General features: G+C 42.5%; 1 protein-coding gene across 4 annotated transcripts; it reads right to left on the bottom strand.

Annotated features, from left to right (window-relative positions):
• Window positions 1-4,506: 4,506 nt before the first annotated feature.
• Window positions 4,507-29,912, bottom strand: LOC124153049. 4 transcript variants are annotated; one of them, XM_046526161.2, is made up of 4 exons: window positions 29,607-29,901; window positions 14,758-14,850; window positions 7,088-7,183; window positions 4,507-6,259 (listed from the first exon to the last, which is right to left on the bottom strand). In XM_046526161.2, the coding sequence occupies exons 1-4, from the start codon at window positions 29,709-29,711 to the stop codon at window positions 6,254-6,256; spliced, it is 300 nt and encodes a 99-aa protein (XP_046382117.1). In that variant the 5' UTR covers window positions 29,712-29,901; the 3' UTR covers window positions 4,507-6,253. The 4 variants fall into 4 exon arrangements, 3 of the variants coding, with proteins under 3 accessions (XP_046382117.1, XP_046382116.1, XP_046382118.1); XR_006863604.2 differs by lacking the exon at window positions 14,758-14,850 and having other exon boundaries at window positions 29,607-29,886; XM_046526160.2 differs by lacking the exon at window positions 4,507-6,259 and having other exon boundaries at window positions 7,087-7,183; window positions 29,607-29,912.
• Between the last annotated feature and the right edge of the window lie 42,177 nt (window positions 29,913-72,089).

Consider the following 72,089-nt stretch of genomic DNA (forward strand, 5'->3'; position numbering starts at 1 on the left):
TAAACGTCAGAGACCTGCATTACTTCGGGCTTTCTTCCCACAATAAGCTGACACGCCGTGATATAACCGGAATACTGTTAAAAGCGGCGTTAAACCCAACTCACTCACTCACTCTGTTTGGTACTATTATTGATTTGTAAACGACACAGGACGACTAAATAGTTCAGGTTCTAACTGAGTGAAGCGGCCGGTATATATCTTAGAGCCGTTGCAACTTAAACAACTAATCTAACCGCAAAATGCAAATACGCTCGTATACAAAATTACCTTTGTTTCACTGCTGTTGACATGTTTTAAGGATAGTCAGACTCATAGCGGTAAGACCCAGGTCACTGGGAGTAAGACAACATATACATTGTAGAGTATAGTACTGGGTCATAATGTCGGAAGAGGCGACTATGCTTGTCGTAAGAGGCGACTAACGTGATCGGGTGGTCAGGCTCGCTGACTTGGTTGATGCATATCATCGTATCCCAAATGCGTGGATCGATGTTCATCACGTCAATCACTGGATTGTCTGGTCCAGGCTCGACTATTTACAGACCGACGTCATATAGGTGGAATATTGCTGAGTGCGGCGTTAAACAACAAACTGGGTCATAAACGTTATGATTGATGTCTCCCATGCACTCAACCGACGCAAAAGTGTGCCCAGCCCAGGTCCGATGGGGTGTAGTCATGACAACCTGACAAGTTAGCGTTCCTGTAAGATCTGTCACTCGTTCACAAGAAAGAGAATGGAGCGGGGATCTCTGTTCCGCTTCAATAGAACGATGGATTATTTTATCCAGATTCCCATTGTGGTGTGTACAATACCAGTGTAGCTGCCAATGTAACTTGCTGCTGGAGGAAATAAAAATGTTTTTGATGAAAATACTTTTTTTTAATGTATGGGATATGTCTGTGTGTGTAGACCTCTATATCACGATGGATATTTAAGAAACGAGACATGGTGTCAGGAACGCTCTCTCTCTCTCTCTCTCTCTCTCTCTCTCTCTCTCTCTCTCTCTCTCTCTCTCTCTCTCTCTCTCTCGTGAGCCTAGTGACGCGGGTGCAAAGTAAGAAGCCGATTTCTGATGTCCCCGCCGTGATATTACTGGAATATTGCTAAAAGCGGCGTAAAACTATACTCACTCACTCTCTGTCTCTCTCTCTTTCTGTGTCTCTCCCTCTCTCTATTTCTCCCTCCCTCTTTCTCTCTCTCTCTCGCACACACACACACACATACACTCACACATCCACACAAACACACACATTCACACATATATATTCATGACACGTGTCAGGACGTGGGTAGTGTTCCGTGGAGGAAGATAGAGTGACGTCCATTGCCTGGTGATATAATCCTTTGTGTGGCCACTCTTTGATAACATGGTGAGTCCTGTGCCTGGTTGCCAAGAACGTCTGTTGATGTTGATGTCACGGAGTAATGACGCCACCTGGAGACCGTCCACTTCGATATGCATTTAGACGATGATATGTTAGAGTCCCGGGCAACAGTACACTCACACGCCCCACGCACTATTCTTATGTCATAAGTACTGGTTAGTCAACCTGGAGGTGAGCCGAAATGGGTATTAATTTAAAACATTGCACTTCTATAGCGACGTGCATCTGCGCGCATGGTAGTGTCTGCGCCTATGTGTTTGTATCTGTGTGTGACTGCTTGTACTAGTCTTCACTGATATCAGCCTGGTTCCCTGGGTATGCTGCGCTGGCGCTACACTGATCAGTGTATCGCCAGCGCAGCATACCCAGTAGGGAACCAGGCTGCACTGATATCGGTTTCATGGTGCCCACCGAGATACCACCATGGCTACCACACACCGAGCTGACCAGTCCTTGTTTTGTTCCCATCATGGCGAGCGCCAGTCAGGTTAATAACGAGTCCTACCTTTTAACATCTTTTGGTTGGTGAAACCACCGACCTTCCACTCCCCGGTAGACGCTCTATCAACTAGACGGGGGTGGTCTAGTCGATCTGAAAGTGATTCGGCTGCCTCTACTGATCGTAGACACATGGCATTTCGAATTCTGCTTTGTTCACGGTATTCACCATGTCTTAACACACGATTGTTCTGCCACGTCTGATGCACTCACAATCATAATCCTGCAACAATGCATTTTACCCATTTACCAGGGGCCACCTGCACAAAGCAATCTTAGCACTAAGATGACCGTAACTCCCATACTTTAACATAGGCTTACGATAGTCTTAGCGCTAAGATCGCTTTGTGCAAGTGGGAGCTGGTCGTCTGATTATATAGCTGGCGGTAAAGTGTAGACCGAGCATAGTGTCAGGTCCACCTGTTACTAGTAATACCAATAGGCCTGTTAACTCCGTGTATTGTACAGACAAAACAGAACACCCCGCTTCTGTAAATCAGTAGTTGCTGTGCTACTATGGGTCAGTCGATGCTTGTATACTCTCAAAACTAAACCCCCGTATGTCGTAGTAAAATTGTAAAAGTAAATTTCGTGGATGGGAGTATTCCATGTTGTTCTGCACCATGTTTTTTTTTGCTGAACACAAAACGGTTTTATTGTCTTTAATCAAGTGTATATCGATGACTTTAGATCGTTGCGTGATTCGTTCTTTTGTGAACCTGAAAACATGTTTTCTCATGTAATTTCTCAAGGAATTTGTGTCTTGGACAAGTTGTCGCAAATTATTTCAGATTAATTACGATCGTCAATCCAAGATAAGAAAATAATGCGAGAAATATTGGTGGACAAAAGTATCAGTGGCAAGGCATTTCAACGTGGCTCAGAGCACAATTTCACGACTTTGGGAACATGACACCATCAGAGATCATCCGAGATCAGGGAACTCATCATCATATCACAGAGGTCCAGGATCGCAACATTCAGGTCCTTCACTCACTGCAACTCAAATGTCGGGTTTACGTCCCATATCTGCACAGACTGTCTGTTACCATTCACCAGCTACTGGAATCCGAGTAAGAAGGTCCTGCGTCAGCGTTGTTATGCCTCAAGTAAACCATCTCATCAGTGGCCTCCCAAACGTTGGCTTTGCGGTTGGTATTGACATCATGTTTCCTTCTTGAAAGAAGAGATTTGCTGGCCAATCACATCGGATGTTGCGCACAAGAAGTCGACAGATTCGGTGGAGGAACTCCATAATGCGAGGAGACATCAACAAGTCATGTTCATATCCAGGGCAACTTTACAGGTGACTCAAATTGTCAGCTTGGCCCATCCTTCTGCTGCCATGTTCGCCCTGGTCGTCCCAGACTCCTAATATTATAATGTCTATTCTCTGAGAATCACACCCAGTCATCTTTGGTGCCCCAATTCGCTTGCAGAGATGTGTCTCTGACACGTATACGTACCAACCGATGTTGTGCTACCACACACCAGTCGATATTGTGCTTGTATACAACAGTCGATGTTCTGCTAGTATATACCAGTCGATGTTGTGCTAGTATACATCAGTCGATGGTGTGCTAGTATACACCAATCGATATTGTGCTAGTATACACCAGCCGATGTTGTGCTACTATACACAGTCGATGTTGTGCTAGCATACATCAGTCGATGTTGTGCTAGTATACACCAATCGATATTGTGCTCGTATACAACAGTCGATGTTGTGCTACCATACACCAGTCGATGTTCTGCTACCATACACCAGTCGATGTTGTGCTACCATACACCTTTCGACGCTGTGTTTTTATACAGCAGTCGATGCTTGCTACTCCATATCATTCGATGCTGATTAAAAGGGTCGTTGCTTTCTGTGTTCCAATACAGAACAAAACATGCACGATGATATAATCGGTACAATGCTTTCGGTGTCATACAACCTTCACAACGCTGCCCCCTCTCAGCAAAGGGCATCCTTCAAATTGTCAGCTTGGCCCATCCTTCCGCTGCCATGTTCGCCCTGGTCGTCCCAGACTCCTAATATTATAATGTCTGTTCTCTGAGAATCAAACACAGTCGCCTTTGGTCCCCCAATGCAGAGATGTGTCTCTGACACCTACCAGTCGATGTTGTGCTAGTATACACCAGCCGATGTTGTGCTACCATACACCAGTCGACATTGTGCTAGTATACAACAGTCGATGTTGTGCTACCATACACCAGTCGATATTGTGCTTGTATACAACAGTCGATGTTGTGCTAGTATATACCAGCCGAGTCCTGTTATCGCGGGTTCGCGTACCGCATTCGCACTGATTATTTTCCTCAGGGTTGACAGCACTCTCGTGGGTTTCACCAATATGCTGAGGATCCGCATCCTTCCATATCAAACTGACACGCCGTGATAGAACCGAGATCCTGTTCAAAGCGTCGTTAAAACAACTCACTCGGATTCACACCCGTACTTGTGGGTGTCACCAAGGTGGCTGAATACTCCATGGTACATCTGTAATACCTTTGACAGTAGCGTTAATCCGAACTCCTTGACGATGTTACCTTAAAGCCAAATGCGCTTATATGCCAGTTGTCCAATGGTAGCAAATAAATACAACTCATTTGTAGATCGCAATATTTTATTTTGGAGTTATAAAGATAATATACAAATAATACGCAAACGTCCTCGCCAGCATGTAGCTAGTATTAACATGTGTCACAAGTATATATATAGTCAAACAGTATACGAAAGATATATTTTTTCACAGCAGTCTTCAGTTAAGAGACGAAATACCTAAACCCTCACCTTGAGACTATGCATGCTGTTAGACGTTTGGACTCACAAATAATGCTGCTTGTAGGTTTAGTTATATTTCATTAAACAATTTTATCAACTTTCCTAGCAACACGAAGACATTGCGTTTATACATATACAAGGATTGGAAACAATCACGTGTAAATGTTGCACGTTGCCAAGGAAACAATACTGAAGCAATCTGGTGATGGAGTGTGGAGTGTGGTTTTATTCAAGCCATATCACTTCGGGGGAACCAGAAATGGGCTTCACACATTGTACCCATGTGGGGAATCGAACCCGGGTCTTCAGCGTGACCAAGGAACGCTTTAACCACTAGGCTACCCCATCGCCCCTGAAGCATCTAAAGACCTACAATATAATTGCAGCCATATAATGCGGATGTGCCGTACACAGTTAAATAACGAATAAAGTGTATATAGTAATACTGTTCTATTAATAATAAACGGCAACTGTCCGTAAAGTGGGGATTCCGCATTACGAGGGTTTTGACTAAAGGGATGTGACTGTATCAGTAATGACTTCAGTGGTTCACTGTACAACGAATATAATTTTCAAGTGAAATTTTGTCTAACTTAAAGCAACGTATTACTTGCATATGTAAATTTAAATGCTTCTTGGCTGAAATAAAATTCAACGCTGTCGTGAGAATCACATCTAAATGGACGGATTAGATATGTCATATTTCAGATTATGCGAGGAACAAACATCCAACAGTTGACTAACAATATTTATCTAACTACTTTATATTCCCTACAACCGAACAGCGTTGAGCCATTGGACAAAAACCAATAGAAAAACGTGTGTAGGTTAGAGAACTAACTGTCAACTCCAAATATATCGCATTCGGATTGATGGGACATCGCCGCGACATATGTTTTAATACCAGCAATGGCATCAACTGAAGCTATTGTTAGTTAGTACAGAATAAAAGTAAATAAGTAATTGAGAAATGTCGCCGAAACTTTGATATATTCCGAGTTGACTGTTTGTTGAACGTGCATCTGACTCCTTGATAATATTGTTTTCTATGAAACCCTCACATTTACACTATTAAAGATATTTACACTATATAAACAAAATTGAAATAAAAATTTATGATTTTTTTGATTTTGTAAATTTATTTTCACAAATTGGTCTTATAACAGTGAAAATATGAGTACGAAAATGAATACATGTATTATTATGGAGTCGGGTGCCTGTGATTCGTTATTGCAAGAACCAGCCTAGCTTGCCGCATTGCACTTATCTAGTAGACCAAGCCTTTGTGCTGGTCTCCGTGTATATATTGTTCTCATGCAAGGTAGCTGACCTTTGGAATCTAAAACAGTTTATTTACACGAGGCATATATGTTTTGAAATCAGGAAATGAAAGTGAAGAGAGTTATTGCCTGATCATGTTGAGGAACAGATAAATGGATGGAATGGTCTTGAGCGTGGCACGGGACTGATGACGTCATTTAGCAAGAGAGTCCTCTTTGATTCCAGTAATGCTGAGAAGTCCGTCATATATCACAGATAATTGATAACATACTGATGCCATTCCGGAGGCTGGGTTTATTCCTGGAATATAAAGACATTAATTCAGTTTATCAATCCATGAGTGAGTGAGTGAGTTGGGTTTAACGCCGCTTTTAACAGTATTACAGTTATATCACGGCGTGTCAGCTTAATGTGGGAGGAAAACCCGAAGTGTATCAGGTCTCAGACGTTTACCACTTCGGTGAAACCAACGAGCACGGATATGGTGCTGACAAACCCAGAAACATAATCGGGGCGAACCGGGATTCGAACCCACAATCATAGGTGTCTGGCGTGCCCAAGGGACGCAACTCTGCACAGCGAATCGCGACGCCTTAGACGACTGGGCCACCCGTGCCCCCTATCAGTCCATGATCCAAGAGTAGAGTTCCAAGTGCATGTATTCTACCTATCATTTCTAATGAAATCAGGCAGGTTGACAGTGATTGTAATTGAAATTGAATAGAGATATTTTAAACCAATACGCAGACAATAACAGATTGTTGATGTGGCATATGTCCACTAGAAGACTCGGGAAATAGTTTGTTATCGATCTGTCTTGCCTATCTGTCGTATACCTGGAAGAGACCCGTGAAGATCCGGGATGGAATGGGTTTTCAGCAACCCATGCTGGTCAAAAAAGGCGACTATGCTTGTCGTAAGAGGCGACTAACGGGATCGGGTGGTCAGGCTCGCTGACTTGGTTGATGCATGTCATCGTATCCCAATAGTGTGGATGGATGCTCATGATATCAATCACTGGGTTGTCTGGTCCAGACTTGATTATTTACCGACCGCCGTCATATTGCTGGGAAATTACTAAATGCGGCGTTAAACAACAAACAGGAAACCATACTTGGAAGAACGTACCTTCGTAATGGCATCAGCAGTTGGAAAAACTAATAGATATTGTTTATGCTTCTTGTTCGGCAGTCTCTTGATTGGCAGTTTGTTCTGATTTGCCACCTGCGAAATGAAAAAAATATTTTAAAATGGTGAGTGAGTTTGTTAGTTTGGCTGACATTATTTCAGTCATATTACGACGTGTCACTTGGATGGAGGATGAAAGCACAAAGTGATGCGTGTCTCAGACGTTCACTACTTTGGTGAAACTCACGGTCACAAGTGCTCACAAACCAAGAAACATAATAGGTACGAGTTAGGTATGACAACAGGTTCCGGCCATGCCTAAGGGACGCAACTCTGCACAGTAACCCCACAATATACAAGAAACAGACAATGATGCAATGATGAGTCTGAGTGAGTTGGGTTTATCGCCGCTTTTAACAGTATTACAGTTATATCACCGTGACGGCTTGTCAGCTTGATTTTGGAGGAAAGCCCGAAGTGATGCAGGTCTTAGACGTTTACCACTTTGGTGAAACCCACGGCCACGGGTATGGTGCTGACAAACCTAGAAACATAATCGGGGCGAACCGGGATTCGAACCCACAATCATAGGTTTCTGGCGTGTCCAAGGGACGCAACTCTGCACAGCAAATCGCGGCGCCTTAGACGACTGAGCCACCCATGCTCCTCGTTGTACAGTGAGTGGCCATGGTTTGCATTCGCTCCAGTATGGTTTTAGAATGAGCGAGTTTTTTTTATCTAAACTCATTTGTCGTGTTTGTAGGTATATATAAGTTCTCACTCTCAATGGTCATGTGTAAAAGTATTGACTCGTCAGGTTTATATATATTCCCTGTACCTTCTATAGATAATGCGTTGCAGGGAGTGAGTGAATATGGTTTTGCGCCGCTTTTAGCAATATTCAACCTCGCTGTCTTGGTTGATGCATGATATCGTATACCAACTGCGTGGATCCATGCTTATGAGGTCAATCACTGAACAATTGACTTGGCTTTGCATGTGTTTGTGACGGGTGGCACTGGTATGGCAGGATACGCTCACCTTTTCGCGAACACCTGGTTTCATCACTTTTTGATAGTGATTCATAAAAACATGCTTAAGATATAGTCGGAATCGTACAATCGATTCTGCTTTTGACAGAGATTTCGTATGAATATGGAAAGTTTTTTTCGCGTTTACTGACGCAACAAAACCTTGTTTCGTTTAGGTTTCAAAGAAATCCTGAACACGTTTAAGCTAAACATGTGTAGCATATGTTTAACGCATTGTTTAACATTTTCAGAGTCGCATGTTACGCAGGGTATTCACACATTCAGAAGATGAAAACTGGCAGAACGCCTGAATATGTCCGTTTGTTGTTTACGTCTTAACAAAAAAAGTTGAAAACGATGGAATTTTTTGGTATGTTTACTTTCTGTATGTTTTATCTATTAAGGAATGACTTGCGACCAACCAGCTCCCGGATGTTTTGTGTACCTTCCTATACCATCTTTTCTCTGATTACAACGGACCCGTGAAGAATCGGGATAGAAAAGCTCTTCAGCAACAAATGCTTGCCGTAAAAGCCGTCTATGATTGTCGTAAGAGGTGAATATAGGGATCGGGTGGTCAGGCTCGCTGACTTGGTTGATGCATGTCATCGTATCCCCATTGCATGGATCGATGCTCATAATGTCAATCACTGGATTGTCTGGTCCAGACTCGATTATTTACCGACCGCCGTCATATAGCGGGAATATTGCTGAGTGTGGCGTTACACAACAAACAAACAAACAAACTCTAATTAGAGTAAGTGAGAGAGTGAGTATGGTTTTACGCCGCTTTTAGCAATATTCCTGCAATATCACAGCAATGTCACAGAAATGGGCTTCACACAATCTACCCATGTCGGGAATCGAACCCGGGTCTTCGGCGTGACGAGCGAACGCTTTAACCAATAGGCTACCCGACCGCCCAACTCTACTTAGAACGTGTGGCACTAATAACACACATCTCGTCGCATTGTTCTTGTCCCAGCTATGTAGACTGTAGAAGTCTTAGTGGAGTATGAAACTCCGTGTCGTGCACAACCCAGAACATAAAACCTTGACAATCCCACAGCTCGCCATCTGCAGCCGCCATCCTCACAGTATCTGTATAAATCATTGAGTAGTATTCACACCGTTTGCTTGTTTGTGAGTTATACATGGGTTCCACGTTGCTATTGATTTTTGTAAACGATACATTCATTAATACTGTGTTGAAGTGTTGAGAATGTTTTGTTTATCCAAGAGCCCAAAGAGTCTGCTTACATAGCAACGGGTTCGTCCAAACCACACGCCAGGGAGACCGTTTGTAATGAATGTGAAAAAAACAACCTTTATCTCCAAGCAAACAAGTCTGAAGAAATTCACTGCAGGATTAAACAATATCGGCCAATAGTAACCACTGGGGTTGCGAGTGCTCGAGTTACCTGACGATAGTTATCCATGTTCGGGTTTTCTTAAAGAGGTTATATAATCCTGCTATGTATAATGGTCGTGTGACATCGGAAGACCATCTGGTCGCCATGTAACCATAGCACGAGATGTGTTTACACGTAACTAGGATGTCTCGGCCGCCCCACACGTGACTGTACCAGTGAAACAGGGCATGGTTTGTCTTCCATCACGAACTCTGTGAAATCTCTACCTTGAGTTTAACTGAACAACGGCTCATAAGACGCCACGTGGCAGACAATTTGTCATGGCTCGGTTGAACTACATTCTCTGTCAGGTTCAAACAAAAGCCAAGCAACACACAGAGATTTAACTTTTTAAGATAGCTACGGTATAAATCGCAAAGAACAATGAAGAACGAAGCGAGGTGTATTTCACGAGAAAACGTTGTTCTATCATGAAGTCATTTCTGGAAATTCAAACATGCGCTCGCAAAGTGATGACGTCGTACATTGGACGACGTTATTTTTGAGAGGGAAGCGTCTAGTGAGTTGTTCCCAATAGATGTAGCAATGGCTGAACGATCGCATACAACATTGGAGAGATATGGAAATCGGAATTGGGAGAAAAGGTCCAGATAAACGACGTGAAAAGTGTGAAAATATACTGGGAAAACCGAATCTAACCCCCTGTTCATAGAATGGACTTGTCCACATTGCCGTGATCGGATTCTATTCAGGGAGTCATCATTTTTTAAATACGGATAAATAGTTTTAAAGCGTGTACTTTCTTATAACATCATTCAAGAGGCTGTACGTAACGTTGATATCTCATATGAGAAATAAACGACGAGTGGGATTTGTTTACTTCTTAGTTAAATGCACTCCAGTAATCCGAAGCTCTGCGCAGGCATACATTTGTAAAAAATAGTTCCCTAACACGAACTCATTTAACTCGAATTATCGTCTATTACCGTTTAACTGTTTGAAACCTACAGACTGGCTATCAGCACAATGGTCTAGTATCAGCGCTCCTCTTGTCTCGAAATAAGGATACCTCGATACGTTTCCGATGATCCACTCACAATTTCATATTTTGTTAGAAACGAAAAATACTTTCCCAAAAGTAACGAACACCAAGGAACGTAATAGTCCGAGGACCAGTGTTCAGACCGAACGGTACGGCTGGCTGCTCCTCAGCTTAGGGTCAAAATTTGTGTGTAGGTTTTATGCTGGTGCTCATCTTTTTTGTGTACAGTACCATGCACTTAAATGACCCACTCATCCATTGAATGACCAGATGGTGGGCGTATGCGTAATGGTCTAGTTGCAGGTCACTGTTACACGATGGGATGAGGCTGATAGCTCCTCCTTGCAACACTTGTAGTAGGCGATAGCAACACTATCCCACGACTGATAAAGATGGTAGCACCTAGCACCATACATGTCACACAGTTGGTAGTGGCTTGTCGTAACTAGTTGGTGGTATAGCAACATTGTCGCACAATGTGTGGAGGCGGGTAGCACTTAGCTGCAGGTATAGCGATACTGTCAGACAATGGCATGGATAGAAGCTTGTAGCACCTAGCTGCAGGTATAGCAACCCAGTCAGACAATGGCATGGATAGAAGCATGTAGCACCTAGCTGCAGGTATAGCGACACTGTCAGACAATTGGCAGAATCTGGTAGCACCTAGCTGCAGCTATAGCGACACTGTCAGACAATGGGTAGAAGCTGTTAGAACCTAGCTGCAGGTATAACAACACTGTCGGACAATGGGTAGAAGCTGGTAGCACCTAGCTGCAGGTATAGCGACACTGTCAGACAATGGGTGGAAACTGGTAGCACCTAGCTGCAGGTATAGCGACACTGTCAGACAATGGGTAGAAGCTGTTAGAACCTAGCTGCAGGTATAACAACACTGTCGGACAATGGGTAGAAGCTGGTAGCACCTAGCTGCAGGTATAGCGACACTGTCAGAAAATGGGTGGAAACTGGTAGCACCTAGCTGCAGGTATAGCGACACTGTCAGACAATGGGTGGAAACTGGTAGCACCTAGCTGCAGGTATAGCGACACTGTCAGACAATGGGTGAAAACTGGTAGCACCTTGTTGAAGGTAAGGCGACACTGTCAGACAATGTGTAAAGCTGGTAGCACCTAGTTGAAGGTATAGCGACACTGGAAGACAATGGGTAGAAGCTGTTAGCACCTAGTTGAAGGTATGGCGACACTGTCAGACAATGGGTAGAAACTGGTAGTACCTAGTTGTTACACTAAATGCCAATGTAACTCCAGAGGATGTAAAAAGAAAACCGCATAATTTTCGACATCACGTCAGTGCATCAGATGTATCTGCATGTTTGCGCTGGATCCACATCAGATGTGTATATATCTGTAATACGTTCTTAACTCTATCGGGTTAGAATAAGCTGGCTACATCCGACAGTAGTTCGAGATAACGTGGTGCTTGCACGCCATTCTGTTTCACACCTACCCTGCTTCAATAGCGGAATAGCACACAACACTCAAACACGGAACATGTATAACACACTAATCTCAAGCTTAGCTTTGTCGAGCCAAGCTACCTATCTCAGGTTTAATGTCATCTAAGTCACGTACTGATACATGACACTTCAATTATACAATATGCGCAATATTAATGCGATATATAGTTCGAACATTCCTATTTCGGTATCTGTGTTATGCTTGTGGGTGACATCACACCAAATGAATTAATGGTTCCTACGATCTCAGTCCAATAGGCATTTCCTATTATTGAAATCAGTTGATAAGGTGTGGTACACTAATCAACGAAATCTGCCTTCGATAATGTCCCTCTGCTTACACAACAGGAGTGGTGGATAAGTTCTGAGCCTTGACCTAAAGGCTATAAAATGATTTATTTGTCAACATAATCCTCGGCCACATTGAAACACTATTGTCAAAGATGTTGAGGGATTTTATCCCAGGTCCTTTCCTTGGTTGTCCAAAAAGTCCCCCCTCCCAAACTGCTATAACGTCATCGTGCGACTCGAAATGGGTCCCTGCCTGATCTTTTGTCGAGTTTGGGAGCAAGACGGACGGAGCCAGATCAGGAGAATAAGGTGGTAGTAAACCCACAATCCTGGAGTGTAGCTATCGTAATGACTGTTTTGTGCACTGGCGCATTCTCCTTATGGAAGAGCACACATTTTCACAGCTTCCAACGTCTCACAGTCTTAATTTGATTCATCAATGACTCAAGAGGGCAGCATCATGATGGGGCATTCTTTGCCTTCTTTGGTGGTGGTGATGTCAGGCTGGAACTAGTCACAATACGTTACAACAACCTGTTTGGATCCTATGCAAACGGGGCTAGGTTATCACGAGGCATAGTGTGTTTGGTGCGTCTTTAACAGTTGCAAAATTCTGGTATCTGGCAACAATACGGACACTTCATTGCCAATGTTTCTGTGATAATGGAACGTACACTCTCCCGGGAAATTCCTACTGAACTAGCTCTATGAGCTCGGACATTCGCTGGTCGGTCATTGCCTCCTCGTGGATTCTCTGGATCCTATCTGGTGTTGCTGACGTCTCAGGCCTTTCAGGCTCTCTCTGCCACGCCTTAACTCTGCTGCCCACTTCTTTGGGGTGGCGTGGGAAGGGTAATCCTTCTCTAGTGTTGTACTCATATCTTCATGGATGGCTGTTGGTGTTTTCCCTTTGGAGTTTTCCCATTTTCTGCAAGTACTTGATCAATGCACGTTCCTTAAAGTTTGTCTGTTTTGCACTGGCCAACAGACCCCTGCTTATATTATTTTACTGACTGGTCACAGCGAAACAATTTGGTCAGTAGACCCTAGTGTCAATGGATGGCCCCATGTAATGTCAGCAATAAAAGATGTCACTGTTACGCAATTCCGTCCTAACTACCAGGCAAAAGAAAGTATATACACTTGAAAATTCACACTTCACTGTCATTACTGTGTACGGTGAGATTGGAAGCCTCACGTGCCTTGAGATGCAATTTGCATATCACCTGTTTGTGAGTAACTCATGGATGAAGCATGCATGAGGCTCAGAACATATCAATTAACCCTCCGAAAAAAAGACTAAAAATACAAACAATGAAGACCGGAAGCATCGTTCTTGTACCTGTCGCAATGTCATTCCGCCTTCACGCCATGTCGACTCATGATTGCATTTATTCACATACTACGCGCTAAAGACATCACGAAATAGCATATTAACCTCACAAACAACACAGAATAACACGGGCCTTATTTCAGCTTACTGACAAATGTAATTGGAGAGCATATCCTCGCGGGGAATAAAGCAGTGAAGCTGAATAGCCTCTGAGCTATATCACCATGCATGACAACACAGGACACACGCCATTCATTTACTCCAGTCATGGACTGATCATGTTTGCCTTGCCACCAGTACGAGTCCCGTAATACATAGCTAATATTGGAAACACGGGACCCGGAAGTACCGGTGGCTCTGTATTCTTCCACTATACACAAGAAATGGTAGTATTGTTGTGTGCTTAATTAGTATCTGTAACATGCCTGAAATAAAATAATACGCCCCATTTGAATTCTGGAAACCCATTTGTCCAGAAGGTATCCGTGCTTTGGCCAGTCTCATTGGCGAAATATTTTAATATCGCTATGAAATAGTGGAATTAAGTTAAAATGAGTAGAATTATGTGTCATGATACTTGCAGAAACACCTTTATGTATTTGCAAAACAAAACATGAGTTTTGAGCAAAGGAAAATATTCTCGCCCATGGGCATACTCATGGGCAACAAAGTTTAAATTTGTTTTTCATTTGTACTTTCTAAGAACATTCCCATGAAAACAGGACATTGAATTTTGTGAATACCTTTGACCGAGACTAGTCAAAGCACGGAGAGTTTCTGGATAAATGGGTTTCCAGAATTAAAATGGGACGTGTTCAATATATACCTAACTCAATGGCGTGGTGCTGATCACAAAGCAGAGAAGGCCACCCCTCTGAAGGCACCATACTAAATCAGACATGAACCGTACACGACAGTGAAATCCAGGTGGAACATTTTATGACCTTTTTCCTTTAATTTGATTGAAAACGACTATTCATGAGACACATTAAGATGTGGATCATTAGTTTGTTATCGAGGTTATAGTGTTACAAAAAGTGTTAAAAACATGACATGAATTACAGAGACAAGTGTAGTGCACACGTGACCACATCACATGACTGTTGACATCACGTGACCTCACCTGTGTTCTCCTGTGTTTGTTCTGTCGTTGTTTGTTCTGTGTTGGTATCTGTGTTATCTGTGTTATCTGTGTTGGTTTCTGTAGCAGGCTGATCTAGATGAGCAGAGGCAAAGGTTCAGATGAAGAGAAAGAGGAAGTAATGTAAAGCATTGTTACATGGGTAAGTCACACATCTAATACTACTGACGAATAACTACAAGATATTAACTACATAGTATTAAGCAGTAATATATATAACACTTTGTGGAACCATCTCATTGTTATCCATACCAACGCACCGCCTACAACCTACAACACAGGCGGATCTAGATGGGAGGTCAGGAGCCCCTCCCCCTTTAAACCAAATGTAGTATTTTGTGGACATTAAAATTGACTAAGAGAGGATTTTGATATTTTGGACCCCTCCCTTTTAAAAATGATGGATCCGCCCCTGCACAACACGAGTGATCAGGCTTGTGTGAAAATAAACTTGGCATTTCAAACTAGATGATTCCACAAAAAGGCAAAGTATTTTTAAGAGTATGCATTCCTTTGTCGGAATCAATTACATTTGAGAATAAAATTAATGAATTATTTCTTTATAAATCTAATCTTTTAGCCTCAATGACAATTATAACATTGGAATGCATATTTGGGAAATCGTGCATGAACGAAAGGAAAACTTCATTAAAAGGCACACTTCTCAACAGGGCTTCCATACTCTCGGTTCGCTGTTAATATACAGCAAGTTAAGAATATATAGCATTTTCCGTTCGTTCATATGACACACTAGAAACACTAGATTAATGTTTATTAGCATGTACACAACAGCATGGCTATAAAGCGGCGAACACAGGTCAATAATTGTAAATGCTTTGTTGCATTCGTAGCAGCTTGCTAGGATTAACTGTTTATTAAGCGAACTGTGCCCCCAGCAGAATATCAGAAGACAAAGTTTAGCACCCTCGAGTAATATGTTATCGGTTTCATGATTAGAGATAGACAATAAAAATCCTTTGGGACTTGCTACACCGTCGTTGGACCAATATTCGTGGTCTTGGTATAAACTAGATGGGACAATATACGTGGCCCTTAGAAACGTTAAGTGTGTACTTGCTCCTATAGTCAGTTATTCGTTCCTGCATTCGTGGTCATAGACCTTGCATAATTTCTTTATTTTTCATTAAGAAGAGAATCACGTTTAGTTCCCCACATGTCATCTTAAGAGAATCACGTTTAGTTCCCCACATGTCATATAAAGAGAATCATGTTTAGTTCCCACATGTCATATAAAGAGAATCACGTTTAGTTCCCCATATGTCATATAAAGAGAATCACGTTTAGTTCCTCACATGTCATATAAAGAGAATCACGTTTAGTTCCCCACATGTCATATAAAGAGAATCACGTTTAGTTCCCCATTATGTCATAGGAAGAGAATCATGTTTAGTTCCCGAATAATCGTTTAATTTCCAGTGGAGTAGAAAAGACGAAAGGTAGACCCGTGAACGTCGCCTTCCACTGCACAACACAACATGTTGTAACGCTGATTTAATTCTTATTTCTGGGAATAGTTGATATTAATACCACCTGCCTCGACAGCTGTTTATTCAATGATGATGTTATCAACCCACGCAGATTAACGCGAGCGAGTTTTTTTTATGACTGCACAAGATCAGCGGTAGATATACCCCCATGATTGCAAAGGAACACACCCATTGCCCTCCATGCTTTGACGACTTTATTGATTACACATTATACGTAAATGTGTTCATACTTCTCTTGAAGTTCGTATCAGGCATATTCGTCTCCATATTAGTGTTAGCTCACCTGGCCCGGGGCAACATATAGGCGTAATGGTTTTACAGATACGTGTTGTTGTGTTATCGTAGGGAGCTGGGATGGGCTTAGGTTCAGATGGACCGAATAAGTTGCTAGGCGAAACTAAGTACACCTAATGTATTATGTATTTAGTGATTCCGTTGACTGACATTGGCAAGTTCTTCGTGGTCAATTAGAGGACACACCAAGGAAATGAATGTATCCACAGAGAGAGGATACATCTGACCCAATTGAGGCATTGGAATCTAGTTTTGTTAGAGTTAGTGGGTTGCGTGTTAATAGTATTACAGTTATAAGATGGCGTGTTATGTGGGGAAAACCAACATGATGCACGCCAGACGTTTACTACTTTTGGGTAACCGCGTTCACGGGTATGGTGCTGACAAACAATGATCATAAGGGTTGATCTGAGATTCGAACCAATGATCATCGGATCGTGTGACACATAAGGGACATAACTCTACACAGTGACTTGTGGGCCTGATTTAGACACAACTGATTCACAGACACAGAATGACAAGCACGTTCGCTTATATAACTGTAATCACAGTCTGACCCAGAGAGGGAGGAGGTGGGGGGAGGGGGCAAGAGGGCCCAGGCCCCACCTTTTGGAAACCAAATGCATGAGCAAGTAAAGCTCAAGTCAATATTTGATCACCACCTCCTCTATAATCACGTCTGTAGCATCGATAGGCACACGTGACTGTCATGTACACCAGGAGTGACAGCTACTGGTGACGGCAACCACGGATACAGACAACATATGAATAAATCGCCTACGTGAAGTAAGCAATACTCTCAACATGAAGTAGATCTGCACTCTAGTTTACAACCGATGTTCGTGGGGTGTCTGTTATATATTTATCTCATAGCCTCGTCAACAGCCAATCTCAAGTGTCTCGTACCAAACCCTGGCTGGGGTGGTGCCTGCGTGGGCAAGGGCGGTGTCTCGTACCCCACCCTGGCTGAGGTGGTGCGTGCGTGGGCAAGGGCGGTGTCTCGTACCCCACCCTGGCTGAGGTGGTGGGTGGGTGGGCAAGGGCGGTGTCTCGTACCCCACCCTGGCTGGGATGGTGGTTGGTTGGGCAAGGGCGGTGTCTCGTACCCCACACCTGGCTGGGATGGTATGTGGTTGGTTGGGCAAGGGCGGTGTCTCGTACCCCACCCTGGCTGGGGTGGTATGTGGGTGGATGGGCAAGGGCGGTGTCTCGTACCCCACCCTGGCTGGGGTGGTGGGTGGGTGGTTGGGCAAGGGCGGTGTCTCGTACCCCACCCTGGCTGGGGTGGTGGGTGGGTGGTTGGGCAAGGGCGATGTCTTTTACTCCACCCTGGCTTGGGTGGTTGGTGGGTGGGCAAGGGCGGAGCCGGCATTTTAAAAAAGAGAGGGTCCAAAATATCAAAATATCCAGATAATTTTACTGACTACAACATACTGCATTTGGTTTTCAAAAGAGGGGCGGGTGCGTGAGGGGTCCCTCTGGATTTGCCTGTGGTGGGTAAGTAAGCCCACGAACGCAGTAGGGGCCACGTGTGATGCCTAGCTGCCTGTTTACTATGCTTCAAATGTTTATTTGTTTGCTCGTATTCGTTCAGGTTAAGCCTAAACAAATGTAATTTTTCGAAAACATGTATCAATAGACAATACCTTGATAGAAAGGAGTAATATTTGTCATATTTGGGGTAGCCTTTCTGAGTAAGTGTGGGTTCGAATCCTGGATAGACTATTCGCTAAGTAGTAAAATACGTACTTTACTTAGCGTAATCCCGAAATACAACATGTGAAATTGTGACATGAACATGTATCCTATTTATATCGTGCAGTACCTACTAAAATAACTAATGATCAATCTTTTCAATACAGTTGTCACCCGTGAAGATCCGAGTTAGAATAGGTCTTCAGCAACCCATGCTTGTTGTAAAAGTGAGTGTGGGTGAGTTGGGTTTAACGCCGCTTTTAACAGTATTTCAGTTACATTACGGCGTGTCAGCTTAATGTGGGAGGAAAGCCCGAAGTGATGCAGGTCTCAGGCGTTTACCACTTCGGTGAAACCAACGATCACGGGTATGGGGCTGACAAACCTAGAAACATAATCGGGGCGAACCGGGATTCGAACCCATAATCATAGATTTCTGGCGTGCCCAAGGGACGCAACTCTGCACAGCGAATCGCGGCGCCTTAGACGACTGGGCCACCCGTGCCCCCTGTTGTTAAAGGCGACCATACTTGTCGTAAGAGGCGACTCACGGGATCGGGTGGTCAGGTTCGCTGATTTGGTTGATGCATGTCATCGTATCCCAATTAGGTGGATCGATGCTCATGGTATCAATTATTGGATTGTCTGGTCCAGACTCGATTATTTACAGCCGTCGTCATATAGGTGGGATAGTGCTTAATGCGACCTTAAACAACAAACAAACAAACAAACATTACAGTTCTAGCGATGTCGCTGTGTAAATTATAACGTCCATTATAACACCGTTAACATGTAACAGGTTAGAGTGTTGCTTATGTTACCAGTTACGTATCCAAATTATACATGGCACTCACATATCTTGTAAACAATAAAATGGCCAAAACGAGTTTCTGTCTTCATACACTCCCAGGAAAATATAATAAAAAGCCTTAAGTATGAAATCAGCAGTAGCAGGGGACATGGAACATCCACTCACACTCAAGATTAAAAACCGGTATTATTTGGCATTAAATACTAGCAAATCCCCTTCACGTAAGTGTTGTTACAATGTTGTTGATGTTGTTGCTACGTGTAGGGATTATAGACATAATGCTGAATGTTTTACAGATCATTTCATCTATATGAACGAGTAAGTCTCACGGAGCGATAGTGATTAACGTTAATAATGTAGGAGTTGGTCGGCACTCCTGTCTGTAGCAACCCCACACCTCCGGACACTGAGACGCAGGGGGATGCATAATCACCAGCTCGTGACGGTACCCGAGCCCAGCAGCCCTTGTTACCGTACCCACACTCAGCAACCCTAGTTACCGTATCCACACCCAGCATGCCTAGTTTCCGTACCCACACCCAGCAGCCCTAGTTACCGTACCCTCACCCAGCAACCCTAGTTACCGTACCCACACTCAGCAGCCCTAGTTACCGTACCCACACTCAGCATATCTAGTTACCGTATCCACACCAAGCAGCCCTAGTTACCGTACCCACACTCAGCATATCTAGTTACCGTATCCACATCCAGCAGCCCTAGTTACCGTACCCTCACCCAGTAACCCTAGTTACCGTATCCACACCCAGCAACCCTAGTAACCGCAACCTCACCCAGCAACCTAGCACGTACTAACACCCAGAAACCCTAGTTACAGCAGCCACAACCAGTAACCGTAGTTACCGTACCAACACTCAGAAACCCTAGTTACCTAGTTACACTCAGCACCCCTAGTAACCTAGTTACCGTACTAACACTCAGCAGCCCTTATTACCGTACCCACACCCAGCAACCCTGACATATTTCAGTTGATACCCGTGTGTTTCCAAATTCGATTTAAATGTTTAACATGGAGATATGTATCGACAACCTGGCCAATCCTTATAATGTTTTAATGTGAACTTTACACGATATGCGGCTTTTCCATTGGACGACAGGTCGGTCACATGACCGCCAAACTGACACTCAGCATATCTAGTTACCGTATCCACACCCAGCAGCCCTAGTTACCGTACCCACACTCAGCATATCTAGTTACCGTATCCACATCCAGCAGCCCTAGTTACCGTACCCTCACTCAACAACCCTAGTTGCCGTATCCACACCCAGCATGCCTAGTTTCCGTACCCACACCCAGCAGCCCTAGTTACCGTACCCTCACCCAGTAACCCTAGTTACCGTATCCACACCCAGCACCCCTAGTTACCGCAACCTCACCCAGCAACCTAGCACGTACGAACACCCAGAAATCCTAGTTACAGCAGCCACAACCAGTAACCGTAGTTACCGTACCAACACTCAGAAACCCTAGTTACCTAGTTACACTCAGCACCCCTAGTAACCTAGTTACCGTACCAACACTCAGCAGCCCTTATTACCGTACCCACACCCAGCAACCCTGACATATTTCAGTTGATACCCGTGTGTTTCCAAATTCGATTTAAATGTTTAACATGGAGATATGTATCGACAACCTGGCCAATCCTTATAATGTTTTAATGTGAACTTTACACGATATGCGGCTTTTCCATTGGACGACAGGTCGGTCACATGACCGCCAAACTGACGTTCATGTTCGTATTTTCACGAGACTGTATTCTTGAAATGACGTAAACACTGACGGAATACTTCCGCATGCCCCTGAACCTATTTGACACCTGTTTTTAATAGTGATTCATTAAAACATGCTAATGATGCAGTCGGATTGGCACATTGGACCCTTTGAACAGAGAGTCCTTATGATTATAGAAAGTTTTTTTGTCTCCTTTATTTGACGATAGTGGTACACATCCGCATCCTGCATCACTTTGGCCTTTCCCAAACATTAAGCTGACACGCTCATATAACTGCACCACTGTTCAAAGCGGCGATCAACCCAACTTACTGACTTGTCACGTCATTCCTTTTCTCCAATAGTGATGTGGCAGCTATGGCACTTCCTGGCTTTGCACCGATTCCCGCCAAGTCATCCCACGCGGGGAATCAATGGTCATGTCGAGCATGTTTCCGACCACTTCGGTATTATGGACCACGCCATCGATGCCAATTTAGTAATATCCTCTTGGTGACAGCCGCAATCCCCAACAAACAAGGCAAGCTTACTGACCCCCAACACGCCTGTGTGAACCCTTTACTCAGAGCTCCACGGGCCGTGACGTCACCAATACCGGCACCAGTGGTGATGGCTGAATGTCTTTCATGCACACATATACAATGTGTGTCTTCAAGGACAGCGTGTTTTTAGACTGCTTTATAAGACGGAAACGAACTCTGTATATGTGTTTGAAAATAGACTGATGTATTGAAGTAACAGCAGGTGATAATGCGTGGGTTGTGATAGCGGCCTTTGTTTGTTTGTTTGTTTGTTGTTTAACGCCGCACTCCGCAGTATTCCAGCTATATGACGGCAGTTTGTAAATAATCGAGTCTGGAACAGGCAATTCGGTGATTGACATCATGAGCATCGATCTACGCAATTGGGATACGATAACAGGGTGATAGTGAACACATTGTTGAACGAACGTGTCGCAATCTGACATTGAGAAACGTTGTTCATAGGAATTCGAAGTCTGGAAGTGTACTTTGACACCAGCATCTCGAATATTACGTCCCAAATGTGAAAATTGTGTCATTTGGCAAGGTGAAATTAATTTTGCCACCATTATATATTTCGTTTGACTGATTTGCTCGCTGTATCTAAACATTCTACTAACACGGTTTAAATAGGTCTTCAGCAACCCATGCTTGTCGTAAAAGGCGACTATGCTTGTCGTAAGAGGAGACTAACGGGATCGGGTTATCAGGCTCGCTGACTTGGTTGATGCATGTCATCGTATCCCAATTGCATAGATCGATGGATTGTCTGGTCCAGACTCGATTATCTACATACCGCCGTCATATAGCTGGAATATTGATGAGTGTGGCGTTAAATAACAAGCAAACAAACTAACACGGCGGGTTCAGTTGTCATTGAAACATATGACGGCATCGGTTGTATAACGACGACATAGCGTGACGTTATTTATGTCTCACAACAGTACGACTACACCTTGGGAGCGTTGCAAGCCACGAATCGCTAAGAGAAAGCAAATTAATCGCTCATCGCGGGGTCTGCAACAGTTGGGAGCGCTTGCCCACTCTTCCAAAATGGCGGCGCAACTACCGCTTGGTTGCCTTGACGTAATGATGAACGTAGTAGAAGAGGCTCGATGACGAGCTGACTACTTTGAAGATGTGGAGCAGACTGAGGATGATGGGGTGTTAGCTGCCGTTGCTCATTTCCTCGTTGATCTGGTCGAGAATTTCTTGTTCCGCTGTCAAAGTCAGCCGCCATTTTCGTTTGAGAACGAAGCGACCTTAGCCAGCGATGTTTCGCTTGCAAGGGGCTGACAGTAAGCGCACTGTTGTAAGGCGAATCGCTCTACATCGCTTGCAAGCGATTGGCGCTTTGCAACGCACCCCTTGAAAGAGGTGCTACAGATAAATTCCTCCGTTAAACAAAACAATTACAGATGTTTATGCGTAGAAAATTTAACAGCGGAAGGTTATCACCTAAACTATGACCTTTGCAAAAAAAATGTGCATAACCAAGTACTATGTTTTGATCAGCGCATTGCATATTGTTACAGTGATAAGGACACCGAGGAAACAATGGACGTCACTGAAAATAGTGTGGTTCCATAGCAACCGTATTTGTTATACCAAGTAAAACGATTGTGTAAACATTGACTCGATTAAGAAATTGCGCCACCGATGTGGCACGTACCAAGTCCCATATCCTCCGATGTAGCAGGCTTTGTAGATGTAGAGTTTCATATACCATTTGTAAGGGAAACAATGACAATCGTGGCACTCCCGATGGACCCTTGTTATAACCAGCAAGCCATGTTTCCTTCGCGTGCCTGCTACCCAGTGACCGCGTTAAGCTCATCAATGCTCCACCCTGATCCCTGCTAATACCTAGTCCTAACGCTCTGTGTAAACCCGTGCTTATTCGGGTAAACATAATGTACTCACAATAACTACCCGGGGAACAATACAACATCATCAACAAACAACATGTTTCTATATGACCCGTGGTCACCGTGTCCGGCCGCTTATAACGCCGGTTATTAACTGAAATTGACGCGTGACTTTTACCAGGACTATGGTACCATGACTGTGTTGTCATGGAGTCGGAGAAATTACCTTTTTATTATTGTACTGGGGTATATGCCGTATTATGCCACGGATGTATACATAATATTGTTGTATGAGCACTAATCAGCGTCTTGGCGAAATACGATTGCGAGTGGACTTTATCTCGTTATATGGAAACTAGCTTTGTGAAAAAAAGGAATTATCATGCCTTTTATTGAAACTAAAATATTTTCATTTCGCTGTGTTGTACGAGAAATCTTTTGTTCAAAATCTTATTACCATAAACGGACCATAGGCATTCCGTGTTATCTTTGTGTAGTTTCTATGGTCTTATAACGCTCGCTGACACATATTAATGATGTGAAGGTAGTTACAGGTATTTAAGTAGACCAACACCTCCTTCGTTACCATGACAACATCATACACACAGGGGGCGCTGTTTACTGTAGGAATCTACAGGTTTATAGAACATCACGCGTTTCTGAAATCCAGCCGTCATATTAAATAGTTTAAGTTTTGGCGAGAGGCTGAATATTGGGACGACGTGCTACTCTATACCCTAGTACACACTGCATTGTTTGTGTCGGAGATTAGGGAATTGTTGGGGCATTAATACGTGGATTTATAACCAACAAATGCTAATGCCGGTCCAAAAACATCACAGAATGAAAACCGGTTGGTATTACATGAATACTTTCTATTTGTCTAGACAGGGTACGGCTGTGCAAATACTATACATAATGACATCAATGTTTAGAAATAAAGAAAAAATAATACACTTTGAAATATGATCTCGACAATTTAAACTTATAAATGTTGATCGCGAACCTTCACGTACAGGTGTATAAGATATATATATATGTTAATTTTAAGTTTTAAGTTTTCTAACTTTCATGTGACATTGGAAAAAACAAACTCAAACTATGCCAATTATATTCCTGTCAGTTGGGAATATCGGGGTAAAAAAGATATTTTCCTGCATCGTTGTCGGCTAATAATGTATTACTTGGCATAAGTGAGTGAGTATGTACCCACGTGTGGAATTGAACCCGGGTCTTCGGTGTGACGAGCGGATTCTTTAACCACAAGGCTACCCTACTACCCAATTGGAATAAGACGCTTAAACGGAACGCAACGCAACGTAACGCGACGCAACGCAATGTAACGCGGCGCAATGTAACGCGACGCGACGCGACGCTACGCACGCAACGCAACGCAACGCAACGCAACGCAAATTCATCCCAACTAAAGTCTTTTAAAGATGGTCTTCATTGCAGTGCGTGACAGCTTCGATTCGCTTTCAGTGGAATAACCAGTCCGTTCAGCTTTAAAAAAATCACGTACTTTGAGGCTGTTCAAAATCGATAAAAACATTCATTGTATTGATGGTATATGGATGTGTCTCCCAGAAATAAAAACCAACATGTATATATATGATCCCACAGCTTTGGAAGGAGAGAAGTAGGGATATTAAAGACGGAAATATTTAAACGCGAAGTGTAAGAAGAATTTCGCTGTAAAACTGCCTAGACCTTCACGAGTTTAACTGCCCGCTGGGCCACAATGAGTGTCGGATAAGGTCATGCAGGTGGTGGCAAACACTGCAAAGAAATATGACTAAATATAACCAACCGTCAAGAGGCTCATGTCAAAACTGAATATAATTTATAAGAGTAACCCTACGTTCATATTTATTTAACGACTATCCAAATTCGCGTGTCGCAATCCGCATATTGAACCACAGCCATATTTTAATTACGTTCCTTTAGAAACTCATTTGACGATAACAGACTCGTTTGATGTGAACTAAAAGCAGGGATTAGGTTTTCAAACGCACTGCGGTTCAGTGTGTAGAATTGGAAATACACTTGACATTTCCACAAAAGTAAAGCTCAGTCAGTAATAAATGATCCGAAGCAGGTCATTAACCCATTTAATATATACCAGGTCTTCGTGGCGTGTTTAAAGGGGTTGTCTGCCTTGCATAGCGGATGGGCGTGTTGGTACATATATGACAATGCGGTATGAGAGATAACACTACACATGAAGCAGTGGTGTAAATCAAATCCTCTTTAAGCGTGTAGCACCTCCTGATGGCATGTTTGAGTATCCATATATTTCTCTCAGTCCGTTGAAACTTGATAGTGTCACACTGACACTTCTTAGTTTCATACAAGTCAGGGGCGGTCGGGTAGGCTAGTGGTTAAAGCGTTCGCTCGTCACGCCGAAAGCCCGGGTTCGATTCCCGACATGGGTGAAACCCATTTCTGGTGTCCCCCGCCATGATATTGCTGGAATATTGCTAAAAGCGGTGTGAAATCATACTCACTCAATCATACAAGTCACGTTAAGTCAAATATTTCCCTTTTCAAGGGGCGGTCGGGTAGCCTAGTGGTTAAAGCGTTCGCTCGTCACGCCGAAGACCCGGGTTCGTTTCCCGATATGGGTACATTGTGTGAAGCCCCTTTCTGGTGTCCCCCACTGGATATTGCTGGAATATTGCTAAAAGCGGCGTAAAACCATACTCACTCACTCACTTTTCAATATTATATGACTTGGTTGCACCAAATAAATCTGTTTTATACAAATGTTGAGTCACATAAACCTTATGATGTATGAAATGTGCACACACAATCTGTAGCGTTATTGTCATAGTTCGTTAATATTTGTGAAGCGGTTAGGTTGATAATCGGTCTATTTTCACACTTCAACAAGTAGTCATTGCCATGATGATTGTATCCATGGCATGATGAGGCAACCATGAATGGCATCACTGCATCCAGCTCCCCACCACAATAGGGAGGAAACACAACGGTACAGTAATGAGTGACACTGTGATATAAGGTTCTCTTGTCTGTACCAATGGTCCATCAACATGGGGATCGATTCCCAGTCACATTTGTGTGGCTCCGTAATTAAGTATTAACAATTAACGATAGACTTAGCGAGAGCCCACCTCTACGTTTGATCGTTAGCATGGGACATCAATAATTCAAGCATAATTTAACAAATAACCGAGCGCTTTGTAGCATACAGTGACCCAACAACAAGTCTGATGAAATATGACGCTGGTGATCCTTTACCAAAGGAATTTCAATAATTGAGGAGGATCCCTTTTTATCAAGAATATTATCCAGTTGGATTGACGATCAGAACGACCTATCTAATTCTGTGTGTGAGAATCGATAAAATACAAACACCATTGTCATGAGAACAATTTAGCTGGTAGAAGAAGAGGGATAATCTATCAACATTCATATGAATGCAACATATCTAACTTGAATATCTTAATTATTAACACGGATTCATTATCATTTGTGACACACTATTTATCAATATATGAGATTATTTGCAACATAATGTATTCAAATTGAAAGCTATCGACACGCTCGATTCATATTACACAGGGAAGGGTGTTAATGAGTCGTGATTGAGTGAGTTTTGTTTAACGTCGCTTTCAACAATATTACAGTTATATCGCGGCGTGTCAGCTTAATGTGGGAGTGAAGACCGAAGTGATGTAGGTCTCAGACGTTTACCACTTCGGTGAAACCCACGAGCACGGGTATGGTGCTGACAAACCTAGAAACATAATCAGGGCGAACCTGGATTCGAACCCACAATCATAGGTTTCTGGCGTTCCCAAGGGACGCAACTCTGCACAGCGAATCTTAGACGACTGGGCCACCCGGGCCCCCTAATGAGTCGTGAAGACCATATGATTATATTCCTAGGCATGACCTAACTCGGCATGACCTTCCCACCTACCAGTGACCTATGTAAGCTGACGGTTGTTAGAAGATTGGCCAATTAAATGTGGCAGTGGACCAACTGGTACTCTGGTTTCTTATCCTCTTACTGGTTGCTAGGCAATAGCAGATCTCTCCACCCTCATATCTTGAAGGCCCACCGAAAGGAAGGATTTAATACCTAATGAGCGTTGATATGACTAATATGTTGTCCTACTGTCCTACTCCACACGGTTATACTGTAACCCCCTATATATTAATGATCGACTCCATGAAGTCATACCATTGGTTAATGAACCGGAGAACACAAATGCAGTTCCCGTATTACATAACGCCAGTTACTTACAACCTTAATGTAATCTCACCATACGACAATGAAGCATTTTTCAACTGTTCATTAATCTGCTTTAAGACATATCTTGAAGGTATTTTTATGCTACATAGTCCACAAAAGTGCATTTATGGTGAAAACGCTCTTCAATAGTTATTCATATGTGATTAGCATTAAAACAATGAAACAAGAAATGGTTGTGTTGGTAGAGAGAGTGAGAGATGTTTTTAATGTACACTTCACATCGCCAATGCCTCAGTCATATTGGACACTAATCCCAATAACATAAATAAAATAATTTAACCAAGACTTTAACTCTTCTGAACCATTGGTTGTAGGGGGGCACGAGTGGCCCAGTCGTCTAAGGCGCCGCGATTCGCTGTGCAGAGTTGCGTCCCTTGGGCACGCCAGAAACCTATGATTGTGGGTTCGAATCCCGGTTCGACCCTTTTATGTTTCTAGGTTTGTCAGCACCATACCCGTGCTCGTGGGTTTCACCGAAGTGGTAAACGTCTAAGACCTGCATCACTTCGGCCTTTCCTCCCACATTCAGCTGACACGCCGCGATATAACTGGAATATTGTTGAAAGCGGCGTTAAACCCAACTCACTCATTCACTCATTGGTTGTAATTTCGCTATGCAATTAATCAGTTTGTTCTGGCCATAGATTACACATGCACGTTGTAACGGGACCAATAAAGGCATCATTTACCTAAAGTAATGAATATGTTACAACACTAGTAATGTTCACTTGTTCACTAGTAATTAGGTAAACAAACAATCATCTACACCGCACGTGCTTATACGACCATGTTTCCAAAGCTCCTTCCGGCCAATAAGCTCAAAGTTTCATACAGTGCAATAAACCATGGCCGGGCCCCCGCTCCACAAAGCAATTTTAACTTTGCGACTTTCGTCACTCCCATACTTTACCACAGACTTACGATAGACGGACTTAGCGCTAAAATGGTTTGTGAACCAGAGCCCTGTGCCTTAACCAGTTGCCAGTGTTTCGGTGTTCAAGAAACAGCCGTAGAACGAACATTCGACAATCTCAATTTCAGGACAGCTACACAGTCTTTTGATACTGTACAAGAGTATTACTCTTAACGTGTTCTCTGACCCTTTCGTAGAAATAAAATATGTCGTTTCGAACAAAAGTCGAACGTATGTACATTCCATCATGTCAATATGTCTCATTTGTATATAGTTCATAGGACATTTCACACTCCTTGAGTCAATACGTTATTGACGCGACAATGCAACATTCGGTGGTTTATGTACATGGCGAAACAAACCGGTGGCATTGCTACATGTCATGCGAAGAAACAATAAACGGGCGTGTTGAGGCCGACGGGTTATGTGACGGGTGATGCAATGAGCCACTGCCGACGGAACACGACACTCGAACTGATTGTACACCTTCATGCGGACTAGACATTGTCCCGATCTTATTCACCGATGATGTTCAGAACATTGACGGATAGATTGTCCGCATGCAATGACTGTACTTTGAAACATAACTATTCACTTCTGCTATGGTTTTTTAAATAACAGAAACGAAATAGCAAGTACTAAGACTATGGAATTGTATCGTTTAGCTCCACACTGTATTTATTATCTGCCGTATATTATCCACAGCACAGTCAACGATAATAAACAGATACAGTGAACTACGGTTATAACGAACTAAATCTTACACTAATTTTAGTTCGTTATAACCGTAATTCGTTATAAGCATATACTACAGGAAATAGTCGGGACAAAAAAAGTTAGTTCGTTATATCCGTCAGTTCGTTATAAGCGTGTTCGTTACAAACGTAGTTTACTGTATTAAATCAGGTTCTTTAAGATGTTTAGTATTAGGTTGGAGGAAATAATACCTACATAAACATCTATATACGGATGACATACAGACAGGTGATCATTCAGATACTACAAGAAATGTGATTTAGTCGGGTACCTTTTTTGTTTTTTGAAACCCTAACGTCAATGTGTGGCCACGTTTAGGTATAGCTACCAATAATTAGTACGTCTCAAGTATCGCCAGCACAACTGGCCTACTCATGCTGAGAGCACCCGAGACTAACACCACTGTGTGATTGACCCTCACTGATTAACGTACCCCCTGCAGCGTTGTTCGTCTGCTCCTCTGTCGTCTGCTCCTGTTTAGCATCGCTCGTAGGCTGCTGTCCAGTTGACGACTGCGTCTGAGTACTTTTGCTGCCATTACAACCCATCTTGGACCACGAACTAAGGACTAGCTTGAGAAATTGACGACGGACGTGGTACACCTCTCGCTGCCCCGACAATGTATCGTCTGCTGGCAGGGAGCAGACGACTCGGATCATTCCTTGTGTTTACCGCTTTGTTGTTTGTCGTCCCGGAGACAAACATACTAATTGATGTTGCTCCGCGGCCGGCTCTACTCCCTTCGCTCTGTACCTTATTTGGTGGTGTCATTGGGTCATAAACTAACACGCTGGCTGGATTTGGGATATCACTTTCAATACAACTGTAGGTAAAGTCAATAATAGACTATGCAAAGAATTATCGTCTTATTCATGTGCACATAATCCCCTCCTGGCGTGGTGTCGTTTTTCCAGTGCACATCTGGAGGTGACATATGCCATTCATTAGGACCTTTGTTCGTTAGGTGTTATGAAAAGTTTATCGGAGACAAATTCTTTTTTTTCGATATGTTTAAACATTGTATTTTGCTGCCGTATCATCCTTGCCGGAAGAAGAGTTTTTACATGAGCATGTAATAGGTTTCAATCATACATGTTCTTCATTGATATACAGATATACTGTGTAGAGGTAACGCTGCATGTCACGACAATTCATAGATACGTTTTGATAGTAATAGGGCATCGTTTTTCTATTTTTCTAGTCGACTTCACTGAGGATTAAACCAGAGTCTTAAGAGAGTCTTTAACGCAGCGTTAGCTATAACGCCAGATTTGACATTTCATGAACATTTTGTCGGAATATATCGTTTGTTTTGATCAGAAGGCAGTTATAGTTAGTCAGCTGATGGAAAACATCTGATACAAAGTCACACGTACATGTATAAATCTACCACAAATAATAAAAAGAAATATGTACACTTTTAACATGTCAAATTCCACTCAAGAGAATACTCATGGAGGTACATCATTGTAACGCCGGTCAATGGATCAATGTGAACTCGATTTTCATTCTCAGCTCCATGGGGAATATACCATCCAAGCTACTTGTGAGGTACTCCAAGGTTAACAGTCACATCATCATCTCATCGTATCGGGTGCGCATTCACTGCTGGGTTAATAGAGATATATTTCGGAGATACTCTCATGAAGAGTCAAGCTGCCGTAATATATACACGACCACCCATCCAACTACCCTCAACTAACGATGCTCAACTCCACCTGACCTAAGACCTCCGACCTGACTACGTGCTACCATATGTATCTAATATACACCATAGTCGCCTATACTATTAAAGGTTGGAAGCATTTTTAAATCTATTCCCGGAAATTGTAATTTATCCACACAGCTGGTTTGTCAAATTACTTACAAAACACAAAAACATATTCAGCGAACCTTCGTAAACCCGGACGGTACTGTTGCCAGAGAAATCGTCCGGCCGTTGTCTTGTGGGTGGCACTACACCGTAGATTGATGCTTTTAGACCCTACGTTACTTTAAAGTCTTGCTTACGAAGGATCGTAAGGTACTAAAATGGTGAAAGGGGCGGTCGGGTAGCCTAGCAGTTAAAGCGTTCGCTCGTCACGCCGAAGACCCGGGTTCGATTCCCGACATGGGTACAATGTGTAAAGCCCATTTCTGGCGTCCCCCGCCGTGATATTGCTGGAATATTGCTAAAAGCGGCGTAAAACCATACTCACTTACTTACTTAAATGGTGAAATCGATCGAGGTATAAACATACTGTTAGAGTCGTTCGGATTTAATTGAAATCAACAACAGGTCTTGGTTGAACAATACACAAAATGTATATCAAACAGCTCCAACGTACATGCATGTGTAACTAACAGTTGTAACATATATGTCAATATGGATTAAATATACGTCAATTAATCCTACCACACACGTAGTATGTATCAGCTTAATGTGGGAGGACAGCCTGACGAACGCAGTCCGTAGACCTTAAAGACTATGTTGAAGCCAGGCATCAATGGATTCAGATTCAATTTTTTTTATTTATTTACTCAAAACCACCCACGGTGGTACAAATGTACAATCTATAATTAATTTAGATAAATATACATAGATCAATTTAAGACATTGCATACAGACATTGTATGTTTAAATTAACATCAGGATGAAGGGTTTTCGAACGCATTCATGAGTATAGAGGTAAATTATATAAATTTCGCAAGTGTTCAGTGCTGTTGTTGGAAAATAGTTTTGCCAATTTATGGGTATTTGGGAACTTATATTGGAATAATATTCGGGGATGTGTAGATATCTATAGAGAGCAAAGAATTCACCTTTAAATAAATAACGATATTCATCAGCTACCACAAGGGAGGTACATAGTTGGCATGTTCGTTCGTTTTCAGTGAAAATGTTTTCCATCTACCGGTTTCTACTAGGAATCTATGATGATAAATTCTTTAATTTTAATGGGGGATATATATGGTTTGGTTAAGTAAGGGGTATTTTTCAAAGGAGAGCTCAGATTTGATATACTTATGTAGATTACCTTTAGATCCAGGGGGGCACGGGTGGCCCAGTCGTCTGAGGCGCCGCGATTCGCTGTGCAGAGTTGCGTCCCTTGGGCACGCCAGAAACCTATGATTGTGGGTTCGAATCCCGGTTCGCCCCGATTATGTTTCTAGGTTTGTCAGCACCATACCCGTGCTCGTGGGTTTTACCGAAGTGGTAAACGTCTGAGACCTGCATCACTTCGGGCTTTCCTCCCACATTAACCTGACACGCTGTGATATAACTGGACTACTGTTAAAAGCGGCGTTCAACCCAACTCACTCACTCACTCTTGAATCATGATAAACATTACTATACACTAAGTGTGAGAGTTTCTGATTACTACTTGCTGTTTTATGCCAGACGTTCATCATAATCTTTTATACATTTAAACGACGTGGTATTCTTCTAAATTCGCCATTCTCAATGACTTCGAATTTTTTACATCGCCTTATTTCGAGGCCATTTTGGAGAATTGGTGTTACCAATACATCGAAGGCTGAAAACAAATAGTCGAATGGAAAAGTTATATTTCTTGCTTTTTGAGTAAGGAAAACATCGCTTTTGAACCATTTCCTGACAAACATTTGATCGCGCTTAGTCGCCGTCGGTTCCAGTGAGCTTACTTCCCAGGTAATTGTAATCGCTTACGCCTTCAAGTTTATTTTCACCGCATACAAATTCAAACGTTTTACCTTCACAAGCCCAAGACCCAAATATAACAATTTTACTCTCGTTATGCTACAGTTGACTGATAATTTCCATTTAATCAGTAAGTTTGCATAGAGTCAAGGACTTCTGTAAAGATTTAGGACTCTAGTCGAAAAGAACAATATCATCAGCATTAGGTAGAAGTAATAATCAAACATAGAGAAAAGAATTGTCATCGTCAACTTGCAAACAGTAGCCACTACACTGCTGGTCATTTAAAAATGTTTCAATATCATTTACATAAATTAAAAAATGTAATAGGGGTAAATCCCCCCCTGATATTTTACTATCAACCATAACACGTGGTTATATACTAGCCACATAAAGAAACTGTGCACGGAGAAAATATATTCTGGATTGAAATACAACACAGCAAGAAAAAAATGATGCAGACACTGTAGCAGCTGAATGATCGGACCATAAGAAAATGTCAACAGGACCTGAACAACATCTGTTACGATGACGTCAGAAGATCAAAATGGAGTAGGGGGTCAAACGACAAAGTCACAAAGTCAATAACGGGTATGACCACCCTGTGCGTGAATCACAGCAGTGCATCGGCGACGCATGGAGTCCACCAAATGGGCATGGAAGGCCTGGGGAATGGCCTGCCATATCCTCCTCAAATCCTGTGCCAAGTCACGGACGTTATCTGGAGGATGTGGAAGACGACGCAGACGGCGCTCCATTTTATCCCACACATGCTCTATTGGGGAGAGATCTGGAGAAATTGCAGGCCATGGCAGTAACATGACATTGTTATGGTGAAGGTAATCCATTGCTACCCTAGCCGTGTGAGGACGAGCGTTGTCCTGTTGAAATGTCAATCCCGGGCCATGACGTTGCTGGAAAGGAATGACCACAGGCCTCATAATCTGATCTCTGTAGCCAACACCGGTGAGATTGCCCTGAACAACCACCAAAGGGGTTCGGTGCCGTGCTGTTATCCCACCTCAAATCATCACAGAGCCACCTCCAAAACGATTCCTCTCCACAATACAGTTGCGTGCATAACGTTCTCCCAAACGCCGGTAGACACGTTGGCGCCCGTCACTGTGGGAAATGTTGAACCTCGATTCATCTGTAAAGACAACATTTCTCCACCATATTCGAGGTTGGCGAACATGATTTCGACACAATCTTAGACGGTTGACTCGATGACGGTGTGTCAGGATGGGACTTATGGCAGGGCGTCGTGATCGAATCCCGTACTGACGTAAACGATTTCCTGACAGTGTTGGGATGGATACGGCGCAGTCCAGGAATTGTCTGGGACGTCGTTACTGCCGTTTGGAACCTGTGTCGGAGATGTGTAACTCGAATCCATCTGTCCTGTCTTGGCGTCGTTACTCGGGGACGTCCTGAACGTGGGTGGTCGGCATATCGTGTTACGATGGCATTGGAAATGTGTTGCCACCTGTTGTTGCCTCATTCCCGCTCGGATCATTCCAATGGCTTCATGACGCTGTGCAGCTGTCAATCTTGGCATGATTTGCTTGTGATATGCTTGTGGTTGCGCCTGAGAAGTTTTGAATTTTTGAATGATCACAGATCATGCTTTCCAAAGTGACAGCGAATTTTGAGTTGCACATGCTGTGTACAGCTGCACAGGATGCACGTGCCGTAACACATTGCACGTCCATAGGCCCCCATCAATGACGTCATATCGCATGGCACGTGCATGAGCGTTTGAATGTCTCCAATAATTGCTGTGTTCAAACCTATCTTTCATATATGGACGGTGTGCCCTTATATCTATATTTTCTCCGTGCACAGTTTCTTTATGTGGCTAGTATATATTTGAGAACATGTTGTTTACCAGCGTAATAAAATAATTTGGGTGAATCTGGTTTTCGAACGAACACCTATCGGAGCCTGTCACGACTCATGTTTGTTTGTATGTCTCATGTTTGTTTGTTTGTTGCTTCACGCCGCACTCAGCTACATATCGGCTATCTGTACATAATCAAGTCTGGACATTGCAGTGATCATGAGCATCGATCTACGCAATTGGGACACGGTGACATGCATCAACCTGGTCAGTGAGCCCGTTAGTCGCACTGGTTGCTGCAGACCAGTTCTCACAGGACACGAGTCTCGCACGTCACTCAGACACGGTGCCATCGACAAGTAGGCCTCACGTTCATTTGACGTCATTTCAGAACGGTAATCATTGTATGTCCCAGACAATGTACCAAAGGCTATGGGAATATGCATACGTATGCATTCATTTCTTGTACAGTTAAGAGTACTCAGTTATGAGAATATTGTTTTACGCCATTACAGCAATAATACAGGTTTATCAAGGCGGTCTGTAATTAAAGGTAGAAAAGACGATTGGGCAACAATCCATACCATAACACACAATCAGAAAGATCACACACAATATCGACTCAACCTGCGGTACACGTCTCCAACCGTGAACGTGGGGACCTGGGAACAAGGGCTGTAACTATTCACCGATACCTACGATATCATCGATACTTAGGTACACACGGTACTTGAATCGTCAGTTTGTGAGATCTTGATACGCTATAACAGACAGGAACTAACAGAGTTACCTCCCATAATGGCAGACGTAGCATAGGCACACCTGTGGTAGCTGAGGACGCACTGACTAACATGTAATAACCACCATTCATTTAAAACTGTTTTGTTCTTATGGTTTTCTTTGTTCAAGATTTTGAGATAACAATAAATAAATATATGAAGAAAGATATTTTCGATCTGTATTTCAGTGATTTCATAATTTCTTACTATTTGATGTGATTTCTCGTTATACCGGTAGTATCGTCAGTCCGTATCGTGATACGAATCGTATCGCAAGATACCTGACGATAATCAGCTCTGCTGGGGACCCTATTGGGACCCGGAGTCCCTTGGGATGGAAAGTTGCAGAGTTTGCCGATATCATCATTACTTCTCCTTACACGGACTGGTTGCTCCATTCAGATATCAAATTGAAAACATCACATGGCAGGCGTAAGTGTCATCAGACATAGCAAGAAAACATTTATAGACTGATATGTACAAACATACGACCTTGGACAACTTGACCAGCGCCAAGTATCTACCACAACAGACCGCGATGTATACATATTCCAAAGGCAAGGAAGTTAACTGACTGTAAAAGTCCAGTATCCACCCTTGCGGAACTAGGCTGAAATTTCAGGGCTCGATCGTAGCGCCACAAGTGGCTATTATGAGTTATGTCCCTTCTATGTCTCTCCTATTGTCCAGTCAGATTCCTAGTCTCATATCACTTGCATTTGCTTCAAACAAAATGGCGGCGCCCAGTCAAGACGACCTGTATCGCGAAGTGCATCAAATCACGTGAGCACCTTGATTAAATACATGAAGATATTTGCAAAATATCTGTTGGCGTCGAGGAGGCGTACACATGCTTCACAAATCATGCAGTTAACCGAAATCTGCACTGCAGTTGATGAAACGGATGTCGATTTTGTTACGTGATTGTGATTGGACTATGCATTGATTCGTTAGTCCAGCCATAAATACCTCCATAATTCCTGCCTAGTTCGGCAAGGGAGGAAACTGGACTTTTACATTCAGTTAATTCCCTTGCCTCGGGAAGATGCTATGTATACAGTCTCCCCTAAAACCGAGGCCGTTCAATATTATCACATCGCTCAAGCTGATCATAATATTTAACTATACAATGGTCCCGTTTGTGTTAGATACAATACTGTGTGTACGGTCGATATCACAGACGCAACTAAATACAGTATATATCGAAACAAGATGTACGATTGTCAGGCCATAATTGGACCCTTACAGTTGGAATGAAAGGCCAAGGCAGCGCTGTACACTATCCACCTTCCTGACTGTTTAATCCCATAACAAATCTACGAGTTGTTGCACAATTTTACGAGTGCTTCTCGGAAACTGACACATGGATCGTGAAGGGGTGAGTGAGGTTGGTCTAACTCCGCTTTGAGCAATATGTCAGTCATATCACGGCTCGTCAGCTTAATGTGTGAGGAGAGCCAGAAGGAAACAAACAGTGAGCGCGGATAAGGTACTGACAAACCAAGAATCATAATCAGGGCGAAGCGGGGATGCGAACTCACGATCATCGGATTCTGGCAGGAATACGGGAACAGTGAACTGCGGCGCCATCGGGATGACAATGACGACTACGTGTGTTCACTATATGAACGTTGAAGGATTTTTATTGAAGAAGCCCTAAAACAGAAACAATTTACCAAATGCTAAAAATATCTACTAAAAATGTATTTATTCCATGCAACAATGTTTAGCTTTAAAGGGGCACTGATCTAACGCAATTCCCCGGGACTGGTTGTTGCCTTTGTTATTGTTTTTTCCCCCGTGAGTACCCGGATGTATAGCAGAAATCTAGACTAGTTCGCGACCTCTGCTGCGCCATTCGTAAGCGCATTAGTCGCTTTTATGGGTAGTAATAAGGGCGTATGGTCACATTGATGAACAAAATGAAATACAGTTTTCGAGATAATAAGGAAATGTAGGTATCTTTTTGGGTAGCATCGGTAATGGTGACGAAGTTTTGATAAGTCACTTGCTTGGTAATTTTGCGATTTTCGTTTACACTATTTTGACTTGCAACACAAAGTACATATTTCACCTGAGCATTGCTTTTTTTATAGTGTGTATTTTTTTTTACTGTCAAATGTGTAACAAATTTATTAAACGTCTAAATATTCAGTTATTTTACAAAGTGACTGAAAAACATTTCCATCTGTATTATTATGATAACGAATTCCAAACATTTTGATGTTTAATGTCATCACCAAGAGACTGAAAATGTTACGTTGAGAAAAGTACATTTCTATGTTGTTTGGCTTCTAATCCTACATAATAATCTGTTGTGATGTTTGTAGGCCCTTTTGATCGTCTTAATCAATCTGGACAGATTTTGTAGTCAAAATGACTGAAATATTTACACATTTTATAAATTGCCTGAGAGAATCACATTTTACAAATTGACGGTAATATATACACGCTTACAAAGGAAAAGACCTGTGAAAACAACGTCTATCGCGCATTGAAGAATTTCCCAACCAAGACGTAGAGAAACAAGAACGAATCGGTTCAAATGAAGGAAAACAAAACGCAAATATCATAATTACAACCTACCAAATTTATGTGTATATATTTTAGGCAGTGTCCTTGTTCGAGGAATGTATCCGTGAATATCCACACAAAGGAACAATATCCCACTCGTCTGCAGATGTACAAAGAAACTTATTCGATGTCACGTGTCTCAGTAACAATCAAATATTTTAAAAGATATATGTCGTTTCGGGATATTATAACCCGTGTTCGTTTCTCAACTGATCACTTGGATTGTTTCAGGTGTTTTACATAGCTGTCAAGTCTCAATGGTCGGCTGAGAAAGCCCACGTGACAACTATTTTCATAACGTTCACGGTTCCTAAAAAATCCATTGAGTGATAGATAACAATGGTCAATCAATCAACGTATTATAAGTTAACCCTTTGAACAAAGTATGTTGTTTTTACATCGGAACTTCACGCCATGGTATGAGTGTATTCCCTTTGTTTTAGTAAACCTAGACATGTAAACACTCACTCTTGACATATCCACTGTGCAAGATAACAGTGATTAATCAATCAACGTATTTTCTGTTAATCCTTTGATGACTAGGAACGTTCCGTTGATTTACAAAAAAATAAATCAACTGATCATTCATCTCTTGCTGGGCTGCCACGTGCATATTACATAACACACATTTCACCTCACTTCAAACCTGGATTTAGATTGAATAATTACCCCAGACACAATAAATGCCAAATGGGAACCTTTGTCAGGTAATCTAAGTGGTGCTACCACTAATTGTACCTGTAATAAATTCATTAACTGAGCATCAAGTGAATGACGACAAATACACAAGTGAAGGGTTATACGAGAAAACGTGGATGTCAACAAGGGAGTAGTAATCGTATTATCGACGCAAGCCGAAATCCGAAAATGCTTTCACTGCATGGATACTTTTTTTAGTATAAAACTATAACCATCTGGGGTATTTCCAAATGACGACATCCGATGAGCTCCGCTGTTCTTTTTGTCTGCTTGTTTAGGCTGAAGAAATTAAGTAACATGCGCCCTTTGTCGAAATCTGTATAGATCACAGTTAACCAATCAGTGTTTATGCAAAAATGCGTAAAACAAATATTACCTCCAGCCTCCAAGTTTATTTAGCTGTCCTTGCAGACGGTAGCCCAGTCTCTGGTCACGCTCAGTTGCGTTGCGTATCATCCGGGTACTCACGGGGGAAAAATCAATAACAAAGGCAACAACCAGTCCGGGGAATTGCGTTAGATCAGTGCCCCTTTAAGTCGCTATATAACTATAACGTAATGTCGAGGAGGTTAGATTATTAAAACAATGTTTTTCATGAACACTTCGTTTGATAGATACTCCATGTACAAATTTAATGATTATCTAATCTTTCATGAAAGTCATAGGAACGGTTGTTGGTTTCAGTTCAATCCGTCGCTGAGCAGTTTCCAGAGCCCATAAACGTCAAGAAGACTTTTCACTTCACGTTTAGCTTTCCTTCCAAGTGTATCTTATACTCTATACCACACATACTTTTTTTTCAAAACCCCCTTAATCCTAATTTCTACATTCAACTGCAGGATTGTGGCGAGGTGTTCATGAGCGACACCTTCACAAATACACCCCCACTTTCTCACATGATACACGATAACGTTGCATGGTGTATGTGACACAATCATGCGATAAAGGGGTTATTACAGACTAACGCTTAGTCAATGAAAATATGCCTTTGAAATAATAAAAATCTTTTTCGAAAGAACCTTTCCTCTTCTGCTGTTTTCATATGTGAAATGGTTAGTTAGACTTGGTTAGTTTGATCTAGACTTGCCTAGGCTTTAATTAAAAAAAAAATAATACCCAAAAATAAAAATTCCACAGTCAAGGTGCAGGACTAGGGTTATTAATTTGAAGTAACTTGTCAATCCAAGACAATAATCAGTCTAGATTATCCGCCGAAAGAAATTCCATTTGGTGTAAAGGGCAAAAACTAACTGAGAATCAGACCCCAACTGGATTGTCTTCTTGATGTCCATTTTCCACTGCATGTTTATTACTCTGCAGCTTTTAATTATTGTATTACTTTATGTAATATTGTCATAAATAACGAAGCCTACATCTGGAATTAAATAAAAAAATAGTGTATGACACGTAATTTGCGCTTTGGTCCCAAACTGAAAAACTGAAAAACGATCAGCTCAAAGGATATATTGTAGTTGCGATCTACGTTTGAGCTGTTCCGCCTTCCAACATGACTCACGAGATGCTGCACGAGTAACATACCGAGGACCACGTGATAATATTAAGTGGTATGTTAACCTGACATTCAAGGTAGGTAAAGGCACCGTTAAGATCCGCTGATCGTGGGTTCGAATCCTAGATTAGTCAGTAACATAATGCTCGTTATATTCACCAAAGCGGCAAACCTTGTTTTCCTCAAACATTAAACACATACGCCGTGATATCATGCAACTACCGTTCAAGGCGACTGTCAACCCAACCCGAGCAATCGAGGCGTCAACGTGTGTGTTAGATTGCAGTTAGCACCCAGTTTGACAAGTGCACACTTGTAAGAAGGAAACTACGTTCCTAGTTACAATAAAACAGCAAACTTTGGAATAAATATTCAGTTTGTACTTTGAGGCATTCGTGTATTTATTTCACAGTAAGTTTGTTGTAGTTAACTGTGCGAAATTGATAAGTCTATTGCTCGAGCCATAGTATTTCAGTGTTTGACCGCGTCATATGTTGATGGACAGATTGGTGGTGCACTGTCGGGTACCCGCTACAAGATGACACTTACACCGCTCCTGAATACGGTACATAGAGTATAAGTTTATGTGGGTCCATAGTATATAGTATCTTCAAATGTCCGTGACCCAAAAAAGGTTAATGCAGCATTACTCTCTTGTTTAAACTGTGCATGCCACAGGCCTACTGTGTTGATCTGTCGTAAGAAAAGACATGTACGGAGCACATCGATAAATGTCAAATCGCCCCTGTAACTACAAACTTAGATGTTGCAGTGTATCGGCATCATACATCTGTCTGGTATGCCTGGGAAAAGCTGTTGTAAATGCAGTCTTGATCGCTCCGCTTACCCACATGATTTTCATCAGCAAATTCAAATATGTTTTTCATCGTGTGGGTTACCAGTTTTTAAACATGTTATTTGTTTTTTCGTTTGCTAGGCATAGTCATTTACATCGGGATCTATATCCCTATGTATTTACATATTATGCACATGCGATACTTTAAGCTATTCATGAAAATAGACATGTCTATAGTTCATTAAAATGTGCATTAAATTCAATTCCTAATTCATCCCTGTGGGAATTCCGAAGAAGACTAGGTGCCCATAATCTAATTCTGGTCAACACAGACATACGATGATCTAAACACCTGTGTGACATATAACACTTGTTACTTGTATGGACAAATGCGAAATAACCGTAATCTACTACTACTACTACTACTACTACTACTACTACTACTACTACTACTACTACTAACATCCATGGTATGGATTCCGTGTCAGACACGTTCCCCAGTACCTCATGGTTGTTGTAAGAGCGGACTGAAAGTGGCATTGGTTAGAGATCAGGCTCAGTGAATGGTTCATTTCACGTCATTGTGAAAGAGCGATGGCGTTGATCGTTTCTCATGCTTTCAGTCACTGGTGTGTCTTGTCCAGACTCGATTATAATTATGTGCAAGCTGCATGATATTGCTTTAAGAATGCTGTAATATAGCTAGAACATTCCTGACGTTTTTAGCAACATTTAAATATTTATCAAAGTTTGTTTTGAAAGGCGGGTTTGTGGAGTTTTCTTGTAATGTCTGATTGACTAGTAACTGTAGTTGTTGACAACAGAAAGGGGACCACTTAACACTAGCGAATTATTGCGTGGATATTTTTAATAATATCGCAGATGAGCGATCATTTTCAACTATTTGTGACCATGAGGAGAAAGGATCGATTGTTTCTGTTGCTTACCCAGTGTATTGATATTAACGAGGAAACCTGCCACCAACATATCAGCCATCAGACATCTGATGGTTTTCAGGACCAAGGACCGCCTCTGTGGTCTGGTGGTAGAGCGTCCGCCGGAGAGCGGAAGGTAGGGAGTTTCATCCCCGGCCACGTCATACCAAAAGACGCTAAAACACGGTACTTGTTGTTGCCCTGCCCTGCCTGGCACTCGGCATTAAAACAAGGACTGGTCGGCTCGGAGTCAGTATGCTGTGTCCTGACCACCTGATCCATTTGCTCGCCTCGTAGAACCAGCATAGGTTGCTTGGGACCTATTCTAACCCGGAACCCCAGCGGTATAAACAATATAAGTATCTATGCGTCGATAAGATATTAAGAGTGAGTGAGTGAGTTGGGTGTAACGCCGCTTTTAACAGTATTCCAGTTATATCGCGGCGTGTCAGCTTAATGTGGGAGGAAAGCCCGAAGTGATGCAGGTCTCAGACGTTTACCACTTCGGTGAAACTTACGAGTACGGGTATGGTGCTGACAAACCTAGAAACAAAATCGGGGCGAACCGGGATTCGAACCCACAATCATAGGTTTCTGGCGTGCCAAAGGGACGCAACTCTGCACAGCGAATAGCGGCGCCTTAGACGACTTGGCCACCCGTGCCCCCTAAGATATTAGGAAACCCACTTACCTATTGTAGTTAACTGTCGTTAACATAGCCATCGACTTTCGAAACATGTTGCAGAATTGAAGATAATTAAGTTGATTTACAAAATCATGATGTTGGTTTCGGTTCAGATAGAACGTTGTACAATACATGGCATCGAACATTTGTGGCTACATCTACAGCTATGTCACATTTCTCATAATGGGCGGTTTTTGGTATATGTGTATTAATCGTTGAATCAAGGTGGATGATGAAGAATGTTCCTGAATGTACATACAGTTGTCCTTATCAGTAGTAAGTAAGTGATTGAGTATGGTTTAACGCCGCTTTTAGCAATATTCCAGCAATATCACGGCGGGGGACACCACAAATGGGCTTCACACATTGTACCCATGTCGGGAATCGAACCCGGGTCTTCGGCGTGACGAGCGAACGCTTTAACCACTAGGCTACCCGACCGCCCCTTGTCCTTATCAGAGTAGCTGCTCACCGTGTACTTTATCCCCAGGGCAATGCAAGGGAGCTAACCCCTTCTACCATATGTCTTTCCAGTGTTCTCCCAACACCACCAACTTACATTAAACCGTCACTTGCTTGATAACAGTGTTAGAACCTACACCGAAACGTCGCTCCTAATTGTAATAAAGAAGTTGTTCGTCCATTTATCTTATCCTTTATAATCCGTCAGATGAACGAGTCGTCATTACGTGCATACACAATGCCACTTTAAATATATCATGTTATACATTGCATCTATTGCTATAATAAAGGATGTGATGTAATGACCATCGCGTGAAGTACATATGCTAATTACAGTGATGTCAACAATTCATTCGTTCATTTATATTCTTCTGTAACGATGGGTAATATCATTGAAGACAATTAGTGATTGTGTAGTTTTATGTCGCTTTAAGCAATATTCCGGCAATATCACGGCTTCCTTCATGGTGTATGACGTCCTTCACAGCAGAAAGTACCACAAGAAATCACGAACCTAGAGCGTTTCTGATCAGGCGTCAGAAGTCATTGTCATGCTCAGTTCATTAATTAACTTGTCCACATCGATAGTGGAATAGTGCTCCGCGAGAAGACATAAACGGAGAACTCTCCAGCTCACCTTAACCCTTTAGATGTTAAAATGATTTAAGCAAAAGTTTTAGAAAACCTAACATTTATTTCATGTTTTGGACAATTGCCTAGAATCGGAAAGGGATATGTACCATGCGTGTAATGTTTCTGCTGATGATTCCCCAAAGGGTCAAACATAAACATTTCTTTCACACAATCAATGTAACCCTTAATAATGTTTTAAATGAAAGGAAAAACGTAAAATAATGCTTAAGTTGTATAGTTACCAAATGTAATATTTGTTTTATGTGGACACGATATCAATAAAATATTTAGCATTATATGTTTTGGCCTACTGTGGCCCAGAATATGGGAATCAATGAGGTACAGAAACATTTGATTACGAAGTTCCCGAATATTTTATGATATGCTTATGAAATCTGAAACATATCCCCCAGGTTGCTATAAATAGGAAAAAATAACAAATATCACACTACTGTTGGATAATATGTTTACTGTGTTTAGAAGATGCACAAAGAACACCAAGTTCCTAGACTTTCAAAATGGATTTATTCATTGAATAGAATACAAAACTCTAACAAATAACAAATGAAGATAATAGATAAAAATATATGTACCTTTTTAGAAAAAAAGCCTTAAAATAGGAAATATCTCTTTGTGTCCTGTGAACATCTTAAGGGATTCTGGAATAAATTGGCTTTACAACATATTACGACACAACTGAATATAGAAGTCACTTTCTCGGACTTTGCAATATTGCTGGGAACTAACACTGGCTACGCGAAAATATATATCTACATTTCAAGTATGAGAAACAGTAAAGTTCACTTGGAAGCATTCTTAAGAATTATTAGGGATGCTATACTAGTGGAAAAGTAGATGAACAGAACAAATACCAATAGTGCAAGGATCGAGAGAAAATGGCCAGTACAATTTCTATGAATGTAACAAATACAGTGTATTAAGTATGAACTACCTCATACCATGACAGTCTGTACAACATGTTTTTTTGGTTAAAATGTGAATTACTTTGTACATCAATGATGTATACTGTAAACATTAAGATGACTAAAAAGGAGAGCTGTTTTAGCCCCTTAAAACACATCATACGCATTCCAAACTTCTATTTGTTCCATATTCGTTGAGCTGTGTAACGTTCTATTGACATAATATGGCTGAAGTATTGTCGATGTGACCTATCATATAAGTCACTCACTTATCATACATTGGGGCCGGGATGATCTAGTTGTCTAAATTCGCTGTGCACGAAAGCGTGCCAGAAACATATGATAGTGTGTTCAACACCATGCCAATTGTTATATTCTCCGACTGTTCTGGTAAAACTGTTTCACAACACATTATGCTGCTCCACCTTTCAACAGCCCCACGCCGAGTTCCAAGGTACCCGTATATAACACGAGACTCATTACACAACTACCGATTTCGGCTGACCTGTCCCTCTTTGGGACTCATGTGTGTGAGTTGGGTACACATATCTATTGCGAGTTTGGTATTCACAGATTGGTATTGATATGATTTTATTTTCGTATATTGATATAATTTCATTTTTATTTTTGGCTGCTCTGTTTATATACGTACGAGTACCTGTCCATCTCTCAGAAATAGAGTTAGTTTGGCCTTCGATATTGCATCTCTTGGCTTTAGGAGATCTACGACAGACAGCGGATCTAACTGCAATTCTTGTTTTGACCGAGCGCGAGCAGGGGCATGGTCTTGACATTCCATTAACAACTGAGCAACGGATTCAGGCTGATTACAAGATGGACAAACCTTGTCATAGTGCTTTTTGTGACCGAGTCAGAGGCGTGAGATGGCAATTTTAACTTTCCATTCATTTGAGTATGAGTATGGCCTTTGGTGGATCTTGAGTTGAATTTTATATAGCCATCTGCCGATCTTACTTTCGTCCCACTGGGCTTGCCATCTATGGCGTATGGAGGCTTTAAGTTTGCTTTTTATCTCTAGTTTACTAAAGGGAATAGGCTGTATCTCCACCTTGTCAAAAGCTAGCGTCGCCAGTGTGTCTGCTTTTTCAATTCTGTGAATATATTTGTGAGTGGGGATCCAACACAGCTCCACCTGTTGCCCTTGTTTTGTTTAAAGCAACAACAACATCTTGGGTCATAACCATGGCGTGTTTAAGGTTAATAGATTATGTAACATCGCAGCGAGGCACACACAAGGTTCATTTGAAGGTTGGAGATGCATCCATAAAGCCTGCAAAGGAAAGAGTGTGCAACGGAATATCCAGTTCTGCCACAGACCAGGGCTGAGGTGGATCTCACTGAGGAGAGGACACCAGCGAGTCCAGACCGACTTTGAACTAGCTGCAATTCGCGCTGTTCAGTCTGAGTTCCCAGCTGCTCATCTATTTCATCCAGCGATTCGAGAGGGCTGAAAGATTGAAAGATCAGCTTCGCCAGGGTCTCAAGACTCCACTCTAGTTCCTGGATGCTGCAGGCTTCTATGCAGGGTTGGAGTAAACCTAATCTTTGTCTAAAACCCATTCATAAAATACAAATTCAAGAAGCACACGTGCACGACAAGACTTTTAGGAAACGGAAGCCGTCAAATGTGGCATGATGAACATTAATGAACCGAATAATGTAAGCTCTCATCAACAAAATAACATAATCTTTTGGAAATCTTAAATACTTATTCTTATATATATGATGTTTCTTTTATACTGTGTGGCATACATGAGCTTTTGAATAGTTACACTATTAAACTAGCTGGGAATTTACTAATTTTACTAATTTTCAACAGTATTAACAATATTTATGTCCACATAGAAAAAGGGACTGGTTTACACGTACATGTGAATTGGTATGTACACGACATTAGTTATTGGTATGAAAGTTGTATAAAGTATAAATGTTCACGACACTGAAATAATATTTACTATTTATGTTTATTAAATTCCTTTTAGCCAATGTAGTTGTCAATGAAGTTCCTTTATACAACGAGTACAGTATGATTTAGATACTTAATTTTCGTGTGCAAGCATTTGCGTCAATATGGAGTATGTATATATCTACCACCCATTCAGAATAGTCCAGTACTTTCTATTATCTGATAGTTGCTTGAAGAAACGATCTTTACCCATAGTCAGTAAGACATACACAACACAGTTCAGCCATCTGGGAGAAGGCATCGCATTATGACACACATCATCCAACAGTTGGTGCAGAGCGTTCAGTGGTGACGCACATATGTCGCCATAAAGTGTAGGTGGTCTTTTGTGTAATGCAAGGCCAGACACGTTTAATAATGTCTTGAGACAAACAAACATCTATAATTGGATACATTCTCCGATTCCCAGAACGAAACCCGTCATGTATTACGTTTTCGACGTCAAAAATTTAGTGATCACGGATTTTAAGGCCGCTACGATTGTATCACATGTACTCAAAATGATAGTTGTTGCGCAGAAGCATAAATGTCAGCATAGCTGATAAAGATTGCTCCAAATCGTGACCTACCTACAAGTTGCGCCTTCGACAGTCTCCCCCAGCCGGCTCATGCGCCAGGCAAGGGAACTAACTCCACTTACCATACAAAATATCCATTTGTCCATTACCCATTTGTCGAACGAAAGGGTCTGTAGACAGGGTGACCCGTTACCGTCCTTTGGTTTCTTACTCGTGGCTGAAATACTTGGATAATGATAAGAATCAATAGACATAAAATGGACACAAATAACAGATGAAGAATATACATTAGAACAATATGCAGTTGACACGTTACTTTTCTTGAACGGTACAGAAGAAAGCTATTTGGATTCGTATATATATATATATATATATATATATATATATATATATATATATATATATATATATATATATATGCATGCAATTTGAGGTTGATAATGCTGACTGGAAAGATATAAGAGAGAAGATATGGGTAGATGTGATACAAAACATACTGTCTATTTACCCGCCATATCCGCCGATGTACAAAACGTATAATTTACACACACACACACACACACACACACACACACACACACACACACACACACACACACACACACACACACACACACACACACACACACACACACACACACACACACACACACACACACACACATACACACACACACACACACACACACACACACACACACACACACTAACTAACTAACTAACTAACTAACTAACTAACTAACTAACTAACACTAACACACACTAACTAACACACACACACACACACATCATCCTAGACTTCGCATTTAGGATTTTTACTAATGTTGTCACCGAAAAAGAGTGGACAAGTAAACACAAGTTCAAACATGAAAGCTCTGATATTCTGTGTTTCTTTTGTAGATTTAAGCTAAAGGGAATAACATTTACATTTTATCATTAAGTATCATATACGTTTCCGAAGAAAGTTGCCCAGGACACATCAACGGGTTCTGTTCATTCGTGTCCTTAATATCATATTTTCCGGAGCAATACTTGAATATCACACTTTACATACACATCGTCCAAGACTACATGGAAAATACCTGAAGGCATATAATATTACTGCGTAGCTCATCAGTGCGTGATAACCCTTGAAAACCCAATAACCCCAATCTCCCAGTCACAAAATCTCAACCTTCACGATCAGCTTTTGCGATACTACTCAGATAGTATAGCTTTTTCAGGCAAGGTCACCTTGACCCATGTCACGGAGATTGAAACCCCCGAAAGTGTTGACTCAAGCTTCATGGTTTCAATACCTTTTAAAGGCATGATTTTAATGTACGAGAACGCGTGACAATCACACAAATGTGCCTGCATGACCAAGTGTCAATATATACACGTTGTTATGCAGGGGTGGGTTTCAGATTGTGGTGCACTCAAACTGTCACTGCTTTACGGCAACTATCACCTATTAATATAAAACATGTTACTCCAATTTTGAATAAATCTTCAAACAAGACTTGATTAGCGGATTAGGCCTTGTAATCATTTAAACAATACAGTTAACTCAAACACAGAGTTACGATCTCATAAAAATCAGATCTTAGTTCTCGCTACTGCTAAACAAAGATATGAGGATATCCCATTACGGGTCAGAACGATCTTTCTTCCAACCAATCAGAACACTGCTTAACAGATCCGAAGTGACAGTCGTAATGTATTTTCTAATCATGCAACCTCGACATCTTCTTGCTGATCTGTTTATTCATAAATATGAAACAGAATTTCTGCCCGGACAGGCAGAGTGAAAAGAAGGTAAATTCGCCAAGAAGTTTAACTTAGGCATCTGGTATATCGATGATCTGATATAGTTCAATAGCCATCAAATATCAATTCCCTTCCAGTGATTTACCCACCTGAACTAGAAATGAAGGATACTAGTTAAACAGCTTCATCTAGTTCATATTTAGATCTATGCATAAAGAATCAGAATGACAAAACACTCTTCACAAGACTGTATGACGAGAGGGATGACTTCAACTTCCAGTCGTCAACTTTATCTTTATGAGCAAAATTCCAACACTTCCAGCCCTTGGTGTCAACATTTCACAACGTTTGATTGAGTGAGTGAGTGAGGTTTTACGCCGCTTTTAGCAATATTCCAGCAATATCACGGCGGGGGACACAAGAAATTGGCTTCACACATTGTACCCATGTCGGGAATCGAACCTGGGTCTTCGGCGTGACGAGCTAACGCTTTAACCACTAGGCTACCCGACCGCCCCCACAGCGTTTGAAGTACAATTGAACATGGTCGTTCTACCAAGCTTTCAAAGGGCGTCATACAACTCTGCCTCAGATGTTGTTGTTTTTATTAATGTTACAACATTTATGGCCTCGGTAAAGATTTATATAAGTTTAAAGATAGACATGTGGAAGACATTTCCAAATGTGACGCATCGGACACAAAAATGATGTCAGATGCAGCTCCCTATTTGAGCTTGCACCATCTGTTCCCGTGAATTTCTCAGGTTAACAATTGACTTGCCTTTGCATGTGTTTGTGACGAGTTTCACTGTGGGGCAGGATACGCTCACCTTTTCGCGAACACCTGGTAGCATCACTATTTGATAGTGATTCATAAACACATGCTCAGGATATAGTCGGAATTGTACAATCGATCGACTCTGTGTTTGGCAGAGATTTCGTATGAATATTGAATCGGTTTTGTCGCTTTTATTTACAAATCGGAGAATATCGTCTCGTTATACTGTTTACGTTTTATGTACATCTTAAAACCATAAAATGTAGTTATCACCACAGATAGTTTTTTTTTAATATACCAATCCTAACATGCCTAGTCTAAATTACGAAGCGTAGTTCAGGTCATACAAGCTAAAGCATTCAAACCTGTGGTAGAGAACGGAACGTTTTCCTTTGCAGACATGAAAGGTTAGATTCCTTTTGATACCGCTTTAACCGTAGTTTTGACATATTTATTTTCTCGATTTTATCTAAATTAGAGAATAGCTAATGAACAACGAGTTATCTAGAATTATCTGTCCCGATTGAATAGATTCCCGGGATACTTACTGCTTTCATTCACGAGGCGAAATAATCTGTAATTCCGAGTTTCAAGAAGGTTATTCTATATATTACTCATTATCATTTTTGGAAGGAAAATACAGAAAATTCGTCTGAAATGTCAACCCTGCAGAGACACTTCTCTGAAGCCAGCCTATTGTTCAGATGACGTCGGGCACATCCACAATGCCAGAAACACGACCATGGGGTCCATTCATTGATTCGCCCTGATTATGGTTCCTGTTTTGTCAGCGTAAGATCCGTGCACGACGTGTGTCAACAAAGTGGCAAACGTTGGGCTTTCTTCCCATGAAGCTGACAAAACTATACCTGATAACACCGTTATATAACTGAAAAACTATTTAAACGGACGTTAAAATAACTTCACTCACTCAGATTTCATCATGAACAAAGGATATTGTCGTGTCGCATTTTTCTGAACATTGACGAAACGTGACATCATGTCACCGCAACTGACCTTTTAACATTGATAGTCGCTAGAATTTTCGTAAATTGTTACGCTCGATTTGTCCAAACGTATGTGTCATATTCATCCGTTGGAAACATTTACCTAGGACATCAGGTGAAAACAGGTTCATTCAAACTGTATAACATTTCGCCTCAACTCTATCAAATACTTATTTGAATTTTCGACCGACAGTCAGACAGATAACATATCTGGACTGAACCAGTCATTGTACAGAGATTGTTGCACAACCAGAGGATGTAGACCTATCCATGGTGAGTAAAGGCATCGTTTTCGGGAAATTAACAATGTTTCAATGTATCAATTACATTCATCAGATGTCAGTTTGTACTTAATTATTGAATTTCAGGCGACAATAGATTTGAGTGTAAGGAAATATCAAGAATAGAACAGACGTACACTTAACTCACATAGTGAGGATTAGGTCAATATGACAAGAGATACGCCCCTTGTCTATGATACACAGGTGCAAACAATGGAGGTGCATACATTATGTTAGACCGGTAGCAAAATGGAGCGGCGTCCATCGATATCGTCAGTAATATTGTTACAGTTAGGAGTTAAACCATTGTGCTTTGTGCTGTTTACACCATAATAATTAATTTACTCCAATAAGAGACAATTAAATCAGTACACCAAGGATCTCCCCAGAGAACACAAATATTCAAAGTAAACACAACATTGTAACACCATTATGTTCTACAGGCCAGGTAGTCATAACGTCCCAATAGATGGTAGAGTGTAGCCACTTGCAAAACTGTGTTACGTTACTGATTTTGCCCGTTTGATAACACCAGTGATATGTAACCGACAACTGACGATTTTGTTTTTGTGTTCAACGATGTCACCTATGCATGGTCTTTGACGTCATGTACAATGCATATGGTGTGTTTAAACAGATAGCAGAATTAAAAGATGTGGTATTTCACAGGTTTTAACCTAAAAGTGGTACTATCTAAAGAATTACTTCATAAAATAACAAGACATTCTAGAGAAGATTGCGATCCACACGAGATATTGCACCATAGGTATTGTCACTTATTGCAGAGATTCTAGGAATCACGATAAGAACAAACAACCATATTAACGGGTTACAGTAAAATTACTTACAACATAATTAGGAAAGGAGTGGACGATACTGAATTATTCCCCCACGGCTCAGGAGCCTTTCCTAAACATATGCGACAAAATCATTTCTGTTATCATAACAAAGGTAGAGTTCACTATAGTAACAGCCAAAATAACACAAAGCACCGTATTTATTCGGTATCGTACGGCTGGTATAACACGAGTTCCTTCCGTGAATTATTATTTTACTGATATAACAATGACAAACCCTTTCCATAATCATAATAATAAATAAAAGCTAAAAAACCTTTGCTGTATTCATTAAAAATCTCTGCCAAATGCAGAGACGATTGTACGATTCCGACTATATCATGAACGTTGTGAACAACAGGTGTTCGCGAAAAGGTGAGCGTATCCTGCCCCACCGGTGGCACCCGTCACAAACACATGCACAGGCAAGTCATTTCTTCACCTGACCCGTGAAGATCCGGGGTAGAATAGATCTTCAGCAACCCATGCATGCCGTAAAAGGCGACTATGATTGTCGTAACCGCGACTAACGGGATCGGGTTGTCCGGCTCGCTGACATGGTTGATGCATGTCATCGATCCCAATTGCGTGGATCGATGCTCATGATGTCAATCACTGGATTGCCTGGTCCAGTGCGGCGTTAAACAACAAACAAACAAACAAATATTGGTGTACAAGTCACGAATGGGAATTGCATCCGGTATCGTTTTTGTCACTAATATCCTCAACATATCTTCCATAAAACCGTTTGAAAGCTTTGCCGAGGCCGTGAGTATTGTAATCCTGGCAAACAACTTCTGAGAAAGAGTCGTATGACGCTCTTTGAAATTGTATCTAAAAATTGTGAAATGTACACACTATGTGCTATAGCTGCTGTAATATTTCCTGACAATTGAAAAGTTGAAGTCATCACACTTGACAAACAGTCTTCTGGAGAGTTTTTGTCACTCTGAACAGATGGGGCGGTTTCACTGGTCACTGGTTATATTTCTAGATCAGGTGGGTAAATCGGTGGAACGGAATGGGATATTTGACGTTCTGGAGTCTTCTGGAGAGTTTTTGTCACTCTGAATAGATGGGGCTGTTTCACTGGTCACTGGTTATATTTCTAGATCACGTGGGTAAATCGTTGGAACGGAATGGGCTATTTGACGTTCTTGAGTCTTCTGGAGAGTTTTTGTTACTCTGAACAGATGGGGCGGTTTCACTGGTCACTGGTTATTTTTCTAGATCACGTGGGTAAATCTGTGGAACGGAATGGGCTATTTGACGTTCTGGAGTCTTCTGAAGAGTTTTTGTCACTCTGAATAGATTGGGCGGTTTCACTGGTCACTGGTTATATTTCTAGATCAGGTGGGTAAATCGGTGGAACGGAATGGGCTATTTGACGTTCTGGAGTCTTCTGGAGAGTTTTTGTCACTCTGAACAGATTGGGCGGTTTCACTGGTCACTGGTTATATTTCTAGATCAGGTGGGAAAATCGGTGGAACGGAATGGGCTATTATTTTGACGTTCTGGAGTCTTCTGGAGAGTTTTTGTCACTCTGAACAGATGGGGTAGTTTCACTGTACACTGGTTATATTTCTAGATCAGGTGGGTAAATTGGTGGAATGGAATGGGCTATTTGACGTTCTGGGGTCTTCTGGAGAGTTTATGTCACTCTGAATAGATGGGCTGGTTTCACTGGTCACTGGTTATATTTGTAGATCACGTGGGGAAATCGGTGGAACGGAATGGGCTATTTGACGTTCTGGAGTCTTCTGGAGAGTTTTTGTCACTCTGAACAGATGGGGCGGTTTCACTGGTCACTGGTTATATTTCTAGATCAGGTGGGAAAATCGGTGGAACGGAATGGGCTATTATTTTGACGTTCTGGAGTCTTCTGGAGAGTTTTTGTCACTCTGAACAGATGGGGTAGTTTCACTGTACACTGGTTATATTTCTAGATCAGGTGGGTAAATTGGTGGAATGGAATGGGCTATTTGACGTTCTGGGGTCTTCTGGAGAGTTTATGTCACTCTGAATAGATGGGCTGGTTTCACTGGTCACTGGTTATATTTGTAGATCACGTGGGGAAATCGGTGGAACGGAATGGGATATTTGACGTTCTGAAGTCTTCTGGAGAGTTTTTGTCACTCTGAATAGATGGGGTGGTTTCAGTTGTCACTGGTTATATTTCTAGATCAGGTGGGAAAATCGGTGGAACTGAATGGGCTATTTGACGTTCTGGAGTCTTCTGGAGAGTTTTTGTCACTCTGTACAGATGGGGTAGTTTCACTGGTCACTGGTTATATTTCTAGATCAGGTGGGTAAATCGGTGGAACGGAATGGGCTATTTGACGTTCTGGAGTCTTCTGGAGAGTTTTTGTCACTCTGTACAGATGGGGTAGTTTCACTGGTCACTGGTTATATTTCTAGATCAGGTGGGTAAATCGGTGGAATGGAATGGGCTATTTGACGTTCTGGAGTCTTCTGGAGAGTTTATGTCACTCTGAATAGATGGGCTGGTTTCACTGGTCACTGGTTATATTTGTAGATCACGTGGGTAAATCGTTGGAACGGAATGGGCTATTTGACGTTCTTGAGTCTTCTGGAGAGTGTTTGTCACTCTGAACAGATGGGGCGGTTTCACTGGTCACTGGTTATTTTTCTAGATCACGTGGGTAAATCTGTGGAACGGAATGGGCTATTTGACGTTCTGGAGTCTTCTGAAGAGTTTTTGTCACTCTGAATAGATTGGGCGGTTTCACTGGTCACTGGTTATATTTCTAGATCAGGTGGGTAAATCGGTGGAACGGAATGGGCTATTTGACGTTCTGGAGTCTTCTGGAGAGTTTTTGTCACTCTGAACAGATGGGGCGGTTTCACTGGTCACTGGTTATATTTCTAGATCAGGTGGGAAAATCGGTGGAACGGAATGGGCTATTATTTTGACGTTCTGGAGCCTTCTGGAGAGTTTTTGTCACTCTGAACAGATGGGGTAGTTTCACTGTACACTGGTTATATTTCTAGATCAGGTGGGTAAATTGGTGGAATGGAATGGGCTATTTGACGTTCTGGGGTCTTCTGGAGAGTTTATGTCACTCTGAATAGATGGGCTGGTTTCACTGGTCACTGGTTATATTTGTAGATCACGTGGGGAAATCGGTGGAACGGAATGGGATATTTGACGTTCTGAAGTCTTCTGGAGAGTTTTTGTCACTCTGAATAGATGGGGCGGTTTCACTGGTCACTGGTTATATTTCTAGATAGGGTGGGAAAATCTGTGGAACGGAATGGGCTATTTGACGTTCTGGAGTCTTCTGGAGAGTTTTTGTCACTCTGAATAGATGGGGTGGTTTCAGTTGTCACTGGTTATATTTCTAGATCAGGTGGGAAAATCGGTGGAACTGAATGGGCTATTTGACGTTCTGGAGTCTTCTGGAGAGTTTTTGTCACTCTGTACAGATGGGGTAGTTTCACTGGTCACTGGTTATATTTCTAGATCAGGTGGGTAAATCGGTGGAACGGAATGGGCTATTTGACGTTCTGGAGTCTTCTGGAGAGTTTTTGTCACTCTGTACAGATGGGGTAGTTTCACTGGTCACTGGTTATATTTCTAGATCAGGTGGGTAAATCGGTGGAACGTAATGGGCTATTTGACGTTCTGGAGTCTTCTGGAGAGTTTCTTGTCACTCTGAATAGATGGGGCGGTTTCACTAGTCACTGGTTATATTTCTAGATCACGTGGGTAAATCGGTGGAACGGAATGGGCTATTTGACGTTCTGGAGTCTTCTGGAGAGTATTTGTTACTCTGAACAGATGGGGCGGTTTCACTGGTAACTGGTTATATTTCTAGATCACGTGGGTAAATCTGTTGAACGGAATGGGCTATTTGACGCTCTGGAGTCTTCTGGAGAGTTTTTGTCACTCTGAATAGATGGGGCGGTTTCACTGGTCACTGGGTATATTTCTAGATCAGGTGGGTAAATCGGTGGAATGGAATGGGCTATTTGACGTTCTGGGGTCTTCTGGAGAGTTTATGTCACTCTGAATAGATGGGCTGGTTTCACTGGTCACTGGTTATATTTGTAGATCACGTGGGGAAATCGGTGGAACGGAATGGGCTATTTGACGTTCTGGAGTCTTCTGGAGAGTTTTTGTCACTCTGAATAGATGGGGCGGTTTCACTGGTCACTGGTTTTATTTCTAGATCAGGTGGGAAAATCTGTGGAAAGGAATGGGCTATTTGACGTTCTGGAGTCTTCTGGAGAGTTTTTGTCACTCTGAACAGATTGGGTAGTTTCAGTGGTCACTGGTTATATTTCTAGATCAGGTGGGTAAATCGGTGGAACGGAATGGGCTATTTGACGTTCTGGAGTCTTCTGGAGAGTTTTTTGTCACTCTGAATAGATGGGGCGGTTTCACTAGTCACTGGTTATATTTCTAGATCACGTGGGTAAATCGGTGGAACGGAATGGGCTATTTGACGTTCTGGAGTCTTCTGGAGAGTTTTTGTTACTCAGAATAGATGGGGCGGTTTCACTGGTGACTGGTTTTATTTCTAGATCACGTGGGTAAATCGGTGGAACTGAATGAGCTATTTGACGTTCTGGAGTCTTCTGGAGAGTTTTTGTCACTCTGAATAGATGGGGCGGTTTCACTGGTGACTGGTTATATTTCTAGATCAGGTGGGTAAATCGGTGGATCGGAATGGGCTATTTGACGTTCTGGAGTCTTCTGGAGAGTTTTTGTCACTCTGAACAGATGGGGCGGTTTCACTGGTCACTGGTCATATTTCTAGATTAGGTGGGTAAATCGGTGGAACGGAATGGGCTATTTGACGTTCTGGAGTCTTCTGGAGAGTTTTGTCACTCTGAACAGATAGGGTGGATTCAATGGTCACTGGGTATATTTCTAGATCAGGTGGGTAAATCGGTGGAATGGAATGGCCTTTTGACGTTCTAGAGTCTTCTGGAGAGTTTTTGTCACTCTGAATAGATGGGGCGGTTTCACCTGTCACTGGTTATATTTCTAGATCACGTGGGTAAATCGGTGGAATGGAATGGGCTATTTGACGTTCTGGACTCTTCTGGAGAATTTTTGTCACTCTGAATAGAAGGGGCGGTTTCACTGGTCACTGGTTATATTTCTAGATAAGGTGGGTAAATCGTTGGAACTGAATGGGCTATTTGACGTTCTGGAGTCTTCTGGAGAGTTTTTGTCACTCTGAACAGATGGGGCGCTTTCACTGGTCACTGGTTATATTTGTAGATCAGGTGGGTAAATCGGTGGAACGGAATGGGATATTTGACGTTCTGGGGTCTTCTGGAGAGTTTTTGTCACTCTGAACAAATGGGGCGTTTTCACTGGTCACTGGTTATATTTCTAGATAAGGTGGGTAAATCGGTAGACGGAATGGGCTATTTGACGTTCTGGAGTCTTCTGGAGAGTTTTTGTCATTCTGAATAGATGGGGCGGTATCACTGGTCACTGGTTATATTTCTAGATCAGGTGGGTAAATCGGTGGAATGGAATGGGCTATTTGACGTTCTGGAGTCTTCTGGAGAGTGTTTGTCACTCTGAACAGATGGGGCGGTTTCACTGGTCACTGGTTATTTTTCTAGATCACGTGGGTAAATCTGCGGAACGGAATGGGCTATTTGACGTTCTGGAGTCTTCTGAAGAGTTTTTGTCACTCTGAATAGATTGGGCGGTTTCACTGGTCACTGGTTATATTTCTAGATCACGTGGGTAAATCGGTGGAATGGAATGGGCTATTTGACGTTCTGGAGTCTTCTGGAGAGTTTTTGTCACTCTGAACAGATGGGGTGATTTCACTGGTCACTGGTTATATTTCTAGATCAGGTGGGTAAATCGGTGGAACGGAATGGGCTATTTGACGTTCTGGAGTCTTCTGGAGAGTTTTTGTCACTCTGAACAGATGGGGCGGTTTCACTGGTCACTGGTTATATTTCTAGATCAGGTGGGAAAATCGGTGGAACGGAATGGGCTATTATTTTGACGTTCTGGAGTCTTCTGGAGAGTTTTTGTCACTCTGAACAGAAGGGGTAGTTTCACTGTACACTGGTTATATTTCTAGATCAGGTGGGTAAATCGGTGGAATGGAATGGGCTATTTGACGTTCTGGGGTCTTCTGGAGAGTTTATGTCACTCTGAATAGATGGGCTGGTTTCACTGGTCACTGGTTATATTTCTAGATCACGTGGGGAAATCGGTGGAACGGAATGGGATATTTGACGTTCTGGAGTCTTCTGGAGAGTTTTTGTCACTCTGAATAGATGGGGCGGTTTCACTGGTCACTGGTTATATTTCTAGATCACGTGGGTAAATCGGTGGAATGGAATGGGCTATTTGACGTTCTGGAGTCTTCTGGAGAGTTTTTGTCACTCTGAACAGATGGGGTGATTTCACTGGTCACTGGTTATATTTCTAGATCAGGTGGGTAAATCGGTGGAACGGAATGGGCTATTTGACGTTCTGGAGTCTTCTGGAGAGTTTTTGTCACTCTGAACAGATGGGGCGGTTTCACTGGTCACTGGTTATATTTCTAGATCACGTGGGAAAATCGGTGGAACGGAATGGGCTATTATTTTGACGTTCTGGAGTCTTCTGGAGAGTTTTTGTCACTCTGAACAGATGGGGTAGTTTCACTGTACACTGGTTATATTTCTAGATCAGGTGGGTAAATCGGTGGAATGGAATGGGCTATTTGACGTTCTGGAGTCTTCTGGAGAGTTTATGTCACTCTGAATAGATGGGCTGGTTTCACTGGTCACTGGTTATATTTGTAGATCACGTGGGGAAATCGGTGGAACGGAATGGGATATTTGACGTTCTGGAGTCTTCTGGAGAGTTTTTGTCACTCTGAATAGATGGGGCGGTTTCACTGGTCACTGGTTATATTTCTAGATAAGGTGGGAAAATCTGTGGAACGGAATGGGCTATTTGACGTTCTGGAGTCTTCTGGAGAGTTTTTGTCACTCTGAATAGATGGGGTGGTTTCAGTTGTCACTGGTTATATTTCTAGATCAGGTGGGAAAATCGGTGGAACGGAATGGGCTATTTGACGTTCTGGAGTCTTCTGGAGAGTTTTTGTCACTCTGTACAGATGGGGTAGTTTCACTGGTCACTGGTTATATTTCTAGATCAGGTGGGTAAATCGGTGGAACGGAATGGGCTATTTGACGTTCTGGAGTCTTCTGGAGAGTTTTTGTCACTCTGTACAGATGGGGTAGTTTCACTGGTCACTGGTTATATTTCTAGATCAGGTGGGTAAATCGGTGGAACGGAATGGGCTATTTGACGTTCTGGAGTCTTCTGGAGAGTTTTTTGTCACTCTGAATAGATGGGGCGGTTTCACTAGTCACTGGTTATATTTCTAGATCACGTGGGTAAATCGGTGGAACGGAATGGGCTATTTGACGTTCTGGAGTCTTCTGGAAAGTATTTGTTACTCTGAACAGATGGGGCGGTTTCACTGGTAACTGGTTATATTTCTAGATCAGGTGGGTAAATCTGTTGAACGGAATGGGCTATTTGACGCTCTGGAGTCTTCTGGAGAGTTTTTGTCACTCTGAATAGATGGGGCGGTTTCACTTTCACTGGGTATATTTCTAGATCAGGTGGGTAAATCGGTGGAATGGAATGGGCTATTTGACGTTCTGGGGTCTTCTGGAGAGTTTATGTCACTCTGAATAGATGGGCTGGTTTCACTGGTCACTGGTTATATTTGTAGATCACGTGGGGAAATCGGTGGAACGGAATGGGCTATTTGACGTTCTGGAGTCTTCTGGAGAGTTTTTGTCACTCTGAATAGATGGGGCGGTTTCACTGGTCACTGGTTTTATTTCTAGATCACGTGGGAAAATCTGTGGAACGGAATGGGCTATTTGACGTTCTGGAGTCTTCTGGAGAGTTTTTGTCACTCTGAATAGATGGGATGGTTTCAGTGGTCACTGGTTATATTTCTAGATCAGGTGGGAAAATCGGTGGAACGGAATGAACTATTTGACGTTCTGGAGTCTTCTGGAGAGTTTTTGTCACTCTGAACAGATGGGGTAGTTTCACTGGTCACTGGTTATATTTCTAGATCAGGTGGGTAAATCGGTGGAACGGAATGGGCTATTTGACGTTCTGGAGTCTTCTGGAGAGTTTTTTGTCACTCTGAATAGATGGGGCGGTTTCACTAGTCACTGGTTATATTTCTAGATCACGTGGGTAAATCGGTGGAACGGAAATGGCTATTTGACGTTCTGGAGTCTTCTGGAGAGTATTTGTTACTCAGAATAGATGTGGCGGTTTCACTGGTCACTGGTTTTATTTCTAGATCACGTGGGTAAATCGGTGGAACTGTATGGGCTATTTGACGTTCTGGAGTCTTTTGGAGAGTTTTTGTCACTCTGAATAGATGGGGCGGTTTCACTGGTCACTGGTTATATTTCTAGATCAGGTGGGTAAATCGGTGGATCGGAATGGGCTATTTGACGTTCTGGAGTCTTCTGGAGAGTTTTTGTCACTCTGAATAGATGGGGCGGTTTCACTGGTCACTGGTCATATTTCTAGATTAGGTGGGTAAATCGGTGGAACGGAATGGGCTATTTGACGTTCTGGAGTCTTCTGGAGAGTTTTGTCACTCTGAACAGATAGGGTGGTTTCACTGGTCACTGGGTATATTTCTAGATCAGGTGGGTAAATCGGTGGAATGGAATGGGCTTTTTGACGTTCTAGAGTCTTCTGGAGAGTTTTTGTCACTCTGAATAGATGGGGCGGTTTCACTGGTCACTGGTTATATTTCTAGATCACGTGGGTAAATCGGTGGAATGGAATGGGCTATTTGACGTTGTGGACTCTTCTGGAGAATTTTTGTCACTCTGAATAGAAGGGGCGGTTTCACTGGTCACTGGTTATATTTCTAGATAAGGTGGGTAAATCGTTGGAACTGAATGGGCTATTTGACGTTCTGGAGTCTTCTGGAGAGTTTTTGTCACTCTGAACAGATGGGGCGCTTTCACTGGTCACTGGTTATATTTCTAGATAAGGTGGGTTAATCGGTAGACGGAATGGGCTATTTGACGTTCTGGAGTCTTCTGGAGAGTTTTTGTCACTCTGAACAGATGGGGCGGTTTCACTGGTCACTGGTTATATTTCTAGATCAGGTTGGTAAATCGGTGGAACGGAAATGGCTATTTGACGCTCTGGAGTCTTCTGGAGAGTTTTTGTAACCATGAACAGATGGGGCGGTTTCACTGGTAACTGGTTATATTTCTAGATCACGTGGGTAAATCTGTTGAACGGAATTGGTTATTTGACGCTCTGGAGTCTTCTGGAGAGTTTTTGTCACTCTGAATAGATGGGGAGGTTTCACTGGTCACTGGTTATATTTCTAGATCAGGTGGGTAAATCGGTGGAATGGAATGGGCTATTTGACGTTTTGGAGTCTTCTGGAGAGTTTTTGTCACTCTGAATAGATGGCTGGTTTCACTGGTCACTGGTTATATTTGTAGATCACGTGGGTAAATCGGTGGAACGGAATGGGCTATTTGACGTTCTGGAGTCTTCTGGAGAGTTTTTGTCACTCTGAATAGATAGGGCGGTTTCACTGGTCCCTGGTTTAATTTCTAGATCAGGTGGGTAAATCTGTTGAACGGAATGGGCTATTTGACGTTCTGGACTCTTCTGGAGAATTTTTGTCACTCTGAATAGAAGGGGCGGTTTCACTGGTCACTGGTTATATTTCTAGATAAGGTGGGTAAATCGTTGGAACTGAATGGGCTATTTGACGTTCTGGAGTCTTCTGGAGAGTTTTTGTCACTCTGAACAGATGGGGCGCTTTCACTGGTCACTGGTTATATTTGTAGATCAGGTGGGTAAATCTGTTGAACGGAATGGGCTATTTGACGTTCTGGAGTCTTCTGGAGAGTTTTTGTCACTCTGAATAGATGGGCTGGTTTGAATGGTCACTGGTCATATTTCTAGATCAGGTGGGTAAATCGGTGTAATGGAATGGGCTATTTGACGTTCTGGAGTCTTCTGGAGAGTTGATGTCACTCTGAATAGATGGGCTGGTTTCACTGGTCACTGGTTATATTTGTAGATCACGTGGGGAAATCTGTGGAACGGAATGGGCTATTTGACGTTCTGGAGTCTTCTGGAGAGCTTTTGTCACTCTGAATAGATGGGGTGGTTTCAGTGGTCACTGGTTATATTTCTAGATCAGGTGGGAAAATCGGTGGAACGGAATGGGCTATTTGACGTTCTGGAGTCTTCTGGAGAGTTTTTGTCACTCTGAACAGATGGGGTAGTTTCACTGGTCAATGGTTATATTTCTAGATTAGGTTTGGTAAATCGGTGGAACGGAATGGGCTATTTGACGTTCTGGAGTCTTCTGGAGAGTTTTTGTCACTCTGAACAGATAGGGTGGTTTCACTGGTCACTGGGTATATTTCTAGATCAGGTGGGTAAATCGGTGGAATGGAATGGGCTTTTTGACGTTCTAGAGTCTTCTGGAGAGTTTTTGTCACTCTGAATAGATGGGGCGGTTTCACTGGTCACTGGTTATATTTCTAGATAAGGTGGGTAAATCGTTGGAACTGAATGGGCTATTTGACGTTCTGGAGTCTTCTGGAGAGTTTTTTGTCACTCTGAACAGATGGGGCGCTTTCACTGGTCACTGGTTATATTTGTAGATCAGGTGGGTAAATCGGTGGAACGGAATGGGATATTTGACGTTCTGGGGTCTTCTGGAGAGTTTTTGTCACTCTGAACAAATGGGGCGGTTTCACTGGTCACTGGTTATATTTCTAGATAAGGTGGGTAAATCGGTAGACGGAATGGGCTATTTGACGTTCTGGAGTCTTCTGGAGAGTTTTTGTCACTCTGAACGGATGGGGCGGTTTCACTGGTCACTGGTTATATTTCTAGATCAGGTTGGTAAATCGGTGGAACGGAAATGGCTATTTGACGCTCTGGAGTCTTCTGGAGAGTTTTTGTAACCATGAACAGATGGGACGGTTTCACTGGTAACTGGTTATATTTCTAGATCACGTGGGTAAATCTGTTGAACGGAATTGGTTATTTGACGCTCTGGAGTCTTCTGGAGAGTTTTTGTCACTCTGAATAGATGGGGAGGTTTCACTGGTCACTGGTTATATTTCTAGATCAGGTGGGTAAATCGGTGGAATGGAATGGGCTATTTGACGTTCTGGAGTCTTCTGGAGAGTTTTTGTCACTCTGAATAGATGGCTGGCTTCACCAGTCACTGGTTATATTTGTAGATCACGTGGGTAAATCGGTGGAACGGAATGGGCTATTTGACGTTCTGGAGTCTTCTGGAGAGTTTTTTTCACTCTGAATAGATGGGGCGGTTTCACTGGTCACTGGTTTAATTTCTAGATCACGTGGGTAAATCTGTTGAACGGAATGGGCTATTTGACGTTCTGGACTCTTTTGGAGAATTTTTGACACTCTGAATAGAAGGGGCGGTTTCACTGGTCACTGGTTATATTTCTAGATAAGGTGGGTAAATCGTTGGAACTGAATGGGCTATTTGACGTTCTGGAGTCTTCTGGAGAGTTTTTGTCACTCTGAACAGATGGGGCGCTTTCACTGGTCACTGGTTATATTTGTAGATCAGGTGGGTAAATCGGTGGAATGGAATGGGATATTTGACGTTCTGGGGTCTTCTGGAGAGTTTTTGTCACTCTGAACAAATGGGGCGGTTTCACTGGTCACTGGTTATATTTCTAGATAAGGTGGGTAAATCGGTAGACGGTATGGGCTATTTGACGTTCTGGAGTCTTCTGGAGAGTTTTTGTCACTCTGAACAGATGGGGCGGTTTCACTGGTCACTGGTTATATTTCTAGATCAGGTTGGTAAATCGGTGGAACGGAAATGGCTATTTGACGCTCTGGAGTCTTCTGGAGAGTTTTTGTCACTCTGAATAGATGGGGAGGTTTCACTGGTCACTGGTTATATTTCTAGATCAGGTGGGTAAATCGGTGGAATGGAATGGGCTATTTGACGTTCTGGAGTCTTCTGGAGAGTTTTTGTCACTCTGAATAGATGGCTGGTTTCACTGGTCACTGGTTATATTTGTAGATCACGTGGGTAAATCGGTGGAATGGAATGGGCTATTGGACGTTCTGGAGTCTTCTGGAGAGTTTTTGTCACTCTGAATAGATGGGGCGGTTTCACTGGTCACTGGTTTAATTTCTAGATCAGGTGGGTAAATCTGTTGAACGGAATGGGCTATTTGACGCTCTGGAGTCTTCTGGAGAGTTTTTGTCACTCTGAATAGATGGGCTGGTTTCAATGGTCACTGGTCATATTTCTAGATCAGGTGGGTAAATCGGTGGAATGGAATGGGCTATTTGACGTTCTGGAGTCTTCTGGAGAGTTGATGTCACTCTGAATAGATGGGCTGGTTTCACTGGTCACTGGTTATATTTGTAGATGACGTGGGTAAATCTGTGGAACGGAATGGGCTATTTGACGTTCTGGAGTCTTCTGGAGAGTTTTTGTCACTCTGAATAGATGGGGCGGTTTCACTGGTCACTGGTTTAATTTCTAGATCACGTGGGTAAATCTGTTGAACGGAATGGGCTATTTGACGTTCTGGACTCTTCTGGAGAATTTTTGACACTCTGAATAGAAGGGGCGGTTTCACTGGTCACTGGTTATATTTCTAGATAAGGTGGGTAAATCGTTGGAACTGAATGGGCTTTTTGACGTTCTGGAGTCTTCTGGAGAGTTTTTGTCACTCTGAACAGATGGGGCGCTTTCACTGGTCACTGGTTATATTTGTAGATCAGGTGGGTAAATCGGTGGAATGGAATGGGATATTTGACGTTCTGGGGTCTTCTGGAGAGTTTTTGTCACTCTGAACAAATGGGGCGGTTTCACTGGTCACTGGTTATATTTCTAGATAAGGTGGGTAAATCGGTAGACGGTATGGGCTATTTGACGTTCTGGAGTCTTCTGGAGAGTTTTTGTCACTCTGAACAGATGGGGCGGTTTCACTGGTCACTGGTTATATTTCTAGATCAGGTTGGTAAATCGGTGGAACGGAAATGGCTATTTGACGCTCTGGAGTCTTCTGGAGAGTTTTTGTAACCATGAACAGATGGGGCGGTTTCACTGGTAACTGGTTATATTTCTAGATCACGTGGGTAAATCTGTTGAACGGAATTGGTTATTTGACGCTCTGGAGTCTTCTGGAGAGTTTTTGTCACTCTGAATAGATGGGGAGGTTTCACTGGTCACTGGTTATATTTCTAGATCAGGTGGGTAAATCGGTGGAATGGAATGGGCTATTTGACGTTCTGGAGTCTTCTGGAGAGTTTTTGTCACTCTGAATAGATGGCTGGTTTCACTGGTCACTGGTTATATTTGTAGATCACGTGGGTAAATCGGTGGAATGGAATGGGCTATTGGACGTTCTGGAGTCTTCTGGAGAGTTTTTGTCACTCTGAATAGATGGGGCGGTTTCACTGGTCACTGGTTTAATTTCTAGATCAGATGGGTAAATCTGTTGAACGGAATGGGCTATTTGACGCTCTGGAGTCTTCTGGAGAGTTTTTGTCACTCTGAATAGATGGGCTGGTTTCAATGGTCACTGGTCATATTTCTAGATCAGGTTGGTAAATCGGTGGAATGGAATGGGCTATTTGACGTTCTGGAGTCTTCTGGAGAGTTGATGTCACTCTGAATAGATGGGCTGGTTTCACTGGTCACTGGTTATATTTGTAGATGACGTGGGTAAATCTGTGGAACGGAATGGGCTATTTGACGTTCTGGAGTCTTCTGGAGAGCCTTTGTCACTCTGAATAGATGGGGTGGTTTCAGTGGTCACTGGTTATATTTCTAGATCAGGTGGGAAAATCGATGGAACGGAATGGGCTATTTGACGTTCTGGAGTCTTCTGGAGAGTTTTTGTCACTCTGAACAGATGGGGTAGTTTCACTGGTCACTGGTTATATTTCTAGATCAGGTGGGTAAATCGGTGGAACGGAATGGGCTATTTGACGTTCTGGAGTCTTCTGGAGAGTTTTTTGTCCCTCTGAATAGATGGGGTGGTTTCAGTGGTCACTGGTTATATTTTTAGATCAGGTGGGAAAATCGGTGGAACGGAATGGGCTATTTGACGTTCTGGAGTCTTCTGGAGAGTTTTTGTCACTCTGAACAGATGGGGTAGTTTCACTGGTCACTGGTTATATTTCTAGATCAGGTGGGTAAATCGGTGGAACGGAATGGGCTATTTGACGTTCTGGGGTCTTCTGGAGAGTTTTTGTCACTCTGAATAGATGGGGCGGTTTCACTGGTCACTGGTCATATTTCTAGATCAGGTGGGTAAATCGGTGGAACGGAATTGGCTATTTGACGTTCTGGAGTCTTCTGGAGTGTTTTTGTCACTCTGAACAGATAGGGTGGTTTCACTGGTCACTGGGTATATTTCTAGATCAGGTGGGTAAATCGGTGGAATGGAATGGGCTTTTTGACGTTCTAGAGTCTTCTGGAGAGTGTTTGTCACTCTGAACAGATGGGGCGGTTTCACTGGTCACTGGTTATATTTCTAGATAAGGTGGGTAAATCGGTAGACGGAATGGGCTATTTGACGTTCTGGAGTCTTCTGGAGAGTTTTTGTCACTCTGAACAGATGGGGCGGTTTCACTGGTCACTGGTTATATTTCTAGATCAGGTTGGTAAATCGGTGGAACGGAAATGGCTATTTGACGCTCTGGAGTCTTCTGGAGAGTTTTTGTAACCATGAACAGATGGGGCGGTTACACTGGTAACTGGTTATATTTCTAGATCACGTGGGTAAATCGGTGGAACGGAATGGGCTATTTGACGTTCTGGAGTCTTCTGGAGAGTTTTTGTCACTCTGGATAGATGGGGCGGTTTCACTGGTCATTGGTTTTATTTGTAGATCACGTGGGAAAATCGGTGGAATGGAATGGGCTATTTGACGTTCTGGAGTCTTCTGGAGAGTTTTTGTCACTCTGAATAGATGGGGTGGTTTCACTGGTCACTGGTTATATTTTTAGATCAGGTGGGAAAATCGGTGGAACGGAATGGGCTATTTGACGTTCTGGAGTCTTCTGGAGAGTTTTTGTCACTCTGAACAGATGGTGTAGTTTCACTGGTCACTGGTTATATTTCTAGATCAGGTGGGTAAATCGGTGGAACGGAATGGGCTATTTGACGTTCTGGAGTCTTCTGGAGAGTTTTTTGTCACTCTGAATAGATGGGGCGGTTTCAGTGGTCACTGGTTATATTTCTAGATCACGTGGGTAAATCGGTGGAACGGAATGGGCTATTTGACGTTCTGGAGTCTTCTCGAGAGTATTTGTTACTCAGAATAGATGGGGCGGTTTCACTGGTCACTGGTTTTATTTCTAGATCAGGTGGGTAAATCGGTGGAACTGAATGGGCTATTTGACGTTCTGGGGTCTTCTGGAGAGTTTTTGTCACTCTGAATAGATGGGGCGGTTTCACTGGTCACTGGTTATATTTCTAGATCAGGTGGGTAAATCGGTGGATCGGAATGGGCTATTTGACGTTCTGGAGTCTTCTGGAGAGTTTTTGTCACTCTGAATAGATGGGCTGGTTTCACTGGTCACTGGTTATATTTGTAGATCACGTGGGTAAATCGGTGGAATGGAATGGGCTTTTTGACGTTCTAGAGTCTTCTGGAGAGTGTTTGTCACTCTGAATAGATGGGGCGGTTTCACTGGTCACTTGTTATATTTGTAGATCACGTGGGTAAATCGGTGGAACGGAATGGGCCATTTGACGTTGTGGAGTCTTCTGGAGAATTTTTGTTACTCTGAATAGAAGGGGCGGTTTCACTGGTCACTGGTTATATTTCTAGATAAGGTGGGTAAATCGTTGGAACTGAATGGGCTATTTGACGTTCTGGAGTCTTCTGGGGAGTTTTTGTCACTCTGAACAGATGGGGCGCTTTCACTGGTCACTGGTTATATTTCTAGATCAGATGGTTAAATCGGTGGAACGGAATGGGCGATTTGACGTTCTGGGGTCTTCTGGAGAGTTTTTGTCACTCTGAACAGATGGGGCGGTTTCACTGGTCACTGGTTATATTTCTAGATAAGGTGGGTAAATCGGTAGACGGAATGGGCTATTTGACGTTCTGGAGTCTTCTGGAGAGTTTTTGTCACTCTGAACAGATGGGGCGGTTTCACTGGTCACTGGTTATATTTCTAGATCAGGTTGGTAAATCGATGGAACGGAAATGGCTATTTGACGCTCTGGAGTCTTCTGGAGAGTTTTTGTAACCATGAACAGATGGGGCGGTTACACTGGTAACTGGTTATATTTCTAGATCACGTGGGTAAATCTGTTGAACGGAATTGGCTATTTGACGCTCTGGAGTCTTCTGGAGAGTTTTTGTCACTCTGAATAGATGGGGTGGTTTCACTGGTAACTGGTTATATTTCTAGATCAGGTGGGTAAATCGGTAGACGGAATGGGCTATTTGACGTTCTGGAGTCTTCTGGAGAGTTTTTGTCACTCTGAACAGATGGGGCGGTTTCACTGGTCACTGGTTATATTTCTAGATCAGGTTGGTAAATCGGTGGAACGGAAATGGCTATTTGACGCTCTTGAGTCTTCTGGAGAGTTTTTGTAACCATGAACAGATGGGGCGGTTACACTGGTAACTGGTTATATTTCTAGATCACGTGGGTAAATCGGTGGAACGGAATGGGATATTTGACGTTCTGGAGTCTTCTGGAGAGTTTTTGTCACTCTGGATAGATGGGTCGGTTTCACTGGTCATTGGTTTTATTTCTAGATCAGGTGGGAAAATCGGTGGAACGGAATGGGCTATTTGACGTTCTGGAGTCTTCTGGAGAGTTTTTGTCACTCTGAATAGATGGGGTGGTTTCAGTGGTCACTGGTTATATTTTTAGATCAGGTGGGAAAATCGGTGGAACGGAATGGGCTATTTGACGTTCTGGAGTCTTCTGGAGAGTTTTTGTCACTCTGAACAGATGGTGTAGTTTCACTGGTCACTGGTTATATTTCTTGATCAGGTGGGTAAATCGGTGGAACGGAATGGGCTATTTGACGTTCTGGAGTCTTCTGGAGAGTTTTTTGTCACTCTGAATAGATGGGGCGGTTTCACTAGTCACTGGTTATATTTCTAGATCACGTGGGTAAATCGGTGGAACGGAAATGGCTATTTGACGCTCTGGAGTCTTCTGGAGAGTTTTTGTAACCATGAACAGATGGGGCGGTTACACTGGTAACTGGTTATATTTCTAGATCACGTGGGTAAATCTGTTGAACGGAATTGGCTATTTGACGCTCTGGAGTCTTCTGGAGAGTTTTTGTCACTCTGAATAGATGGGGTGGTTTCACTGGTCACTGGTTATATTTCTAGATCAGGTTGGTAAATCGGTGGAATGGAATGGGCTTTTTGACGTTCTAGAGTCTTCTGGAGAGTGTTTGTCACTCTGAATAGATGGGGCGGTTTCACTGGTCACTGGTTATATTTGTAGATCACGTGGGTAAATCGGTGGAATGGAATGGGCCATTTGACGTTGTGGAGTCTTCTGGAGAATTTTTGTCACTCTGAATAGATGGGGCGGTTTCACTGGTCACTGGTTATATTTCTAGATCAGATGGTTAAATCGGTGGAACGGAATGGGCTATTTGACGTTCTGGGGTCTTCTGGAGAGTTTTTGTCACTCTGAACAAATGGGGCGGTTTCACTGGTCACTGGTTATATTTCTAGATAAGGTGGGTAAATCGGTAGACGGAATGGGCTATTTGACGTTCTGGAGTCTTCTGGAGAGTTTTTGTCACTCTGAACAGATGGGGCGGTTTCACTGGTCACTGGTTATATTTCTAGATCAGGTTGGCAAATCGGTGGAACGGAAATGGCTATTTGACGCTCTGGAGTCTTCTGGAGAGTTTTTGTAACCATGAACAGATGGGGCGGTTACACTGGTAACTGGTTATATTTCTAGATCACGTGGGTAAATCTGTTGAACGGAATTGGCTATTTGACGCTCTGGAGTCTTCTGGAGAGTTTTTGTCACTCTGAATAGATGGGGTGGTTTCACTGGTCACTGGTTATATTTCTAGATCAGGTGGGTAAATCGGTGGAATGGAATGGGCTTTTTGACGTTCTAGAGTCTTCTGGAGAGTGTTTGTCACTCTGAATAGATGGGGCGGTTTCACTGGTCACTGGTTATATTTGTAGATCACGTGGGTAAATCGGTGGAATGGAATGGGGCATTTGACGTTGTGGAGTCTTCTGGAGAATTTTTGTCACTCTGAATAGATGGGGCGGTTTCACTGGTCACTGGTTATATTTCTAGATAAGGTGGGTAAATCGTTGGAACTGAATGGGCTATTTGACGTTCTGGAGTCTTCTGGAGAGTTTTTGTCACTCTGAACAGATGGGGCGCTTTCACTGGTCACTGGTTATATTTCTAGATCAGATGGTTAAATCGGTGGAACGGAATGGGCGATTTGACGTTCTGGGGTCTTCTGGAGAGTTTTTGTCACTCTGAACAAATGGGGCGGTTTCACTGGTCACTGGTTATATTTCTAGATAAGGTGGGTAAATCGGTAGACGGAATGGGCTATTTGACGTTCTGGAGTCTTCTGGAGAGTTTTTGTCACTCTGAACAGATGGGGCGGTTTCACTGGTCACTGGTTATATTTCTAGATCAGGTTGGTAAATCGGTGGAACGGAAATGGCTATTTGACGCTCTGGAGTCTTCTGGAGAGTTTTTGTAACCATGAACAGATGGGGCGGTTACACTGGTAACTGGTTATATTTCTAGATCACGTGGGTAAAGCGGTGGAACGGAATGGGATATTTGACGTTCTGGAGTCTTCTGGAGAGTTTTTGTCACTCTGGATAGATGGGTCGGTTTCACTGGTCATTGGTTTTATTTCTAGATCAGGTGGGAAAATCGGTGGAACGGAATGGGCTATTTGACGTTCTGGAGTCTTCTGGAGAGTTTTTGTCACTCTGAATAGATGGGGTGGTTTCAGTGGTCACTGGTTATATTTTTAGATCAGGTGGGAAAATCGGTGGAACGGAATGGGCTATTTGACGTTCTGGAGTCTTCTGGAGAGTTTTTGTCACTCTGAACAGATGGTGTAGTTTCACTGGTCACTGGTTATATTTCTAGATCAGGTGGGTAAATCGGTGGAACGGAATGGGCTATTTGACGTTCTGGAGTCTTCTGGAGAGTTTTTTGTCACTCTGAATAGATGGGGCGGTTTCACTAGTCACTGGTTATATTTCTAGATCACGTGGGTAAATCGGTGGAACCGAAATGGCTATTTGACGCTCTGGAGTCTTCTGGAGAGTTTTTGTAACCATGAACAGATGGGGCGGTTACACTGGTAACTGGTTATATTTCTAGATCACGTGGGTAAATCTGTTGAACGGAATTGGCTATTTGACGCTCTGGAGTCTTCTGGAGAGTTTTTGTCACTCTGAATAGATGGGGTGGTTTCACTGGTCACTGGTTATATTTCTAGATCAGGTTGGTAAATCGGTGGAATGGAATGGGCTTTTTGACGTTCTAGAGTCTTCTGGAGAGTGTTTGTCACTCTGAATAGATGGGGCGGTTTCACTGGTCACTGGTTATATTTGTAGATCACGTGGGTAAATCGGTGGAATGGAATGGGCCATTTGACGTTGTGGAGTCTTCTGGAGAATTTTTGTCACTCTGAATAGATGGGGCGGTTTCACTGGTCACTGGTTATATTTCTAGATAAGGTGGGTAAATCGTTGGAACTGAATGGGCTATTTGACGTTCTGGAGTCTTCTGGAGAGTTTTGTCACTCTGAACAGATGGGGCGCTTTCACTGGTCACTGGTTATATTTCTAGATCAGATGGTTAAATCGGTGGAACGGAATGGGCTATTTGACGTTCTGGGGTCTTCTGGAGAGTTTTTGTCACTCTGAACAAATGGGGCGGTTTCACTGGTCACTGGTTATATTTCTAGATAAGGTGGGTAAATCGGTAGACGGAATGGGCTATTTGACGTTCTGGAGTCTTCTGGAGAGTTTTTGTCACTCTGAACAGATGGGGCGGTTTCACTGGTCACTGGTTATATTTCTAGATCAGGTTGGTAAATCGGTGGAACGGAAATGGCTATTTGACGCTCTGGAGTCTTCTGGAGAGTTTTTGTAACCATGAACAGATGGGGCGGTTACACTGGTAACTGGTTATATTTCTAGATCACGTGGGTAAATCGGTGGAACG

Source organism: Haliotis rufescens, unplaced genomic scaffold, assembly GCF_023055435.1.
Source record: "Haliotis rufescens isolate VD_foot unplaced genomic scaffold, xgHalRufe1.0.p SCAF_2, whole genome shotgun sequence".
NCBI lineage: Eukaryota > Metazoa > Mollusca > Gastropoda > Lepetellida > Haliotidae > Haliotis > Haliotis rufescens.

What these genes read in the sequence shown, in the direction of transcription:
- LOC124153049 (XM_046526160.2), bottom strand. Translation starts at nt 29,832, where the DNA reads ATGATCCGAGTCGTCTGCTCCCTGCCAGCAGACGATACATTGTCGGGG. An exon ending in GACGAACAACGCTGCAGGGG is followed by an intron (nt 14,851 to 29,606) that starts GTACGTTAATCA and finishes CTGCTCATCTAG; the next exon opens with ATCAGCCTGCTACAGAAACC. An exon ending in ACAAACACAGGAGAACACAG is followed by an intron (nt 7,184 to 14,757) that starts GTGAGGTCACGT and finishes TTCATTTCGCAG; the next exon opens with GTGGCAAATCAGAACAAACT.